Genomic DNA, 72,089 nt, shown 5'->3' on the forward strand with positions numbered 1-72,089 from the left:
TATAGCATAACATCCTTTTATTACACAACAATAGACAAATAAAAACAGTAGTAGTAAAATTAGCACAAATCCTGGAGTAGTCAACAGGTGCAGTGGATAATTACCCGATGTTCCAGAACTGCGATCAAACAGTTCTAAATAGGCATGGGATCAAACTGCAGGGATTCCGGACTTCCCTCAGTGTTGGGTCAGATGGTATAGCAACCGTCTCTCCACTCCACTGTAAACCCGCTGACACCTCCCTGGATGCTATACCATCTGTTGACTACTCCAGGATTTGTGCTAATTTTACTACTACTGTTTTTATTTGTCTATTGTTGTGTAATAAAAGGATGTTATGCTATATACACCTTTTTTCCTCTATATGATCCACTGAGAGGACGAATTTCTATACGTCAGACCCTGAACATCCTTATATGAGCGCTGGTTAAGTGTTACTCTCCATTTTTTTCGTATTTGTGCACTTTTGGGTGAGGGTTTGGAGGAAACCTCACAGGGGTTGAAAACACTTCTAGCAGCTCTTTGCGCACGGGACACTATCACTCCATTTGCTATAGGTGTGAGTAATGGTTGTTACAACACAAGTATTATCCAATGTACATATATTAACAATTACAGAAAATATTTAGTTATTTATATGAGTCCCTTACCCATTGGAGCTTACAATCTGTATTCTATACCACATGTGTGTACACACACACACACACACACACACACACACACACACACACACACACACATACAGTGTATACTAGGGTTCATTTTTGTCGAAAGCCACTATGTTTTTGGATTGTGGAAAGAAACCAGAATACTCAGAGGAAGACGACACAAGCACGAGGAGAATATAGAAACTCCAAACTGTTAGGGCTGTGTTGGGAATCCACATAGGGTGATGTCCAGCCGGAAGACTTGCCCACTCTTCCGAGAGGCCGAGAGAGTCACCTGATTTTCGGGAGCCTCCCAGCCATTCCGGGAGAGTACGCAAGTATGAGATTACTGTAACTGAAATGTCATTTCCTGGGTTGTGAACTCTGTCTATTTGGGATGCTAGTGCACCACCACAGCTTTCCTATGACTATGGGGGTGATTCAGAGATATACCCTCTGACCAATCAGATAGACTGTGTTCAAATTAATACGAGCATAAGAGAACTGAGATTGTCTGTTGGCTCATCACACTTCATCCGGGCAGTAAACAAACATGTAATGTGCAGCTCTCCAGAGTGCGATACCATTAATAACAACATACAGTCTACCATGTACTTACATGAGCATCGCTATGAATATCAATTCCAGTATGAGACTCTATTCTCTTGTGTGTGTTGCCCTTTAAACTTCAAAAGGTTCTAGGTTGTTCTGGGCAAGATTTCAGCCCCCCCCCCCCTTCCCCCTCCCCTAACCCTTATGCGCATGTAGCATTTTTCATATAATTCCATATATCCCCAGGCTGCGTTCTTTGTACCACTTGGTGATGCACATGCTGTCTTGCACTCTGCATAAAACAGACAACATAATATGTGGTACAAAGTCTTGGGAGCACTTGATGAAATCATTTTTCCCCAACAATATTTCTTGTGATGGTAGACACATGAGAATACAACCTGGAATATATATATATGCTAATAGTGTCATCATTTGAACCATTCACAGCTTGTGAAAAGGTACTGCAAGTAATGTGCGTACTTTGAAATGAATAAGCAAGGCTTATCTGTAGGTCTGATTTTGGATATATCACCTTCATACTTTGTCCATTTATCATCTGGCTCATCTTCTGACTGACAGTGCAGGAGAACATTCTAAGTGACAAATACAACAGATACAGTAAGCTTCATTCATTTGATAGAACGCACATTACTTACCTTTACTCAAGGTTTGCATGGTTTAAATTACTACACTATGGGGTCAATCCAATTAACTGGCCCCTGTAACAAACTCTAGCAATAGCATCAGAGCTTGCCCCTCTTGAGGCCCTATCTCGCCCAGGATTTGTGGATTTTTGTATGCAGCTATACGGCTTAGCATAGATAAACTGCCTCAGAACACTATCCATGTGGACATCTATTGGTAATAGTAACCTACGGTGAGCGAAGTGGAGCGGAGCGAGCCACCGTGCACAAATTATGGAGACTGAAGCGAGCCTGCGAGGGTACACGTTTTAATGTTGCAAACAAGTTTAATGTTGCTCTGAAGCAGTGTAAGTATGCTAACCCAGAGGGTCCCATGTTCTGAACTTTAAGCGAAGGTGCAAAATACTCAGCTGACCCATGCAATTAGCGTTGCAGAAATGCACCTATTCAGCCAGCTGCTGGTTTGGGCATCATATCTGCCTTACATAATACAGCACTTAACAGTGAAGGGGACATTTGGAAAGTATTAATGTTCTGCCACATTTGTAGAGTTTAATGTGTTTATTTGGGTCTATAGCAAGGAAGATGGTGCCAGTGATACCATCATTTGGCACCAGCCACCCTTTTACTTGTTAATAAAAAAGTTTTTCAATTTTAATTTCTATGTATGATATTCAATTTCTCTTTTATTGGCAAGACAGTTCATGGCATATGAAAAGCAAGAGGGAGAAACAAACAGAGTGGTATATTGTGCCAAAGCAGAAAAACACATTGCAAGGGCATGACAAGTGGGAACAGCCTGTGCAGCAATATATTCAATGAGGAATATATTTTTCTGTATCATTTTTGTGCTGCTTGTCTTACACTCCCCACTCCCAGAGAGTTGCAGTTAGAGGATGTAGCTCGGTTGTTGTTAACCTTTAATTGATAAAATAATGTTGATGCTACATCATGTCAGCATGACAGACTCAAAGTTGCTAAACAATGGTACAGTGAGTTCTTTTAGTTTTAATGAAATACTATTTAACTTGCAGTTGAAATGTATTTCTTTCTTATATACTGATCTGTCAACACCAGAATTTTTTGGTTATTGTAGGTCTGATTCAGAGATAGATGCAAAGCCATACCTCCCAACTATCCTAATTTTCACAGTACAGTCCCTTTTTTTGGGGATTTTTACTGCTGTCCTACCCGTGAGCGGCAGTGTCCTGCGGTGGGGGGGAAGGGGGGGGGGGGGGGCAGTTGGGATGATTCTGTCACTCAACAGACAAAGGGGGGGGGGTGCAAATCCCCACCCCAAAATTCCCTTCCGCACACTGATAATTACCTGTAACCATCCCTGAACCTATCTGGTAATAAAATTCAGAGAATTAGACACAAATGTTTGCAAACACATTTAGCTGCTGAGCCACTTCACGGCTTCTCTGATACAGCAGTCCTAACCTACATAATAGCAATGCCCACATAGGGCCATGTAATTTGTCACAGTAGGCCTCATGATAAAGGCTATTTCTAAAACATTTCCAGAGAGCTAACTTACCCAGGAGCCACCCCCAGGATCTCCCATTGGCACTACAAGGAACAGCATGCCTTCCAAATGCTGCTCCCATTCAATGCCTCTTGCACACAAGCAGACAAACAATTTGGAAGCTGCTCAATCATACCTGGAGATAATTATATATCAGGTGCTGGAAGGGGGAGTGGTCACAAACAAACAACAGACAAAGAGGGGGGGGGGTGCAAATCCCCACCCCCAAATTCCCTTCCGCACACTGAGAATTACCTGTAACCATCCCTGAACCTATCTGGTAATACAATTCAGAGAATTAGTTACAAATGTTTGCAAACACATGTTTAGCTGCTGGACACTTCACAGCTTCTCTGATACAGCAGTCCTGACCTACATAATAGCAGTGCCCACATAGGGCCATGTAATTTGTCACAGTAGGCCTCATGATAAAGGCTATTACTAAAACACTTCCAGACAGAGAGCTAACTTACCCGGGAGCCATCCCCAGGATCTCCCATTGGCACTACAAGGAACAGCATGCCTTCCAAATGCTGCTCCCATTCAATGCCTCTTGCACACAAGCAGACAAACAATTTGGAAGCTGCTCAATCATACCTGGAGATAATTGTATATCAGGTGCTGGAAGGGGGAGGGGTCACAGACAAACAACAGACAAAGAGGGTGTGTGCAAATCCCCACCCCCAAATTCCTTTCCGCACACTGAGAATTACCTGTAACCATCCCTGAACCTATCTGGTAATATCTGGTAAATGATTCTGTCACTCACTGCTCTCTATTAGAGGATTATCAGTCGTTGTTTTATTTTTCCCTTACATAATAAAATTTTGTATTTCCAAATACAGACCTGTGTCATTTATTTGTGGAAATACCTTATCTCTGAAATATCTCATTTTCTGAGAAGTGTCTCCAGCCCTGTTTCGTGACAAGATCATTAAAATCTGTTAACTGTTGGTTCGTTCCAGTCTTCATATGAGCCGCCAACATCAGCACTTGCCTTCATTAGGATCTACTGTGTCTTCCTGCATACCAAGTACACTTAGTTATGCTGTTAGGTAACCTGAAGGGAGCATGGGATGACTGTGGCCTGCCTGACGGAAGTGTCTAACAAATTCCCAGCAGACATAGCTGCACAAAATTAGGCACAAGGCCTGATCAACCATTATGTTAAACAAGCTTCAGCCTAGGCCATGGGAGTATTGGGCGGTGGGTGGGGGGTGGCAGCTCCCTACAACTTTCTGGTCACAGACATCTTGTAACATCATTGCAATGCTGTCACAACATGCAGACGAGCAGGAATAAGATGGAAGGCTGCACAACTGCAGAGTGGCCTTCATACTTGTTGTAAATTGACTTTAAGAGCTCAATTCACTTTGACAGCGGTGGTGGTGGGATGGCAAGAGTAGTAGGGTGAGATGTTTTGATGTTGGGTGGGGGGGGAACTATGGTTTGTCACTGTGATTTGTCTGACACAAATAATTTGGGATTTGATGTTGGCGCACTACATGTATATTAGCCTAGGAATTCCAGATACTATAATAAGGCCTTTATTAGGACCATAGAGCCTGATGCAGTATTGCTAGCAAACATGTTTGAAAATTATTTGAAACAGAAAATAGCACAGAATAATGGCCCTCATTCCGAGTTGTTCGCTCGCTAGCTGCTTTTAGCAGCATTGCACACGCTAGGCCGCCGCCCTCTGGGAGTGTATCTTAGCTTAGCAGAATAGTGAATGAAAAATTAGCAGAACTACTTCAGAGCTACTCCTAGATTGCGATCAGCTCAGTCCGTTTAGTTCCTGGTTTGACGTCACAAACACGGCCTGCGTTCGGCCAACCACTCCCCCGTTTCTCCAGACACTCTCGCGTTTTTCCCTGACACGCCTGCGTTTTCTAGCACACTCCCGGAAAACGCTCAGTTACCACTCAGAAACTCCCCTTTCCTGTCAATCATTCACCGATCAGCAGTGCGACTGAAAAGTGTCGCTCGAACACCAGCAAATCTACTACGTTTTGTGTTAAATAACTTAGCGCATGCGCCCTGCGTACCATGCGTATGCACAGTTAGCAACAAATCGCAGCATAGCGAAAATCATCAACGAGCGAACCACTCGGAATGACCCCCAATGTTCAAAGACCGCCTGCCGATGCATCCGCATACTAATTACAAATGCATCGGATCTAAGGTTGGCCACCATTTTTTTTATCTGAGAGGCTGCATGTGACGTCACGCAGCCCCCCCTAAAATGGTCCCGGCCCGCCCCAGTTCACCCCACCCCCCCAACGCCACTTCATTGCCCCGAAAATGCCAGCCGCTGTCAATCACATTGCGGCTGCATCTATCCATTGGGGATGCAGCCGCAATGTGTGTCTCCGCGCAGCCGCTGCGCATGTGCAGTTTGCCACCATCGGCAAACTGCGATACGGGACACATTAACGGCCAGGTCTGAATGACCATCTTTATTCGCACCTGCCCTGGAGCATTTGAAAAAAGATCTGCCGCCTAGCAGGCATATATGCACCTGCTCACTAGTATACATATATGTGCAAAGGTCTGCCTAAGTAGATAGGCATATGTTCCTTTTTTTATTATGTGCAGATCCAAATAACATAAGATACCCATTTTCCATTATAGGCCTGATTCAGTGGTGGCCGGAAGAGCAATAGCGGCTTGGGTGTTAGCTGCAGCCATTACTGCAGATTTATGCTAATTCCGCAGCTGATTGGCTCCCTTCTGAGATGCTTACCAACTGCGCTCTCTGTCATCACCGCCAAATGCCATCTGTGTGTCACTCATGCTGCTGCTTTCATGGGAACTATGACGGACTTCGCAGGACCAGACCTGCACTTGAGCAGACCAAAAAATTTTGGAGATTGTCGAGAACGTTGAAGTTCGGAAAATCTGTGAATCCACATAATACACAGTAAACAGTGCAGGGTAAATACTCGCATTTTCTGAAATAAAAAGATAATTTTAAACAAGAGAGATAATGAGATAATGGGGGTCATTCCGAGTTGTTCGCTCGCAAGCTGCTTTTAGCAGCTTTGCACACGCTAAGCCGCCGCCTACTGGGAGTGAACATTCTCCGGAGATAATCGAACACCGGGCACCAGTACATTTAAGGAATTTAAGGATAGGATGCAAGCTATGTTCCGACTATGGGGGTCATTTCGAGTTGTTCGCTCGCAAGCTGCTTTTAACAGCTTTGCACACGCTAAGCCGCCGCCTACTGGGAGTGAATCTTAGCATAGTAAAATTGCGAACGAAAGATTCGCAATATTGCGAAAAGACTTCTCTGTGCAGTTTCTGAGTAGCTCGAGGCTTACTCTGCCAGTGCGATCAGTTCAGTGCTTGTCGTTCCTGGTTTGACGTCACAAACACACCCAGCGTTCGCCCAGACACTCCCCCGTTTCTCCAGCCACTCCCGCGTTTTTCCCAGAAACGGTAGCGTTTTTTCACACACTCCCATAAAACGGCCAGAAACACCCACTTCTTGTCAATCACATTACGATCACCAGAACGAAGAAAAAACCTCGTAATGCCGTGAGTAAAATACCTAACTGCATAGCAAATTTACTTGGCGCAGTCGCACTGCGGACATTGCGCATGCACATTAGCGACTAATCGCTCCATTGCAAGAAAAAAATAACGAGCGAACAACTCGGAATGACCCCCAATGTTTTTAAAATACCTTTGATTACAAAAGGCATACAGAATTGCCTGCACGTTCCCATTAGAATTACAATGAAATGCCCGTGGACTGCCCTATTTCTTAATCTCCCTATTAATTTTGAGGATGGGGTTTGAACATGAATCCTGACAAAGTTCATTATGGTATTTTAGAACATCTAAATTAATGAGATTAATTAATCTCGGTCTTCCATAAAGAACATTATTTAAATGAAATGATGAGGATTGTAATGACATAATTACCGCACGCAGGATTGCAAGATAAAATCAAAGTGATTGTACTAAGCCATGAAACAGTTTTTTTCCCTCTCTCATAATCTTATAAAATTATCTGTGTGCTGATTTCAAAATCTTTTGTCATTTGAAGCTGTATTTCATTCTCACAAACGAATGACAGGATGGAGGATATAATGAAATTCTAGAGAAGCTTGAGGTGCTCCAAATTAAATCAAATTTTATACGGGATGCTTGTGGCATCCCAGTGGTCGAGATGACGGAATCCAAACACCATTCAGGAGACCGGCGCCGAATCACCGACAGCTGACATCCCGAAGTTAAGTATCGGGGTGCCTGTTAGTTTTAGGGCCGGGGGGATGGGTAGGATAGGCACTAGGTGGGGTAACAGTTAGGCATGGGGAGGGGGGATGTTGGGGTTAGCCAATGCTGACAACCCTGGAGAGTTAGGGTTAGGGAAGGTGTGGGGGGAGCATTAGAATACTTACCCCAAGCAATACCAGGATCTGTGGTGCTGGTGCCGACATCCCAACCCGCCGGGATTACATACCGAACGTGTTTTTAAAGTAGAATGTATACAAGGTATGTCATATACTGTACTGTACTGTACCCCTGACTTCAATGGACCATACTGTACTGTAGCCTAAACTCATTGTTTTGCGTCTGTATACACTATATTTATTAATGGATCACTCTACGGGACCTCATTGCCCCTGTGTATTTTAGCTAGGGTATTGAGACGCTTCTTCAGCATTGTCCTGTAGTCTGCAAAACCTATGCCGTCACTCACTCCATGGCTGAGGACTTCCACGGGGCAAGGGATAGATAATGGGCGGCAGCCATTTTGTCAACTTGCTATGCGATCGAGTCCGATGTATTGCATACAGTACCCTCCAACTGTACCTTTTTGGCAGGTACTGTACCTTTTTGTTTATGGTCTGTACCTGCCAAAAAGGGCTTTGTACCGATTTTTTACTCTCCAAATTAACATTGAAAGTATAGGAAAGGGGGCGTATCAACACACCCCTTTTACACGTGACCACGCCTCCTTTCCTAATTTGAACCGATTTTCACGTGTAAAATGTTGAAGGGTATGGTATAGTATCGTATTGTATTGTGCATAGAGTTCGCGTATCCCTATCGCCCCTGTGTATTTTAGCTAGGGTATTTAGACGCTCCTTCAGCTTTGCCCAGTAGCCTGCAAAACCTGTTCCATCACTCGCTTCGTAGCTGAGGGCTTCCACGGGGCATGGGATAACAGGCGGGAGCTATTTTGTCAACTTGCTATGCAATCGAGTCCGGTGTATCGTAATGTGCATAGAGCTCGCCTATCTCTATCGCCCCTGTGTATTTTAGCTAGGGTATTCAAATGCTCCTTCAGCATTGCCCCATAGCCTGCAAAACCTGTTCCATCACTCGCTTCGTAGCCGAGGGCTTCCACGGGGCATGGGATAACAGGCGGGAGCTATTTTGTCAACTTGCTATGCAATCGAGTCCGGTGTATCGTAATGTGCATAGAGCTCGCCTATCTCTATCGCCCCTGTGTATTTTAGCTAGGGTATTCAAATGCTCCTTCAGCATTGCCCCATAGCCTGCAAAACCTGTGCCGTCGCTCGCTCCATAGCTGAGGGCTTCCACGGGGCATGGCATAACAGGCGGGAGCTATTTTGTCAACTTGCTATGCAATCGAGTCCGGTGTATCGTAATGTGCATAGAGCTCACCTATCCCTATTGCCCCAGTGTATTTTATCTAGGGTATTCAGACGCTTCTTCAGCATTGCCCTGTAACTTTCAAAACCTATGCAGTCGCTGGCTCAATAGCTGAGGGCTTCCACGAGGCAAAGGGTCATGGGTGGTAGCCATTTCAATCGAGTCTGGCCTGCTACAGAATTGTATGTGTACCGTACGGTGCATAGAACCTTATCCTTGTAGCCGCTGTGTATTTTATAGTAGATACACTTCTGCAGCTTTGTCCTGCTTTATTCAAAACTTGTGTGCACACTTCTATTGAATGTGAAAGTGTTGTACAGCACAATAGAAACAAAAATAAAAAAATGAATAAAGTGTCAGGAAAAATTTTACATGCATTCGCACTTTGGGAATTGAACTCGGGACTAAACATGGGAAGCAGCACACTTCACCACTCAGACACGTTTCCGAATGACAGATGCATAAGCCCATTGGTTTTTATTATGCCATAATGGCTACGGGATTTGGACGCTAACATATCCCTAACATCAATAGACCACACTGTACCTGTAACACGTTCGTTTGCGTCTGTATACACTACTGGTTTTATTTATTGATTTGTCTGCGGGACTTGGACAACTCACATATTCCTAACGTTAATAGACTATACTGTGGCTTTATCACTTTCGTTTGCATCTATATATACTGTACTACTGTATTTACGTCTGTACACTGTAATATACTGTATGACATACAGTACTGTAGCATATTGTAGCATATTGTAGCTTATTGACGCACCAGTAAAGTACTTCTTACTATGTATTTTGGTATTGTATTTTAATGGAGACCACACGCATGCGCAGTGGTGATTTTAAAAAGTGACATCTGGTGGATGATCGCAGGTATTACACTTAAAGGTAACGCCAAATGCTCTGTGCGCCTCCTACTACTAGACGCGCCTCCTTGCACCCAGGCATGCTGTGTACGCCCGATTACGACTAACTCCTCAGCCAGCCAAGATAACAGAGGCTCCATCTGTATCAGTATTTTGTTTTTTAAATATTTTGTCTGCATATAGGGCGCGAGCCGCATGCATCCGGGGCCACTTTTCCATCTGGCTGTGGCTGTATGCATACTTCCAGTGGTGGCTCCCGAGGTGTGGCTGCAGCACAGTCTAAAATTCAAATAGGGGAACCACAGCAACTGCCACCCCCAAACACTGCGAAACATCACTGGCAGTTGGCGTGGCTCCCTTATTTGAATTGTGAACAGCACTGCTTCCCCACCTCTGCAACTGCCACTAGTTACTACATCATGCTAGTGTGAGAATCTGCCTTTTTATGCTAACTATCTGTGTGACTGCTTGTGGAAGTCTGTCCTGCCCACCGTTCTCACATTTACTGCCCAGCCATCAATGTTATAATGGCTCAATGCTGGTTGCAATTGAGCGCACTGAAACAAACCTTTCACCTCTGTCTGCAGGCTATGAAAAAGCACAAACATCAGGTGACAGTTCCACGACACTTCCATGAAATGGAAGAGTTCCATGCGGTCACTTCACAGTCACCACCCTGAAACACCCATTTATGGATATGCTGGTCCATCAACAAATGGATCAGTCCACACTATCAATCTCCATCTGTGTGCAGACAGAATATGTGTGGATATTCTAATAAGCCTTCTGACCTCTGGAGGTGTCTGGAATTGTGATAATTACATGTGACGCAGAACCAGGCCTTTAGCTTGTTACCCAACCTACTGTAAGATCGTTGTAGGATGAGTACTGCAGTTGCTGTTTGTAATGGTGATTGGATTAAACAGTTATTTACCCTCTAATAAAGCTGCAGTAGAAAGCCTTGATAAGACTCAATAGTAAATGTTGCTTTAAAACTTCATACTACAGCAATCGGCACACACCTTATTGAATTAGTGGTCCTTTTAGACTTTTTGGGCCTAAGTAAAGCTAAAAAGAGCAAGTACCTTTAGGCTTGATTCAGATGTGCACGCAGAGGAGTGATTGTTTGCCATTGTACATGCACCAAAGCTGCACTGCACACGTGTGCAGTGAATGATTAGCAATTGCGGAGGCACTGACAATTTATTCTCAATTTGAGTAACATGTAGTCAGAGTTTGAGGGAGGTAATGGGGGTGGCTGGAGTGCACTGTGAAGGAAATGGCAGCTGCATAGGTGGGGGAGGTTTTCCTTTTACAGAGAGAGTACGATGTGAGAGAGGCGTGTCCAAATCTAAATTGCAGTATAAAAATAAAGCTGTCCAGCAGGGGTGTAACTAGAAATTTGAGGGCCCCATAGCAAAATTTTAAAAGGGTCCCCCCATCTTCTAGATAGACACCCATTAGAAGTCTATATGTTTCATCTGTGCCTAGACCCGTATGATTTTGGAGGAAGCTGTGTTACCTCCTGTAGACTCTGGCAGCTTAGCCAGGTTCATGAGATAGGAAAAATTGGAATTTGTGAGACACACAACTTGGCGCAAGGGGATGCAGCCTAGAGAATCACTGATCAAATTGGATCTCCCCACAATCCAAATGGTATAGAAGCGTTACTGTAAAGGGATAGGATCAGTGTATAACCTTTGGCACTAGGGGGGAAAATAAATATATAAATAAAAAAATAAAAGGGGGGTTCTAGAGGTATGATAGTCTTAGGTATAAATAAATTTCCTAAATGATTCTTAATCATGAAATATGAGCAGGCACATCTGTATTATTCCTCATACCCCCACTCACACTGTTCAGGGGTAAGCAGGGTACATCAGGGTTTCTTTTCTCTGCCTTGATATGTAAAATATTAAGATGATCAAGAAATTGGGTATCGTACCCCAACTTACACGATGCTGGATACACTTTTTGGTCATTCAGTCGTCTCATGTATCAAACAGAAACAAAGATAGAAAGCCAATGTATAGTAGTATTACATCTGACTACTATTCTGTAAAAAAATTATTTGGCTAGTACATTCGTACCCCACTCACACAGAAGCGCGGTAAAACACATATATAAAGGTTTCTTTATAGAGTGATCATGCCAGTAGACAACTATGACAGCCCAATATCCTTGAAAAGCAGTGGCGTACCCCAGACTCGCACAGTCATCAACTGGATAATTCCTATCAAGGTTTCTTTAAGTGGTCATACAATTTGTGTACCCGAACTCACAGGTAAGTTAATAATATGAATCCAATCGCGGTTTCTTTGATGTATTTCCATTCGGCAACCAGTAGCAATCAATACATATACATAGTTACATAGTTAGTGAGGTTGAAAAGAGTATTTTGTGTTAAGCTGTTCATATTATAATGCACTTGCTGAAGTAATGGTTTAGTACCAATTGACAACTATGATTCTTACCACTCCCAGATTAATATCACTATGTTAAATGCTATAACTCTGGATACTTTTTCCAGTTAGAAATTTGTCCAATCGGTTTTTAAATACATTTACAGAGTCTGCCATTATTAACTTCTCTAGTAGGGAGTTCCAAATTTTTATTGCCTTTACCGTGAAGAACCTTTTCCTACGTTGTGTACGGAATTTTCACTCCTCTAGCCTCAGCGAGTGCCCACGTGTCCTATGCAGAGTTCTTTTAATAAATAAATCCCCTGCTAACGCCTTGTAATGACCCTTTACATATTTGAAGATATTAATTATGTCCCCTCTTAGATGCCTCTTTTCTAGTGGATACAGATTTAACCTATTAGGCCTTTCCTTATACTCCAATGTCTCTAACCCTTTCATCAATTTAGTAGCTCGCCTTTGAACTCTTTCTAGTTCCCTGATATCTTTATTAGAATACGGTGCCCAAAATTGAACACAATATTCCAGGTGCGGACGTACCAATGATTTGTACAGTGGTAGGATTACATCCATGTCCCTTGTCTCAATGCCCCATTTTATGCATGCGAGCACTTTACTTGCCTTTTTTGCAGCATTTTTACATTGAGTGCTGTTATTAAGCCTATTATCTATGAGCACCCCAAATCTTTTTCCACCACAGTTACCCCTAAAATTTCCCCTTTTAGAGTTTATGATGCATGTGTGTTATTTGTCCCAAAATGCATAACTTTGCATTTTTCTATATTGAACCTCATTCCCCATTTAGACACCCAGGTTTCAAGTTTAAATAAGTAATTCTGTAGAGACTCCACATCGCTATCTGAATTAATTACCTTACACAGTTTAGTATCATCTGCAAAGATTGACACTGTACTTTCCAAGCCTCTTCCTAGATCATTGATAAATATATTGAACAGTAGCAGGCCAAGTACAAACCCTTGTGGTATTCTACTGACTACTGGTGCCCAGCTGGAGAACATACCGTTGACCACTACTCGTTGTACTCTGTTATCCAGCCAATTACCTATCCATGTACAAATAGTATATCCTAAACCAAGTTCCCTTAATTTGATGATCAGTCACGTGTGAGGCACTGTATCGAAGGCTTTTGCAAAATCTAAATACACCACATCCACTGCTTTTCCCTGGTCAATATTCTCACTCACTTCCTCGTAGAAGCTAATTAAGTTAGTTTGACATGATCTGTCCCTTACAAACCCATGCTGACTTTTGCTAATAATCTTATTAACCTGCAGATAATCCTCTATGCTATCCCTCAAAATACCTTCCAATATTTTTCCCACTATAGAGGTTAAACTAACTGGTCTATAGTTACCCGGATTATTTTTAGTTCCCTTTTTAAATAAAGGCACTACCTCAGCTATGCGCTAATCCTTAGGTATCCTGCCTGATCTAATTGAACTATGGAAAATTAAGTATAGGGGTTTTGCTAGCTGTGACCTAAACTCCATAATAACCCTCAGATGAAAATCATCTGGGACTGGTGATTTATTAATCTTTATTTTGGTTAATCTCTCCAGGACTATTTCTCACTTAAACAAGCATCAAACCAAGAGTCTTTACCTTCAATATCATTATGCACTACTTTCAACGTCTGATCCTCCCTGGTGAATACTGAGGGGGAAAAATTGTTCAGTATTTCTGCTTTTATTTTATCATTGTTTATCAAAACTCCCAATTCATCTTTTAATGGGCCTACATTCTCCTTTTTTAACCTTTTACTGTTTATGTATTTATAAAACTTTTTAGGATTGGTTTTACTCTCTATAGCGATTTTTTTTCGTTTACAGTTTTAGCTGCCCTTATTACTTTTTTGCATTTTTTACTGCATTCCTTATAATACTGGAATGACTCCTCCCCTCCATTAGATTTAAATGTTTTGAAAGCATGCCTCTTTTAGCCATTGCTTCCTTGACCTCCTTATTAAGCCACATTGGTATGTTTTTAGTACTTCGGCTTTACTGCTCATGGGAATGAATTTGTGAATATTGCTATCAAGCAATCCTTTTAAAGCATCCCATATTTCCGTTGTGTCTTTACCGTGAAACATAACTTCCCAGTCAATGTTGTTTAGTGCCCGTCTCAGCATATTGAAGTTAGCTTTTCTAAAGTTAAATGTTTTAATTGTTTCCTTATAGCTATGTTTCTTGAAACATATGAACTCTTGATCTCATGAGATTAACAATCATTTATTAGTTCACAGATAATCCTTTAAATGTCCACAATGTAAAAATCGAACCTCACAAAAAGTGGTCTCAAGGAAGATACAGTCATGGAGCTAAAAAAAACAAAAAAAGTCCAAAACATACAAAATGTAAAATAATTAAAAATGCTTATAAAAAACAATATCCTTGGTAAAAAGTTGATGGCTACTCACACAACAGTCTGTCTGGGGTACGCCACTGCTTTTCAAGGATATTGGGCTGTCATAGTTGTCTACTGGCATGATCACTTGATAAAGAAACCTTTATATATGTATTTCACCACGCTTTTGTGTGAGTGGGGTACGAATGTCCTAGCCAAATAATCATTTTTTACAGAATATTAGTCAGATGTAATACTACTATACATTGGCTTTCTTTCTTTGCTTCTGTTTGATATATGATACGATTGTATGACCGAAAACTGTGTGATTTGGGGTACGATACCCAATTTCTTGATCATCATAATATTTGGCATGTGATATCTATACATTTTCCATATCAAGGCAGAGAAAAGAAACCCTGATGTACACTGCTTACCCCTAAACAGCGTGAATGGGGGTACAGAGAATAATACAGATTTGCCAGCTCAAATTTCATGATCAAAAATCATTTAGGAGAGTTATTTATACCTGAGGTTCATGAGATGACACTAATCACTGCAGAGACCAGGGCTTCCAGCAAAAGTCTCCAGAAAAGGTATCTTATGACTCTATAAGGGCCTTAGCAGGAAAGGAGGAGGCATGAGCGATACTGGCACTGTGTGCACAGCCCGCTGCTGCCCTAACTACCCTCATGATTACATACCAACCCACCATCTGACATTTCCCCTACCCAGTGCTGCCCTTTCTACCCTCATGATTACATACCAACCCACCACCTGACATTGCCCCTACCCTGTGCTGCCCTTTCTACCCTCATGATTACATACCAACCACCACCTGACACCCCCCTGCCCACTGCTGAGCTAGCTACCCTCATGATTACATACCAACCCACCACCTGACACCCCTCTACCCACTGCTGCCCTAAAACCACCTATAATTACATACCACCCCACCCCCTACTAGTACCCACTACTGGCTGGCCATATATACTGTATATGAATTATACATACATATTTGGTTATAACACATTTGTGCATTTCATACACCCCTGTTCAATGAATAATTATTTTTAAAACATACTTGATAAGAAGATACAGTGACAAGTGCACTTAGTATACAGAATAACAGCAAAAACTGTGAAGTTTGTGTTGAAGAATAGGAACATTTTGGGCAACAAATCTAGAAGGCTGGTAATGACCCTGTGGCTCCAGGACAGTTGGTAACTCAGTAACACAAACACACACACACTTTGTAGTTAGCGGCACCACACACACTCTTCTTACTTAGCTGCTATGTGTGTGCTGCAGGCTGGCTCTGGCTGAGAAATTAACCAGCTAGGTTGTGGGTGGCAGGCTGTGGACATCAGGCTTAGCCCCACCCACCTAGCAGAGGTTGAACATCCAAGTCTGAGGGGCCCAGCTCGCCAATCTGATCCTGCATACACCATACACAGGCTGTCACTGTTAATCTAGCTCTGCTGCCTACCATGCTGGTCATCAAAGCCTCCAGGCTCCTCCCAGTGGGAGGAGTCATGGACATCAAAGCAGAGCAGACGCTGGCAGAATTGCGGCAGCTCCTGATCCTCAGCCTATTTTAACTGTTGTAGCACAGTGTGACTGGGTGCAGGGGGAGCGACGGGTCCTTGATGCAGCCAGAGCCCTGTAGCAGCTGCATCCCCTGCACCCACAGTAGTTATGCCACTGTTGTCCGGTATTTGTGGGCTACTGTACATACAAAATCAGCAAGTGTTTACCCTGCATGTAAAAATAATGTACAGTATTTTCACCCCTTGCATTGTTGCAACATGGGGTCTGATTCAGAAATGGCTAAAGTGTGAGCAGCGATGCACAGATATAGTGATGCAGCAGGTATAAGTAGATGCCGTCTACATGTATTTGTGGTCCAGTGCTGCAGCCTTGGATCACTTGCAAGTCCATCAGCTAGCCAGGTGTCCAATGGGGTCACACACGCTGCCCATTGCACATACTACCAAGAGGTCAGGAAATCTCATTTAAAAGATGGAGATCTGGCCTTGGCACTCCCACAAAATGAAGGCTACTTATCTCCCCTTCCCTGAACCAAATGGCCGCAGACTGTCAATCACTTGACATCTGCAGGCCTTCTGCTTCTGATGACGCAGGACCCGTCCTACACATGTGCAAAGTACTGAACATCGGTAATTTAATTTGTGACATGTACAGCAGGAGCAATGGGATCTAAATCCCGCCCATGGTTTGGCCAGGTGCAGAGTTACTTGATCTTTTTTTGCTTTACTCCCACCTCAGAAGCAGGTCCTCTATCTTAGTCAGGAAATAGTACAGTAATACAGCGAAGCGATTACCATCAGATGTCGGGATTGCTTTGCCTGCAGTTTGCACAGGCACACAGATATTGCAGATATGCAGATCTGTTCTAATACCACAGAGCAATCTTTATTCGTTAGTAGATGTTTGGACATAAATAAACTGCAGAGAGAAGAGATTTCATTTTCTACTCACATACCCATCTGTCTCACTTCCAAATTGATTATTTCCTCATGGAATGTAGGTGTATAAATAATGTTCTAAGGAACAAAACTCAAGAAATAAATCATTAAAAGAGAACCTGTCATGAGGTTCTACACTGTTTTTTTTTTTTTTTGCTTATTGCTGAGTTCTTTGTGCACAATATACAGCAAAAACCAAGTATAGGTCCCCTGTGCTACTGCTTCAGGAGAGAGAGCTTAGTGTAGGTCTTTTTGGCAGAAGGGGCCTAATTCATACCTGATCAAAATTTAGCATGGCTACAATCATCCACCCTGACATACGGGGGGGACACCCAGCACAGGGCTAGTCTGCCCCACATGTTTGGCCCTCCCCCCGCTGCATGGGTGCGATAGCATTGCACGGCGGCAATGCTAGCACACCTGGCGAGTAAGTCCCTACCTGCGCAGCATTGCTGCACTGGTAGGCGACTTTTCACCGCGTCCCAGGTCTCAGCAGCTGTATATGACGTCACGCAGCCACAGCGACCCGCCCCCGCATGGTCCAGGCAACGCAGGCATGGCCAGACCGCGCCCCCAGAATGGCGGCCGAACATATACCAGGGGCCACTATGATAGGCAATAACAAAGAGGGAGGAGGTGATGGTCCCCTCCCCTCTTCTTACCCCCAGGTCCACCTCTCTGCCTCCTCTCTAAGTTAGTCCTCCTCCTATCATCCCAGGCATGAAAATCAGGAAGGATAAGAGCCCTACTGTCTGCCACTGCCAGCCTGCCCTCATGGTCACCCCCTCTTCCCCCCACAGCTGCTAAGATAAAGTGGACGAATAGGGGAGTAAGGAGCACTACTGTTTTGGCATATTTGAATAAGGGTAACTGGTTTACATTATGCACCACTGTGGCATAATGCGAATAAGGAGCACCACTTTGGCATATGTGAATAAGGGGCACTACTGTGCCCCTTAACATGCATAAGGCATTGCATACTGTAAATAAGGGGCACTGCTGTGTGGTATGCATGAAATGAGTGCACCAAAGTATCACCTAATGTAAATAAGGGGCGTTACTGAGATTTTGCATAATGGTAATAAGGGGTACTACTGTGTGGTATAATATGAATTGTGTGCACCAATGTGTGACATAATGTGAATAAGGGGCATTATTGTGTGGCCAAATGTGAACAAGTGGCACTACTCTATGGTATAACATGAATTGTGTGCACCAATGTGTTGCATAATTTGAATAAGGGGTACTGCTGTGTGGCATAATAGGAATAAGTGGCACTACTGTGTGACATAACATGAATAAGGGGTACTACTGTGTGGCATAATTGGAATAAAGGGTAGCACTGTGTGATGTAATATGAATAAGAGGCATTACTGTGTGGCATAATGTGGATTGTGGACACTACTTTGTGGCATAATGAGAATTCTGTGCACTGTGTGATGTAATATGAGTAAGGGACACTACTGTGTGGCATAATATATATAAGGGCCACTACTGTGTGACATAATGTGAGTTGTGGGTACTCCTGTGGCATAATATGAAAAAGGGACACTACTGTGTGGTGTAATGTGAATAAGGGGCACTGCTGTGCCACATAACATGAATAAGGGATAGTACTGTGTAGCATAATGTGAATAAGGTGCACTACTGTGTGGCATAACATGCATAAGGAGTACTACTGTGTGGCATAATGTGAATAAGGGGCACTACTGTGTGGTATAATATGAATTGTGTGCACCAATATGTGGCATAATGTGAATAAGGGGCACTACTGTGTGGCATAATGTGAATAAAGGGCAGCAATGTGAGATGTAATATGAATAAGAGGCATTACTGTGTGAAGTAACATGAATTGTGGAAACTACTGTGTGGCGTAATGAGAATTGTGTGCACTACTGTGTGGTTTAATATGAATAAGGGTCACTTCTGTGTGGCATAATGTGAGTTGTGGGTACTACTGTGGCACAACATGAATAAGGGACAATACTGTGTGGTGTAATGTGAATAATTGGCATTGCTTTATGGCATAAAGTGAGTTGTGGACACTACGGTTAATTAACTGTATACCGTACATCAGCTTCAATGATGCATCCAAAAATTTTCCCCTCAAAATTCAAATATGCAACTCTCTTTGGTCATCACCCTGCCCCCAAAAATCCTATAGAGAACATTATAATATAAACAGAGGTGTAGCTCGGTGTCATGGTGCCTGGAGCAAGGGAATGTTTTGGCGCCCCCCTGTACTGGATTTGGGGCCTAGCCAACATGTGGTGGCATGTTACCTTTGAAAAGAAACAATATTTAAAAATCTTAAATTGGTGACAGGGCCTGTTCTAGACCTTGTGGAGCTTATGGCGAAACTTTCCGTTGGGTGCCCCCCATAGAAACCTAGAATTTGATGGCAGATAAGAACCACTTGGCCCATCTAGTCTGTCCCTTTTTTTTTTACCATATTTTGCACCTCAAACCTTATTCAATCCTTGTTTCTTTGTATGTCTATCCCATGCATGTTTAGATTGCTGTACTGTCTTAGCCTCTACCACCTCTAATAGGAGGCTATCCCAGTTGTCCACAACCCTTTCTGTGAAGTAACTTTTCCTCAAATTTCCTCTGAACCTACCTCCCTCCAGTTTTATTGCATGTCCTTGTGTTCTAATACTTCTCTTCCTTTGAGGAATGTTTCCCTCCTGGACCTTGTTAAAACCCTTGGCATATATGAAAGTCTCTATTATGCCCCCGCTTCTCTGCTTCAAACTATATAAATTGATATTTTTTAGTCTTTCTGGGTATGTTTTGTGATGTACGCCATGAACCATTTTAGTTGCAATTCTTTGTTCAGTCTCTAATGTAGAGATGTGCGGTGGACAATTTTCGGGTTTTGTGTTTTGGATCTGGATCTCTGCTCGTGTTTTGGATCTGGATTGGTTTTGCCAAAACCACTGTTTCAGGTTTTGATTTTGGTTTTGGATCTGGGTGTTTTTTGAAAAAAACAAACATTGAAATAACTAAAATCACAGAATTTGGGCACAAATTCGATCCTACGGTATTATTAACCTCAAGAACAGACATTTCCACTCATTTCCAGTCTATTCTGAACACCTCACAATATTGTTTGTAGACCAAAAGTTTGCACCGAGGTAGCTGGATGACTAAGCTAAGCACCACAAGAGGGCGGCACAAACACCTGGCCCATCTAGGAGTGGCACTGCAGTGGCAGACAGGATGGCAGTTTTAAAAACTAGGCCCCAAACAGCACATAATGCAAAGAAAAAAAAAAGGTGCAGAATGGAATTGTCCTTGGGCCCTCCCACCCACCCTTATGTTGTATAAACAGGACATGCACACTTTATCAACACAATCATTTCAGCGACAGGGTCTGCCACACAACTGTGGCTGAAATTATTGGTTTGTTTGGGCCCCCACCAAAAGAGAAGCAATTAATCCCCCACCAAAAAAGAAGCAATTAATTTCTCCTTGCACAAACTGGCTCTACAGAGGCAAGATGTCATCCTTATCCTCCGATTCCTCACCCCTTTCAGTGTGTACATCCTCATCCTCACAGAGTATTAATTCGTTCCCACTGGAATCCACCATCACAGGTCCCTGTGTACTTTCTGGAGGCAATTGCTGGTAAAGGTCTTCCTGGAGGAATTATAATGAAGAACATCATCTTCTCCACATTTTGTGGAAGTAACCTCCTACGCCGATCGCTGAAAAGGTTACCGGCTGCACTAAACACTCTTTCGGAGTACACACTGGAGAGGGGGCAAGTTAGGTAAAATAAAGCCAGTTAGTGCAAGGGCCTCCAAATTGCCTCTTTTTCCTGCTAGTATACATACAGACTGCCTGACATGCCTACTTGGATGCTGTCACCGATATAATCCTCCAATATTCTTTCAATGGTGACAGCATCATATGCAGTGACAGTAGATATGTCAGTAGTTGTTGGCAGATCCTTCAGTCCGGACCAGATGTCAATACTTGCTCCTGACTGCTTTGCATCACCACCAGTTGGGGGGCTAGAAAATTTTATCCTTTTCCTCGCAGCCCCAGTTGTGGGAGCTGTTGGCAGGTCACATTCCGCTTGCGTTGACAATTTTCTCACCAGCAGCTCTTTGAACCTCTGCAGACTTGTGTCTGTAGGAAATGAGAGTTACAACGTAGGATTTAAACCTAGGATCGAGCATGGTGGCCAAAATGTAGTGCTCTGATTTCAACAGATTGACCACCCTTGAATTCTGGCAAAGCTAATAAAGGGCCCCATCCACAAGTCCTACATACTTTGTGGAATCGCTCCGTATTAGCTCCTCCTTCAATTTCTCCAGCTGCTTCTGCAAAATCCTGATGAGGGGAATGATCTGACTCAAGGTGGCAGTGTCTGAACTGACTTCATGTGTGGCAAGTTCGAAGAGTTGGAGAACCTTGCACAACACGGAAATCATTCTCCACTGTGCTTGAGTCAGTTGCATTCCCCCTCCTTTTCCTATATCATAGTGGATGTATATGCTTGAATGGCCTTTTGCTGCGCCTCCATCTTCTGAAGCATATAGTGTTGAATTCCACTTCGTTACCACCTCTTGCTTCAGATGATGGCAGGGCAAGTTTAGGAGTGTTTGCTGGTGCTCCATTCTTTGACACGCAGTGGCTGAATGTCAAAAGTGACCACAATTTTTCGGGCCACCGACAGCATCTCCTGCACGCCCCTGTCATTTTTACAAAAATTCTGCACCTCCAAATGAATTGTATGTGCAAAACGGGTGTGGTATTGCACAGCATACCAATGCCGGGATCCCGGCAGCATACCGGTGCCGGGATCCAAGCGGTGGGCGAGTGCAACAAGCCCCTTGCCGGCTCACTGCGCTCGCCACGCTGCGCTCGCCACGGGTTCTATTCCCACTCTCTGGGTGTCGTGGACACCCTTGAGTGAAAATAGTCCCTGTTGGTCAGCATACCAACCATCGGGATAGTGAGGGGGCAGGATGTTGGTGGAGGTCATGTGACCGTCAGTCTCCCGACCGCCGTACACCTGAATACCACCATGCAAAAGATGGGATGTGCTGGAATTTGCCCAGATGTAATGCACGCAGAATATTGGTGGCATTGTCAGATATCACAAATCCCCAGTAGAGTCTAAGTGGGATTAGCCATTGTGTGATGATGTCCCTCAGTTTCCGTAAGAGGTTGTCAGCAGTGTGCCTCTTACGGAAACTGCTGATACAAAGCGTAGCCTGCCTAGGAACGATTTGGCGTTTGTGAGATGCTGCTACAGGTGCCGCTGTGGTTATTGCTGTGGGAGACAATACATCTACCCAGTGGGCTGTCACAGTCATGTACTCCTTAGTTTGCCCTGCTCCACTTGTACACATATCCGTGGTTAAGTGGACAGTGGGTATAATCACATTTTTCAGGACACTGAGAACACTTTTCTTAATGTCCTTGTACAGTCCAGGAATCATTTGTCTAGTGAAGTGGAATCTAGACAGGATTTGGTACCAGGAACACAGTATGTCCATCAACTGTCTAAATCCCACTGCGCTAATGGCAGAAACCGGACGCACATCTAACACCAGCATAGTTGTTATGGCCTCAGTTATCCGCTTTCAACAGGATGACTGCTGTCATATTTCATCTTCCTCGCAAAGGACTGTTACACAGTCAATTGTTTAGATGAAGTAGTACAAGTGGCCTTCTGACTTCCTCTGGGATGACAATCGACTCCCAGCAGCAACAACACCAGCGGCAGCAGGAGTAGGAATACCACTCAAGGATCCACTGGAGGAATCCCGGTTTGGAGAAGAGTCGTCAGTCATGCCAGTGACATGGCCTGCGGGACTACTTACATTCCTGACTGAGGAGGAAACTGACGTTGAGGAAGTTGATGGTGAGGCTTGCAGAAGCTTGGGTACAACAGGAAGAAGGGATTTAGGTGTCAGTGGACTGCTTACGCTCTTTCCAAAAGTTTCTCAACTTCTGATGAATGCGCTGCAGGTGACGTATAAGGAAAGATGTTCCTAGGTGGTTAACGGCCTTACCCCTACTTTTTATGGATTGACTAAGGCAACTAAGGCTTGATACCTGTTGTCCAGATTTGTGGAGAAATAATTCCACACCGAAGAGGTGGCTTTTTTGGTATTTTGCCCAGGCATGAAAATGGGCGTTATCATCCCATGGACTACAACTGTCTCCACTGGTGCCTTATTCAAATAAACCATATCATCATCAGAATCCTCATCGTCAACTTCCTCCTCTGCGCCAGCTACACCAATATCTGCCTCATCCTGGTGTGCTTCTACAGTGATAGCCTCAATCTCAATCTCAATATCAGCAACTGGACTGGCGGTGCTCCTCCCAGCACTTTCAGGGGGCGTGCAAATGGTGGTAGGAGCCTCCTCTTTCCATACAGTCTTGGGAAAGTCAGGTCTAGACATCGCAACCACTGACACACTTGGACTCTCCTTGGGGATTTGTGATATCTCTGAAATCACAGTTGTTTTTTCCTCTACATTAACAAGCTTAATTTTTTTTTTGAAAGGGAGGAGGGCTTCCATCCTCATGAGAAGCTGAACTACCAGTCATGAACATAGGCCCAGGCCTTAGCCTTTCCTTACCGTGTCGTGAATGGCATATTGCCAATTTTACGTTTCTCATCAGATAATTCCTTTTTTTCTGATTATTAATTTTTGGTTCTTGGATTTTACATGCCCTCTATGACATTGGGCATCGGTCTTAGCAGACGACGTTGATGGAATTGCATCATCAATGTCATGACTGGTGGCAGCAGCAGCTTCAGCACTAGTACTAGGAACTAAAAGTGATTCCTGATCTTCCACTATTTTTTCCTCCTTTTTGTTCTCCATTCCACAGGACAGCACCTCTTTATTATTACAGCACACAAAACAGTGCCCTTTATTGTCACAGCACCCCTGTATTTTTACAGCATACATGACCAGTGTACTTTTATTTTAACAGCAGCTCCCCTGTATTATTACAGCATGCAGGACCAGTGTACTTTTATATTAACAGCAGCACCTCTCTATTTTTACAGCATATAGGACCAATGTACTTTTATTTTAACAGTAGCACCCCTGTATTTTTACAGCACACAGGACCAGTGCACTTTTATTTTAAAAGCAGCACCCCTGTATTTGTACAGCATACAGGACCAGTGTACTTTTATTTAACAACAGCAGCCCTGTATTTTTACTGCATACTAGACAGGGCCAGTGTACTTTTATTTTAACAGCAGTATCCCTGTATTTTTACAGCATACAGGACCAGTGAACTTTTATTTTAACAACAGCACCACTGTATTTTTACAGCATACAAGAAAGGGCCAGTGTATTTTTATTTTAACAGCAGCACCCCTGTATTTTTACAGCATACAGGATCAGTGTACTTTTATTTTAACAACACTACCCCTGTATTTTTACAGCATACAAGAGGGGCCAGTGTACTTTTATTTTAACAGCAGCACCCCTGTATTTTTACAGTATACAAGACAGGGCCAGTGTACTTTTGTTTTAACAGCAGTATCCCTGTATTTTTACAGCATACAGGACCAGTGAACTTTTATTTTAACAGCAGCACCACTGTATTTTTACAGCATACAGGATCAGTGTACTTTTATTTTAACAGCAGCACCCCATCATATTTACAGCGTAGAGGACCAGTGTACTTTTATTTTACCAGCAGCACCACTGTATTTTCACTGCATACAGGAGGATAGTGCACCTGCTCCCTGTACAACACAGTGACAGCCAGGACAGCAAGACACATGTACAGCTGCAGCACCCCTAACAGCACATGAAACACCAGTGACAGCCATGACAGCACAGGGATACCACAGTGATAAAGCTAGATATTTATCGTATATAAAACCCTTTATGAGGTCTAAGAACACTGTACGCTATTTACGTATGAAGTACCGTAAGGGTACGCTCGCTGCGTAACAATCGCTTAGCCGTAGTCGAGACGCTCAAGCGTCACGTTCGCTCACGGCCAAGAGATCACAGGCAGGCACGCTATTGGCTGCTGACTAACGTAATGGTTCACTATAGCGTAACGGACGCTGTATCGGGAGCGGGCTGCTCGAGCGATACAGACGCTCACGAGAATACGCTGTTGGTATCGGGCACACTTATAGGTGAGCGACTACCGTAATGCTACGCTATCAGCGTAGCGGACGCTCGAGACCACGAGGAGATCACGAGCGGCGCTGACGCTCACAATGTTAAACCTTTATATCTAAACCATAAACAATGAAATATGCTGTAAAACCTTAGTGTAGAGATAGGGTGTAGATGCAACCTAGTGTAACCTTATTAACTTAAAAGCTGTTTGAGCGTCACCGACGCTCTGAGAATACTAGACACTATAAGAAATACACAGATACCTGGGCTTAGGGTCCAACGCCTAATATGTATATATTTTGAATGATATACTTTGCAAAAGAATTAATACAAATACAAATCATACACTACAATATAACATAGACTACCTAACCAGATAACTACACAGGAAATATAATACAATTACTATTTAAGGGAAAATAAGAGAAAAAGAGGAGGAGAGAGAGAGAGAGAGAGAAATTGGCCCACAATAACAAGAAGATCAATATAGTTGCGGAGAAACACTTACGCACAAGGGGAAACGATCGCATGCGCCTCGATATCCAGCTCCCGATTATCAGCAATGAGAACCGTTGAAGAGAGTGAACTGGATATGGTCGGCCTGCCTATTTATGCCCCACACACAATGCAATTCGATGGTCCCTACAATCTCATTGTTCATTGGACACAGGAATTCGGCTTCGCATTATAACAAAAGGTCATAGGTTGATTCATACAGGTGGGCTGTGACTGCTTCCAACTGTTCAGGTGGGTGGGACACTGAGTTTCCCGCCGCATGACTAAATAAGAACAAATAATAGTAAATGGACATAAACTTCTTATGTCCATAACTATTCGCACGAGCGATTAATCCGCTCCAAACCAACACCGGAATATTGCTATTTAAATACTCTTCTGATGGGTACCAAACACCACTGTATGACCCCTGTTAGACCCTTCGTACAATACAAAGAGGGATCTCTCTGTTCAGGAACATGCTATGTTAACTAAACTTTCAGAATCTATCAAAGGGACCATGATCTACAAAATACATTATATAGTGAAAATATGTAACGATTGAGTCGCACGCTACGATCACATAAACTGTACCGTAAATACGCATACCGTGCGCCTGCGGGTGCCCGCGACTGTGAGTATGCGCACGTACGGGAGAGCGCACGCATGCGCAGCACGGACCTGTGTGAGGTGCAAATATGGTAGTGTGCATAGAGATATTTTTCTGACTTTGACAGTCCACCCTTTGGCAGTCAATAATAACTGCCACCTTCTAAAACATTTCAAAAGAGAAAAATATATGTCAGGGGTTAATACATTTACATGGTTGGGTAGGGGAGGAGAGGAGAAGGTAGGAAAAGGGTATGACCTAGTGAGATAGCAGAAGCATGTGTGTATGAATCCGTGCTTGGGGGTCATGTATCATCGTGCCGTACGTGTTTTAAATCAAGCTTTGAGGTATTGCGAAGTATACATTTGAATTCCTTCTTATCCCGTGGTACGGGTCTGTGGATGGGCTGTCAAACTTTACCGAGCTCTTTCGGCTTTGGTTGTAACAAAATGGGGGAGCACATTTTAGTTGATGATACATGAATGGGGGAGATATGTGATTGCTGATATCTGTGCCTGTATTCCCTATCGACTATGTGTGTCATTACCTGAGGGTTGTAGAAATGAAGAAAAGACATAATTACGGTAAATGCGGTGGTATTCTATGTCAGGTAAATGTACATTCGTCGATTGAGGTCTTGTTTGGTGTCTGTTGAATGCAGTCTTCTTTGTGCTTTTGCCCATAAGGTGCGAGCAAAAGCTGTCAATGTCCATAGATTTACAAAAGTGTTGGGCTAGCGTAATTTTAAAATTTCTAGGGAAACTGGGGATCCATGGCATAGTTCATCAAAAATCTGTGTATCAGGTTGTCAAAACTTCTTCTTTAATCCCTCTGTTGTCTGTATATCGGCTCATCAAATTCCTCGTCCAAGTGGGTCTTTTTACCTTGGAGGAAACGGAAAAACAGGTGAAAGAAACGGACCGTAGAAATCGCATAGAGATGAGCGCCTGAAATTTTTCGGGTTTTGTGTTTTGGTTTTGGGTTCGGTTCCGCGGCCGTGTTTTGGGTTCGAACGCGTTTTGGCAAAACCTCACCAAATTTTTTTTGTCGGATTCGGGTGTGTTTTGGATTCGGGTGTTTTTTTCAAAAAACACTAAAAAACAGCTTAAATCATAGAATTTGGGGGTCATTTTGATCCCAAAGTATTATTAACCTCAAAAACCATAATTTACACTCATTTTCAGTCTATTCTGAATACCTCACACCTCACAATATTATTTTTAGTCCTAAAATTTGCACCGAGGTCGCTGTGTGAGTAAGATAAGCGACCCTAGTGGCCGACACAAACACCGGGCCCATCTAGGAGTGGCACTGCAGTGTCACGCAGGATGTCCCTTCCAAAAAACCCTCCCCAAACAGCACATGACGCAAAGAAAAAAAGAGGCGCAATGAGGTAGCTGTGTGAGTAAGATTAGCGACCCTAGTGGCCGACACAAACACCGGGCCCATCTAGGAGTGGCACTGCAGTGTCACGCAGGATGGCCCTTCCAAAAAACCCTCCCCAAACAGCACATGACGCAAAGAAAAAAAGAGGCGCAATGAGGTAGCTGTGTGAGTAAGATTAGCGACCCTAGTGGCCGACACAAACACCGGGCCCATCTAGGAGTGGCACTGCAGTGTCACGCAGGATGTCCCTTCCAAAAAACCCTCCCCAAACAGCACATGACGCAAAGAAAAAAAGAGGCGCAATGAGGTAGCTGTGTGAGTAAGATTAGCGACCCTAGTGGCCGACACAAACACCGGGCCCATCTAGGAGTGGCACTGCAGTGTCACGCAGGATGTCCCTTCCAAAAAACCCTCCCCAAACAGCACATGACGCAAAGAAAAAAAGAGGCGCAATGAGGTAGCTGACTGTGTGAGTAAGATTAGCGACCCTAGTGGCCGACACAAACACCGGGCCCATCTAGGAGTGGCACTGCAGTGTCACGCAGGATGTCCCTTCCAAAAAACCCTCCCCAATCAGCACATGATGCAAAGAAAAAGAAAAGAAAAAAGAGGTGCAAGATGGAATTGTCCTTGGGCCCTCCCACCCACCCTTATGTTGTATAAACAAAACAGGACATGCACACTTTAACCAACCCATCATTTCAGTGACAGGGTCTGCCACACGACTGTGACTGATATGACGGGTTGGTTTGGACCCCCCCCAAAAAAGAAGCAATTAATCTCTCCTTGCACAAACTGGCTCTACAGAGGCAAGATGTCCACCTCATCTTCACCCTCCGATATATCACCGTGTACATCCCCCTCCTCACAGATTATCAATTCGTCCCCACTGGAATCCACCATCTCAGCTCCCTGTGTACTTTGTGGAGGCAATTGCTGCTGGTCAATGTCTCCGCGGAGGAATTGATTATAATTCATTTTAATGAACATCATCTTCTCCACATTTTCTGGATGTAACCTCGTACGCCGATTGCTGACAAGGTGAGCGGCGGCACTAAACACTCTTTCGGAGTACACACTTGTGGGAGGGCAACTTAGGTAGAATAAAGCCAGTTTGTGCAAGGGCCTCCAAATTGCCTCTTTTTCCTGCCAGTATAAGTACGGACTGTGTGACGTGCCTACTTGGATGCGGTCACTCATATAATCCTCCACCATTCTATCAATGTTGAGAGAATCATATGCAGTGACAGTAGACGACATGTCCGTAATCGTTGTCAGGTCCTTCAGTCCGGACCAGATGTCAGCATCAGCAGTCGCTCCAGACTGCCCTGCATCACCGCCAGCGGGTGGGCTCGGAATTCTGAGCCTTTTCCTCGCACCCCCAGTTGCGGGAGAATGTGAAGGAGGAGATGTTGACAGGTCGCGTTCCGCTTGACTTGACAATTTTGTCACCAGCAGGTCTTTCAACCCCAGCAGACTTGTGTCTGCCGGAAAGAGAGATCCAAGGTAGGCTTTAAATCTAGGATCGAGCACGGTGGCCAAAATGTAGTGCTCTGATTTCAACAGATTCACCACCCGTGAATCCTTGTTAAGCGAATTAAGGGCTGCATCCACAAGTCCCACATGCCTAGCGGAATCGCTCCCTTTTAGCTCCTTCTTCAATGCCTCCAGCTTCTTCTGCAAAAGCCTGATGAGGGGAATGACCTGACTCAGGCTGGCAGTGTCTGAACTGACTTCACGTGTGGCAAGTTCAAAGGGCATCAGAACCTTGCACAACGTTGAAATCATTCTCCACTGCACTTGAGACAGGTGCATTCCACCTCCTATATCGTGCTCAATTGTATAGGCTTGAATGGCCTTTTGCTGCTCCTCCAACCTCTGAAGCATATAGAGGGTTGAATTCCACCTCGTTACCACTTCTTGCTTCAGATGATGGCAGGGCAGGTTCAGTAGTTTTTGGTGGTGCTCCAGTCTTCTGTACGTGGTGCCTGTACGCCGAAAGTGTCCCGCAATTCTTCTGGCCACCGACAGCATCTCTTGCACGCCCCTGTCGTTTTTTAAAAAATTCTGCACCACCAAATTCAAGGTATGTGCAAAACATGGGACGTGCTGGAATTTGCCCATATTTAATGCACACACAATATTGCTGGCGTTGTCCGATGCCACAAATCCACAGGAGAGTCCAATTGGGGTAAGCCATTCCGCGATGATCTTCCTCAGTTGCCGTAAGAGGTTTTCAGCTGTGTGCGTATTCTGGAAAGCGGTGATACAAAGCGTAGCCTGCCTAGGAAAGAGTTGGCGTTTGCGAGATGCTGCTACTGGTGCCGCCGCTGCTGTTCTTGCGGCGGGAGTCCATACATCTACCCAGTGGGCTGTCACAGTCATATAGTCCTGACCCTGCCCTGCTCCACTTGTCCACATGTCCGTGGTTAAGTGGACATTGGGTACAACTGCATTTTTTAGGACACTGGTGAGTCTTTTTCTGACGTCCGTGTACATTCTCGGTATCGCCTGCCTAGAGAAGTGGAACCTAGATGGTATTTGGTAACGGGGGCACACTGCCTCAATAAATTGTCTAGTTCCCAGTGAACTAACGGCGGATACCGGACGCACGTCTAACACCAACATAGTTGTCAAGGCCTCAGTTATCCGCTTTGCAGTAGGATGACTGCTGTGATATTTCATCTTCCTCGCAAAGGACTGTTAAACAGTCAATTGCTTACTGGAAGTAGTACAAGTGGGCTTACGACTTCCCCTCTGGGATGACCATCGACTCCCAGCGGCAACAACAGCAGCGCCAGCAGCAGTAGGCGTTACACGCAAGGATGCATCGGAGGAATCCCAGGCAGGAGAGGACTCGTCAGAATTGCCAGTGACATGGCCTGCAGGACTATTGGCATTCCTGGGGAAGGAGGAAATTGACACTGAGGGAGTTGGTGGGGTGGTTTGCGTGAGCTTGGTTACAAGAGGAAGGGATTTACTGGTCAGTGGACTGCTTCCGCTGTCACCCAAAGTTTTTGAACTTGTCACTGACTTATTATGAATGCGCTGCAGGTGACGTATAAGGGAGGATGTTCCGAGGTGGTTAACGTCCTTACCCCTACTTATTACAGCTTGACAAAGGGAACACACGGCTTGACACCTGTTGTCCGCATTTCTGGTGAAATACCTCCACACCGAAGAGCTGATTTTTTTGGTATTTTCACCTGGCATGTCAACGGCCATATTCCTCCCACGGACAACAGGTGTCTCCCCGGGTGCCTGACTTAAACAAACCACCTCACCATCAGAATCCTCCTGGTCAATTTCCTCCCCAGCGCCAGCAACACCCATATCCTCCTCATCCTGGTGTACTTCAACACTGACATCTTCAATCTGACTATCAGGAACTGGACTGCGGGTGCTCCTTCCAGCACTTGCAGGGGGCGTGCAAATGGTGGAAGGCGCATGCTCTTCACGTCCAGTGTTGGGAAGGTCAGGCATCGCAACCGACACAATTGGACTCTCCTTGTGGATTTGGGATTTCGAAGAATGCACAGTTCTTTGCTGTGCTGCTTTTGCCAGCTTGAGTCTTTTCATTTTTCTAGCGAGAGGCTGAGTGCTTCCATCCTCATGTGAAGCTGAACCACTAGCCATGAACATAGGCCAGGGCCTCAGCCGTTCCTTGCCACTCCGTGTGGTAAATGGCATATTGGCAAGTTTACGCTTCTCCTCCGACAATTTTATTTTAGGTTTTGGAGTCCTTTTTTTTCTGATATTTGGTGTTTTGGATTTGACATGCTCTGTACTATGACATTGGGCATCGGCCTTGGCAGACGACGTTGCTGGCATTTCATCGTCTCGGCCATGACTAGTGGCAGCAGCTTCAGCACGAGGTGGAAGTGGATCTTGATCTTTCCCTAATTTTGGAACCTCAACATTTTTGTTCTCCATATTTTAATAGGCACAACTAAAAGGCACCTCAGGTAAACAATGGAGATGGATACTAGTATACAATTATGGACTGCCTGCCGACTGCAGACACAGAGGTAGCCACAGCCGTGAACTACCGTACTGTACTGTGTCTGCAGCTAATATAGACTGGTTGATAAAGAGAAGATGTCTATGTAACTATGTATGTATAAAGAAGACTGAAAAAAATCCACGGTTAGGTGGTATACAATTATGGACGGACTGCCTGCCGAGTGCAGACACAGAGGTAGCCACAGCCGTGAACTACCGTACTGTACTGTGTCTGCAGCTAATATAGACTGGTTGATAAAGAGAAGATGTCTATGTAACTATGTATGTATAAAGAAGACTGAAAAAAATCCACGGTTAGGTGGTATACAATTATGGACGGACTGCCTGCCGAGTGCAGACACAGAGGTAGCCACAGCCGTGAACTACCGTACTGTACTGTGTCTGCAGCTAATATAGACTGGTTGATAAAGAGAAGATGTCTATGTAACTATGTATGTATAAAGAAGAATGAAAAAAAACCACGGTTAGGTGGTATACAATTATGGACGGACTGCCTGCCGAGTGCAGACACAGAGGTAGCCACAGCCGTGAACTACCGTACTGTACTGTGTCTGCAGCTAATATAGACTGGTTGATAAAGAGAAGATGTCTATGTAACTATGTATGTATAAAGAAGAATGAAAAAAATCCACGGTTAGGTGGTATTACAATTATGGACGGACTGCCTGCCGAGTGCAGAGACACAGAGGTAGCCACAGCCGTGAACTACCGTACTGTGTCTGCTGCGACTGGATGATAAATGATATAAAAAATATATATATATCACTACTGCAGCCGGACAGGTATATATTATATATTATATAATGACGGACCTGCTGGACACTGTCTGTCAGCAGAATGAGTTTTATTTTTATAGAATAAAAAAAAAAAAAACACACAAGTGAAGTCACACGACGAGTGTTTAACTTTTTCAGGCAATCACAATATAAGTATACTACTAACTATACTGGTGGTCAGTGTGGTCAGGTCACTGGTCAGTCACACTGGCAGTGGCACTCCTGCAGCAAAAGTGTGCACTGTTTAATTTTAATATAATATGTACTCCTGGCTCCTGCTATAACCTATAACTGGCACTGCAGTAGTGCTCCCCAGTCTCCCCCACAATTATAAGCTGTGTGAGCTGAGCAGTCAGACAGATATATAATATATATAGATGATGCAGCACACTGGCCTGAGCCTGAGCAGTGCACACAGATATGGTATGTGACTGACTGAGTCACTGTGTGTATCGCTTTTTTCAGGCAGAGAACGGATATATTAAATAAACTGCACTGTGTGTCTGGTGGTCACTCACTATATAATATATTATGTACTCCTGGCTCCTGCTATAACCTATAACTGGCACTGCAGTAGTGCTCCCCAGTCTCCCCCACAATTATAAGCTGTGTGAGCTGAGCAGTCAGACAGATATATATAATATTATATATAGATAATAGATGATGCAGCACACTGGCCTGAGCCTGAGCAGTGCACACAGATATGGTATGTGACTGACTGAGTCACTGTGTGTATCGCTTTTTTCAGGCAGAGAACGGATATATTAAATAAACTGCACTGTGTGTCTGGTGGTCACTCACTATATAATATATTATGTACTCCTGGCTCCTGCTATAACCTATAACTGGCACTGCAGTAGTGCTCCCCAGTCTCCCCCACAATTATAAGCTGTGTGAGCTGAGCAGTCAGACAGATATATATAATATTATATATAGATAATAGATGATGCAGCACACTGGCCTGAGCCTGAGCAGTGCACACAGATATGGTATGTGACTGAGTCACTGTGTGCTGTGTATCGCTTTTTTCAGGCAGAGAACGGATTATAAAGTAAACTGCACTGTCCTCACTAGTAAACTCTCTCCACTCAGTCTCTACACTTCTACAGTAACAGTACTCCTCCTAGTCAGCTCCAGTAAATCTCTCTCAGTCTCTTATAATCTAAATGGAGAGGACACCAGCCACGTCCTCTCCCTATCAATCTCAATGCACGTGTGAAAATGGCGGCGACGCGCGGCTCCTTATATAGAATCCGAGTCTCGCGATAGAATCCGAGCCTCGCGAGAATCCGACAGCGTCATGATGACGTTCGGGCGCGCTCGGGTTAACCGAGCAAGGCGGGAAGATCCGAGTCGCTCGGACCCGTGAAAAAAAACATGAAGTTCTGGCGGGTTCGGATTCAGAGAAACCGAACCCGCTCATCTCTAATTTTCATCACATTATTGTTTCTACATTTGGGTCATAAATCAAGTCCATTGGAATTACAGTTTCCTCACTCCTTAAACTCATTACCCTAGTACGACGATTGCACCTCATTAAAGCCTGACCGCATTTAAATATCAAACCAATCGTTATGATAACACCTAAGATACATAGGAGAAACTTCCCAACATCCATTATGACTCCTTGAGCCCAGTCTCCTAAACCAGAGAACCAATTTCGCGGGTTCAACCATGACACCCAACCAGTCAGCTCATTACCTACAGCAGCAAGAGTGAGATTGTGTCTCCTGCGAAATTCCCACTTCAGTTGGAGAATATCGTCCATCTTTTGGTCTATGACCTCGACCGGGTCCTCGGTGCTATTCGTAATATATGTGCAACATTTCACGCCGTATTGTGTTGCCAGTGTGACACAATATCCGCCTGTCACTGCTGTGAGGTAATTAAGAACCATTCTATGCTGTACCAGTTCTGTTTTATAAGCTTGAAGTTCCCTTCCAGTATACCTAAACGTGTCATCATACATTTCAGTGATATTATCTAACAAATTGGCGAGCACAGATATGTATTTATAATTCAACACTCCTCTAGTGGTGCGAGTGATGTCTAACGCGATTAGAAACTGAATCCCGGTGGATTCATGGATCATGTCAGAGGCTGGATGCTCTGTTCTTTCTATCAGGTGCCGTTTAACTACGTGCTCGTAATGGGTGTGAGTATAAGGAGTTTGGGCAACACAGTGTATGTCTTTCATTTTGTCATGTGATACAGTCATTACTTCAGGCAGTACTTTTCCAATATAACACAATCCTTCAGAGTTTGGGGCAAGCCACTTATACGCCTTTCTCCCGCATATGAAATATGCATCATCGGGGAGAACATATGGGACGGAGTAGGACATAACCATATTACACACCTTCCATGTGAAATCTCCTAACCCTAATTCTTCCATCTGCTTAGTACACGTATCAGGTTGTACGATATGTGCACAGTATCCTGGTGATACCTCTCCAACTCTCGTAATCCTATTTCCTAAGGTATACCTATACCGGAAAGATTTTCCTCTACTGGCTATGTGGCGTATAAGCTCTGTATCTGTAGGCATTCTATCTGCTCTATGCGAAAAGGTCATGGTTTGATTACTCCATGACACTTCCCAATTTCCCGGCTTTCGGGGATTGGAGATGTTAAAACATAATAGGGACCTATCCACATGGTATTGGTGGAGCTTCAAACTAGGAGGGCTGGAGATATTAAACCTCCTGTCCACCGGTCTCCCACCACTTAACTCAAGTACCTCCCCTAACGTTAAAGGAAATGGTACTAGCCCTGATTTGCTATGACCTTGAGGTACTTGAGAGCATACCCAACAATCTGTTTTATTTAACACACTACCCACTAAGGAGTGATAGTCACTCAATGGATGCCGGTCCATATGGATATTAAAACTGGATTGGCATTTCTTTATGCACTCATCCTCAATGACATTGTTACAGAGCCGACAGATACAGTTTTCTTCAGCTAACAATCCTTCACAATTCCTTCTATGGTCAATGCTATCGGATCGTTTTCTGATACTCGCCTTTGCTTGTTGATTATGTTGTTCTTGGAAAACTACGCCTCCATCTCTGTCATCAGAACCCATTCCAGAACCTCTCTCGACCTCCATGGTACTCTCGCCGGAACAGACTGCTCTGGTCAACATCATGGTCAACAGGAAAATCCGGATCACAGTCTCTTGGGGCAAGTCCATCTTGTAGGAGGAAACGGAGAAGAATGAGAAGGGGGAAAAAATAATTTGAAGGAGAGGGGATGGGAAGTTGGAGAAAAACAATAAAAGGGAACAGGGGATCGACAACTGCTTTTGGTCTTGTGATTTTCAATGCTCAGGTGCCGCCTTAATCCTCCTGGAACAGACACTCCAGTGATACAACCTCTACCGTCTGTTCCTTATCACGGGACCTCTCTGGATCAGCAACCTTTTTACAGTGGGACGAATGAACCCAAGTCTCTCTCTCAGCAACCTTCAATGCTGTAGTGCTAGTCAATAAGACCTGGTATGGTCCTTCCCATCTGTCAATAAGGCAACCTGAGCGTAGAAAATTCCGTATCATTACATAATCCCCAGGTTCAATGTCATGACAATTACTATCTGGTAAATCAGGAATCACTAACTTCAGATTATCATTTTGATTCCTCAACTGTTTACTCATGTTAATCAAGTATTTTACAGTCACTTCATTGTTACACTTCAAATCATCCTGAGGGTTAATCATAACATGCGGTTGTCGACCAAACAAGATCTCAAAGGGAGACAGATTAAGAGGGGACCTGGGAGTGGTTCTGATGCTGTACAGTACAATGGGTAAAGCTTCTGGCCATGTCAATCCTGTCTCTGCCATCACTTTACTCAGTTTATTTTTAATAGTGCTGTTCACTCTTTCCACTTTCGCACTCGCCTGTGGACGGTATGGAGTGTGCAGCTTGCTATCAATTCCCATCAATTTACACATTCCTTGAAAGACATCACCTGTAAAATGGGTACCCCTATCACTTTCGATAATTCTAGGGATACCATATCTACATACAAATTCCTGCACAATTTTCTTAGCAGTAAACATAGCGGTATTTGTGGCCGCCGGAAATGCTTCGACCCAATTTGAAAAAACATCTATACAAACAAGTACATATTTCAAATTTCGACAAGGGGGTAATTGAATAAAGTCAATCTGTATTACCTGGAAAGGGCCGCCGGCAGGTGGGATATGAGATGGTTCTGTAGGTATTGCCTTTCCGATGTTCTTTCTCAGACAGGTAAGGCATGACATTGCCCTTTTACTCGCATGAGAAGAAAATCCTGGGGCACACCAATATGCTCTTACCAACTTGCACATCCCTTCCTTGCCCAGATGAGTCAGCCCGTGAGCTGCCTCAGCTAAGCATGGAAGGTATGCTTTGGGGGCCACTGGTTTACCGTGTCCATCCGTCCAGAGTCCTGAGGACTCCTGACCATATCCCTTTGCCTTCCAGACTGCCTTTTCCTGTGTGGAACACAAATTTTGCATCTCACACAACTTCTGTGTGTTGATGGTATTAAATACCATCAGTTGTGTGGTGTCTGTCTGTCTGGGGGTAGCAGCTGCTAATTTAGCAGCTTCGTCTGCTCGGCTGTTACCAAGTGATACTGGGTCTTGGCTATATGTGTGTGCTTTACATTTGATAACAGCCACTCTGTCGGGTTCCTGTATCGCTGTTAGAAGCCTTTTTATATGAGCTGCATGCGCTACCGGTGTACCAGCTGCCGTCATGAAATTTCTGAGGCGCCATAGGGCTCCGAAATCATGGACTACCCCAAATGCGTATCTAGAGTCGGTGTAGATATTGGCTGATTTGCCCTTAGCCAATTCACATGCTCTGGTTAGGGCGACCAGTTCAGCAACCTGGGCTGAGTGAGGTGGGCCTAGCGGTTCCGCTTCTATGGTGCCTTGGTCATCTACGACTGCGTATCTAGTACACAAGTCTCCCGAGTCTGACTGTCTATGACAACTACCGTCCGTGTAGAACGTAAGTTCTACATCTTCCAGTGGGTTGTCACTGATGTCAGGCCTTGCGGTAAAATTTTGGGTCAAATATTCCATACAATCATGAGTGTCTTCCTTTGTGTTAAATTCTCCTTCCCCACCACTGTCATCCTCCACCCTTTGTGCCTGTCCAGGCACACCTGGGAGATATGTTGCAGGATTTAATGCACTGCATCTCCTTATGGTGATGTTTACGGGGGCCATTAGTGCCAATTCCCATCTTGTAAACCGCGCTGATGAGACGTGTCTGGTTTGTGCAGAATTTAACAAGGCTGACACTGCATGTGGTGTATGAATTGTGAGGTTGTGACCTAGCACGACGTCTTCGCTTTTCGATACTAGCAATGCTATCGCAGCAACGCTTCGCAAGCATGTGGGGAGGGATCGCGCTACCGTATCTAGCTGAGCGCTGTAATATGCTACCGGCCTGCTGGCATCACCGTGCTTTTGGGTTAGTACGCCTGCCGCGCAACCAGCACTTTCTGTTCCGTATAGTTCAAAGGGTTTCCCATAGTCAGGCATACCTAATGCTGGTGCCTGCGTTAGGCACTGTTTAAGTCTCTCAAATGCTGTCTCAGACTCGTCTGTATGCGAAATCCGATCAGGTTTGTTTGAGGAGACCATCTCCTGCAAGGGTAACGCTAGGATGGAAAACCCTGGGATCCAGTTACGGCAATACCCACACATTCCTAAAAATGTTCTGATCTGTTGCTGGGTTTGTGGCAGAGTCATGTCTCTAATTGCTTGAATTCTATCAGCGGTCAGGTGTCTCAGTCCTTGTGTTAAACAGTGTCCCAAATATTTTACCTTAGTTTGGCATAATTGCAACTTGTCTTTGGAAACCTTGTGTCCTGTATCTGAAAGATGAAACAGGAGCTGTTTCGTATCCTTCAGGGATGCTTCCAATGAATCAGAACACAGTAGTAGATCATCCACGTACTGTATTAATACTGATCCACTCACTGGTTGGAAAGACTGTAAACAATCATGCAAAGCCTGAGAAAATATACTTGGGCTATCTATGAATCCTTGTGGTAATCGAGTCCATGTGTATTGGACTCCTCTGTATGTAAATGCAAACAAATATTGACTGTCAGGGTGCAGAGGTACCGAAAAGAAAGCGGAGCAGAGGTCAATAACAGTGAAAAATTTCGCAGTGGGAGGGATTTGCATTAGGATGACAGCTGGATTTGGCACTACGGGGAACTGACTCTCAACTATTTTGTTAATCCCCCTTAGATCCTGCACTAGCCGGTAACCCCTCCCCCCACTCTTTTTAACAGGGAAGATGGGACTATTGGCAGTGCTGGACGTTCTTACCAGAATGCCCTGTTGTAGCAAGCGCTCTATTACGGGATACACTCCTAACTCCACCTCTGGCTTCAGAGGGTACTGTGGGATTTTTGGAGCTATCCTACCATCTTTTACTTGTACAACTACCGGAGCTACGTTTGCCATTAATCCAGTGTCCTGTCCATCTTTAGTCCAAAGTGACTCTGGTATCTGAGATGTCATTTCTTCTACTTGGGAGGGAGTCCTATTTGTCATAATGGTATGTGACATTAATTTTGACGGGGAGTCTAACATGTCTCGCACTTCCTGAGCGTGATTCTCAGGTATGTCCAAGAATACACCTTCAGGAGTACAATAAATGACGCACCCCATTTTACACAGTAAGTCTCTTCCCAGGAGATTAGTCGGTGCCGATGCAGCCAGCAAAAAGGAATGCTTGGTATGTAAAGGCCCTACTGTAATCTCGGCTGGTTTGCTAACAGGGTAGTGCTGGAATACTCCCGTTACCCCTATGGCTGGAATTGTCTTACCAGTGGTTCTCATGCCCACTGTCGAATTTATCACTGATTTGGCCGCCCCTGTGTCTACAAGAAAGTTTAATGATTTACCAGCTACATTGATTGCAATTTCTGGTTCACTTCCAAGACTTGCAATCAATTTTACTGGCTGCAGATTACAGGTATGGCCACACCCCTATTGGGTATGGTGACCTCCCTGAATCCCGCTGGCAGCAACTACTTGTGATGGAGTTAATTGGGAGCTACCAGAGGCTTGCCAGTCTCTGTTCGGGGGGTATCTTTTTGTTTCCCCTGTATGTGGCTCATAACTCCGTTTCTGCGGACCTTGCTCCCAATGTCGTGTGTCGTGTCGTTGTCTAGGGGGTTGGTATGGGTTTCGTGAATTCTTCATTCTACAATCTCGTGCCATGTGTCCCTGTTTATGACAAGAATAACAAGTAACCACACTTGACTTACCCACAGGGTTTGGTGATATAAACAAAGGCTGCCTTGTGGTCAGGGCCTGTATACTTACTGACATTAATTTATCACCTTGTTGTTCCCTGTGTCTGGTGATGTTCCTATCGTGATCAATAGCAGCCTCTCTCAAAGTAGCCACAGACAGACCTCGCCAACATGGTTGTGTGGTCTGTACCCTAGTCTTCAATGACTCTTTTAAACCATCCATCAGTACCGATACTGCTACTTCTCGATGGTTTATGTTTGTTTTAATGTCCTCTATGCCTGTGTATTTTGCCATTTCTGATAATGCTCTGTGAAAATACTCTGCAGCTGTTTCTGACTCCTTCTGTTTAATGGAGAATATTTTGTTCCATTTAACTACGGCTGGGAAATACTCTTTTAACTGTAAGCTTATTCTTTTTACATTGTCTTTGTTGTACACATCTGTAAGAGGTACATCCTGATCTAATCCACAGTCAGCTAAAAATTGAGCAGCGTCGACATTGGAGGGTAAACATGCTCTCAGCAATATCTGCCAGTCTTTGTTGTTGGGCTCTAACGTGTTACCTAGGTCTCTGATGTATTTTTGGCTGGCAACTAAGTCTTTTCTAGGGTCAGGGAATTCCGACACTATGGTCCTTAATTCCATTCGGGAAAATGGGCTGTACATGGCAATGTTCCTAACAGGAGTGACTCCTGAAGTGTCTGTTTTCCCATTTGGAACTACTATTACCTTAACAGGATTAACTCTAACAACCTCATCCTGTGTAGATTCTACAGGCTGTGGTGAAATAGTTTCAGCATAGTGTATGGTGCCGTACTTACCCGTTGATACGACCTCACCTATCCCTCCGCTAGGGGCTTTCGTTACTAATCTCGGGGGTTGAGCTGTGCCTACAGTGGTCTCTGCTATGGTGGCTGCTAGAGAGAGCGCTGAAATTGTTGCCGATTCGTCCTCTTGATCACACTCCTGAGGAAAGTTCAAAACAGGGTACAACTTGCACGGGTTAATACTTGCATTGGTTAATTGGTTAATATTATCTTTAACATTTACACAGTTGCTAAGTGTTTGTTTGTTACACCTTAATGCGTCATTCTCCGCAACCAATTTTTCTCCCGATATATATGGTGGCGGTGGGGCCGTGGCTATCAGTTTTCTGATCGAGCCAGATACCGCCGCCTGAGCCAATCCTCTCTGTATGTCACCCTCCTGTTGCCACAACTGTAAATAATCATAATGTTTGATTCGTCTCTTGGCTGATTTAATGAGACATATCCTTCTCCTTAAATTCGTTAACACTTCTGTGCTGAAGCTACCTACTCTTGGGAATTTCTCCCCGTCATGTACCGTCATTCTCTCCCATTCATCACATAAAGCTTCTGTGTGACTTCCGTATTTCTCACACATTACGTATCTTGCCGACCCGACTGGTCGGTTCACTGAATCAACCCGAACCGAGCTTGATCGCCCCCTACCTGAACAAGTGGCCCCCATAGTTCGAAGGTGTTGCTTTATTCAACCAACCCTTACGCAAACCAAAATGTTCAAAATAGGCTGACGGTGGCGGTTTACCGAGTACCCCACTCACTCGCCCACGCCGACCAATACGACCTGATCACGCCGATATGGTGCTGGCGTACTCGACCTAGGGCCCCTGCGACCTGAACCTCTATTTACTGGAACCTGTGAGGGTGATCCGAAGAACACTTACTCTTTCCAGTAACTATTGGTTGTTGGATAGTTCCTGAGTGAGCAGCGAACCTCCCTTAAAATAAAAAAATTACACAAATCACGTTAGAATGTACAAATAGCGTTTATTACCTTCGTACACAAATAGTACCGGTCAGGTTTACTAATGCACACAATTACGTGCGGTACAATCGTTCAGCACATAAGCAACTAATCTTATGTACGGAGCGACCAGTGGAATCGAAAATTGCGGCTGCGAATTCCTTCAGCCAGAGCTTGTATGGCCTATATGGGTGTTGCACCAACCCTTTCTTGGTGTTGTGCCTGTGGACTGTATAGCGGACTTCCTTGTCTGCTGTACCTGAACCTGCTGGTCTGCTATGACCTCCTGGTCTGTTACAGTATGACCTCCTGGTCTGCTACACTCTAATGCTCAAATTGTATGTTTTAACCAGGGATGCCTCCCTAGCCACCATGTACGTCACTTACACGCATGTACCTCACGAGAACTCGACTTTTCTTGTGGTTCAACCTCAAAAATTGTAAAAACAAACACTCACTCACCACATATACACTTTTGTTTCTATTTCTATTTCTGCGCAGAAATTTCTCTTTAGACCAGATGTGTTACAAATTAGGTGAAGGATCTATTAATTTAAATTTTGAATGTTAAAATAGATTTGCGCGATTTATCGCCTTGCGTTATTTACCGCGTTGCGCTATTTATCGCGTTGAAAAAAAAAAATTAACACTTGTGATTTGAGTTACGTGGGCGTACCCGTACGCTCCGTTGCGTAATATACGCTGCGTGCGTCGGCCCTTGGATTGCGTACACAAGTCTCAGTCCTTTGTTAGAGACACGTGTACGCAAAGCAAAGATCCACCGTAACACAATTTATACGTTTATCAATGTAGATGATCCTTTATCATCTACCACGCACCACACTGACTTCGCCTTGTCTCTCAGGCACAGCTGTGTGTTTGTCTATACTTTAACTATATTACCTTTACTCTTAAACTATGAAATAGCGGCAAATCTCTCTTAGCACGTTTATCAACTATAAAACTGGCAAACAGGAGAGTGATATACGAAAATACACAAATGAAAAAAAAGAAATGCAGTTATATATGTGTGCGTGCGTGTGTACGCAAGACAGAAAAATAAACAGTTTTAAAAGAGACTAGCGTGTTGTTCTTACCTCCGGTTCCCGGATTCCTTCAGCACCCTTTACTAAGAGAAGCAGACGCTTATCCAAACAGCACTACGAGGAATATGATCTCCCGCCCTTTGCTGCTGGATAATGTCTGCTGAAATTACCTAGTGCAGATATGTGAAGGACGGGCGAGCCGCCAATTGATAAAGCTAGATATTTATCGTATATAAAACCCTTTATGAGGTCTAAGAACACTGTACGCTATTTACGTATTAAGTACCGTAAGGGTACGCTCGCTGCGTAACAATCGCTTAGCCGTAGTCGAGACGCTCAAGCGTCACGTTCGCTCACGGCCAAGAGATCACAGGCAGGCACGCTATTGGCTGCTGACTAAAGTAATGGTTCACTATAGCGTAACGGACGCTGTATCGGGAGCGGGCTGCTCGAGCGATACAGACGCTCACGAGAATACGCTGTTGGTATCGGGCACACTTATAGGTGAGCGACTACCGTAATGCTACGCTATCAGCGTAGCGGACGCTCGAGACCACGAGGAGATCACGAGCGGCGCTGACGCTCACAATGTTAAACCTTTATATCTAAACCATAAACAATGAAATATGCTGTAAAACCTTAGTGTAGAGATAGGGTGTAGATGCAACCTAGTGTAACCTTATTAACTTAAAAGCTGTTTGAGCGTCACCGACGCTCTGAGAATACTAGACACTATAAGAAATACACAGATACCTGGGCTTAGGGTCCAACGCCTAATATGTATATATTTTGAATGATATACTTTGCAAAAGAATTAATACAAATACAAATCATACACTACAATATAACATAGACTACCTAACCAGATAACTACACAGGAAATATAATACAATTACTATTTAAGGGAAAATAAGAGAAAAAGAGGAGGAGAGAGAGAGATAGAGAAATTGGCCCACAATAACAAGAAGATCAATATAGTTGCGGAGAAACACTTACGCACAAGGGGAAACGATCGCATGCGCCTCGATATCCAGCTCCCGATTATCAGCAATGAGAACCGTTGAAGAGAGTGAACTGGATATGGTCGGCCTGCCTATTTATGCCCCACACACAATGCAATTCGATGGTCCCTACAATCTCATTGTTCATTGGACACAGGAATTCGGCTTCGCATTATAACAAAAGGTCATAGGTTGATTCATACAGGTGGGCTGTGACTGCTTCCAACTGTTCAGGTGGGTGGGACACTGAGTTTCCCGCCGCATGACTAAATAAGAACAAATAATAGTAAATGGACATAAACTTCTTATGTCCATAACTATTCGCACGAGCGATTAATCCGCTCCAAACCAACACCGGAATATTGCTATTTAAATACTCTTCCGATGGGTACCAAACACCACTGTATGACCCCTGTTAGACCCTTTGTACAATACAAAGAGGGATCTCTCTTTTCAGGAACATGCTATGTTAACTAAACTTTCAGAATCTATCAAAGGGACCATGATCTACAAAATACATTATATAGTGAAAATATGTAACGATTGAGTCGCACGCTACGATCACATAAACTCTACCGTAAATACGCATACCGTGCGCCTGCGGGTGCCCGCGACTGTGAGTATGCGCACGTACGGGAGAGCGCACGCATGCGCAGCACGGACCTGTGTGAGGTGCAAATATGGTAGTGTGCATAGAGATATTTTTCTGACTTTGACAACAGTGACAGAAACAGCAGCCCTACAGAGCACACACTGACCCCCCTGATGCCACCACCCACAGAGAGACAGAGGTGTCTCCCTCACTCTTCAAGTCCAGAGTGAAAATGGCAGCGAATCGCGGCTGTTTATATGGAATGAAAAACCCACGAGAATCCGACAGCGGGACTACGACATTTTGCCTCGTTCTGGTTTCCGAGTCTGGCGGGAAGTCCCGAGCTAGACTCGGATCCAGGCTCGGAGCGTGAAGTACGGGGAAGTTCGGTTCTCTGAGAACTGACCCCTCATCTCTAATTAATATACTTCTGAAGATATGGCTTACAGAACACAGTATTCTAGATGAGGCCGTACCAATGACCTATACAGTGGCATTATTACATCTTTCTTTCTGCTGCCGATTCCTCTCCCTATGCAACCAAGCATCTGACTTGCCTTCCTCATTGCTTTGTTACATTGCTTACCTGCCTTTAAGTCACCTGAAATATTGACTCCTACAGTAGATCCCTTTCCTCTTCAGTAGTTTCCAGTAGAGATGAGCGGGTTCGGTTCCTCGGAATCCGAACCCGCCCGAACTTCATGTTTTTTTTCACGGGTCCGAGCGACTCGGATCTTCCCGCCTTGCTCGGTTAACCCGAGCGCGCCCGAACGTCATCATGACGCTGTCGAATTCTCGCGAGGCTCGGATTCTATCGCGAGACTCGGATTCTATATAAGGAGCCGCGCGTCGCCGCCATTTTCACTCGTGCATTGAGATTGATAGGGAGAGGACGTGTCTGGCGTCCTCTCCATTAGAATAGAGATAGATTAGATAGAGAGAGAGAGATTGTGCAGAGTCGCAGACAGAGTTAGTTTACCACAGTCAGTGACCAGTGCAGTTGCTAGTTAACTTTTATTTAATATAATATATCCGTTCACTTCTCTCTGCTATATCCGTTCTCTGCCTGAAAAAAAAAACGATACACAGCACAGTCAGTCACACAGTGTGACTCAGTCTGTGTGCACTCAGCTCAGCCCAGTGTGCTGCACAGTCATCAATGTATAAATTAAAAGCTTATAATTAATTGTGGGGGAGACTGGGGAGCACTGCAGGTTGTTAGCAGGAGCCAGGAGTACAATTATATTAATTAACAGTGCACACTTTTGCTGCAGGAGTGGTGACCAGTGCCTGACCACCAGTATAGTATTGTTGTATACTACTAATATCTCTTTAAATATCAACCAGTCTATATTAGCAGCAGACACAGTACAGTGCGGTAGTTCACGGCTGTGGCTACCTCTGTGTCGGCACACGGCAGGCAGTCCGTCCGACCAGAATTGTATTATTTATTATTATATACCTACCACCTAACCGTGGTTTTTTTTTCATTCTTTATACCGTCATAGTGTCATCCTAATTGTTACGAGTATACTACTATCTCTTTATCAACCAGTGTACAGTGCGGTAGTTCACGGCTGTGGCTACCTCTGTGTCGGCACACGGCAGGCAGTCCGTCCGACCAGAATTGTATTATTTATTATTATATACCTACCACCTAACCGTGGTTTTTTTTTCATTCTTTATACCGTCATAGTGTCATCCTAATTGTTACGAGTATACTACTATCTCTTTATCAACCAGTGTACAGTGCGGTAGTTCACGGCTGTGGCTACCTCTGTGTCGGCACACGGCAGGCAGTCCGTCCGACCAGAATTGTATTATTTATTATTATATACCTACCACCTAACCGTGGTTTTTTTTTTCATTCTTTATACCGTCATAGTGTCATCCTAATTGTTACGAGTATACTACTATCTCTTTATCAACCAGTGTACAGTGCGGTAGTTCACGGCTGTGGCTACCTCTGTGTCGGCACACGGCAGGCAGTCCGTCCGACCAGAATTGTATTATTTATTATTATATACCTACCACCTAACCGTGGTTTTTTTTTTCATTCTTTATACCGTCATAGTGTCATCCTAATTGTTACGAGTATACTACTATCTCTTTATCAACCAGTGTACAGTGCGGTAGTTCACGGCTGTGGCTACCTCTGTGTCGGCACACGGCAGGCAGTCCGTCCGACCAGAATTGTATTATTTATTATTATATACCTACCACCTAACCGTGGTTTTTTTTTCATTCTTTATACCGTCATAGTGTCATCCTAATTGTTACGAGTATACTACTATCTCTTTATCAACCAGTGTACAGTGCGGTAGTTCACGGCTGTGGCTACCTCTGTGTCGGCACACGGCAGGCAGTCCGTCCGACCAGAATTGTATTATTTATTATTATATACCTACCACCTAACCGTGGTTTTTTTTTCATTCTTTATACCGTCATAGTGTCATCCTAATTGTTACGAGTATACTACTATCTCTTTATCAACCAGTGTACAGTGCGGTAGTTCACGGCTGTGGCTACCTCTGTGTCGGCACACGGCAGGCAGTCCGTCCGACCAGAATTGTATTATTTATTATTATATACCTACCACCTAACCGTGGTTTTTTTTTCATTCTTTATACCGTCATAGTGTCATCCTAATTGTTACGAGTATACTACTATCTCTTTATCAACCAGTGTACAGTGCGGTAGTTCACGGCTGTGGCTACCTCTGTGTCGGCACACGGCAGGCAGTCCGTCCGACCAGAATTGTATTATTTATTATTATATACCTACCACCTAACCGTGGTTTTTTTTTTCATTCTTTATACCGTCATAGTGTCATCCTAATTGTTACGAGTATACTACTATCTCTTTATCAACCAGTGTACAGTGCGGTAGTTCACGGCTGTGGCTACCTCTGTGTCGGCACACGGCAGGCAGTCCGTCCGACCAGAATTGTATTATTTATTATTATATACCTACCACCTAACCGTGGTTTTTTTTTCATTCTTTATACCGTCATAGTGTCATCCTAATTGTTACGAGTATACTACTATCTCTTTATCAACCAGTGTACAGTGCGGTAGTTCACGGCTGTGGCTACCTCTGTGTCGGCACACGGCAGGCAGTCCGTCCGACCAGAATTGTATTATTTATTATTATATACCTACCACCTAACCGTGGTTTTTTTTTTCATTCTTTATACCGTCATAGTGTCATCCTAATTGTTACGAGTATACTACTATCTCTTTATCAACCAGTGTACAGTGCGGTAGTTCACGGCTGTGGCTACCTCTGTGTCGGCACACGGCAGGCAGTCCGTCCGACCAGAATTGTATTATTTATTATTATATACCTACCACCTAACCGTGGTTTTTTTTTCATTCTTTATACCGTCATAGTGTCATCCTAATTGTTACGAGTATACTACTATCTCTTTATCAACCAGTGTACAGTGCGGTAGTTCACGGCTGTGGCTACCTCTGTGTCGGCAGTCGGCAGGCAGTCCGTCCATCCATAATTGTATTATTATTATAATATATACCACCTAACCGTGGTTTTTTTATACCACCTAACCGTGGCAGTCCGTCCATAATTGTATACTAGTATCCAATCCATCCATCTCCATTGTTTACCTGAGGTGCCTTTTAGTTCTGCCTATAAAATATGGAGAACAAAAAAGTTGAGGTTCCAAAATTAGGGAAAGATCAAGATCCACTTCCACCTCGTGCTGAAGCTGCTGCCACTAGTCATGGCCGAGACGATGAAATGCCAGCAACGTCGTCTGCCAAGGCCGATGCCCAATGTCATAGTACAGAGCATGTCAAATCCAAAACACCAAATATCAGAAAAAAAAGGACTCCAAAACCTAAAATAAAATTGTCGGAGGAGAAGCGTAAACTTGCCAATATGCCATTTACCACACGGAGTGGCAAGGAACGGCTGAGGCCCTGGCCTATGTTCATGGCTAGTGGTTCAGCTTCACATGAGGATGGAAGCACTCAGCCTCTCGCTAGAAAACTGAAAAGACTCAAGCTGGCAAAAGCACCGCAAAGAACTGTGCGTTCTTTGAAATCCCAAATCCACAAGGAGAGTCCAATTGTGTCGTTTGCGATGCCTGACCTTCCCAACACTGGACGTGAAGAGCATGCGCCTTCCACTATTTGCATGCCCCCTGCAAGTGCTGGAAGGAGCACCCGCAGTCCAGTTCCTGATAGTCAGATTGAAGATGTCAGTGTTGAAGTACACCAGGATGAGGAGGATATGGGTGTTGCTGGCGCTGGGGAGGAAATTGACCAGGAGGATTCTGATGGTGAGGTGGTTTGTTTAAGTCAGGCACCCGGGGAGACACCTGTTGTCCGTGGGAGGAATATGGCCGTTGACATGCCAGGTGAAAATACCAAAAAAATCAGCTCTTCGGTGTGGAGGTATTTCACCACAAATGCGGACAACAGGTGTCAAGCCGTGTGTTCCCTTTGTCAAGCTGTAATAAGTAGGGGTAAGGACGTTAACCACCTCGGAACATCCTCCCTTATACGTCACCTGCAGCGCATTCATAATAAGTCAGTGACAAGTTCAAAAACTTTGGGTGACAGCGGAAGCAGTCCACTGACCAGTAAATCCCTTCCTCTTGTAACCAAGCTCACGCAAACCACCCCACCAACTCCCTCAGTGTCAATTTCCTCCTTCCCCAGGAATGCCAATAGTCCTGCAGGCCATGTCACTGGCAAGTCTGACGAGTCCTCTCCTGCCTGGGATTCCTCCGATGCATCCTTGCGTGTAACGCCTACTGCTGCTGGCGCTGCTGTTGTTGCCGCTGGGAGTCGATGGTCATCCCAGAGGGGAAGTCGTAAGCCCACTTGTACTACTTCCAGTAAGCAATTGACTGTTCAACAGTCCTTTGCGAGGAAGATGAAATATCACAGCAGTCATCCTACTGCAAAGCGGATAACTGAGGCCTTGGCATCCTGGGTGGTGAGAAACGTGGTTCCGGTATCCATCATTACTGCAGAGCCAACTAGAGACTTGTTGGAGGTACTGTGTCCCCGGTACCAAATACCATCTAGGTTCCATTTCTCTAGGCAGGCGATACCGAAAATGTACACAGACCTCAGAAAAAGAGTCACCAGTGTCCTAAAAAATGCAGCTGTACCCAATGTCCACTTAACCACGGACATGTGGACAAGTGGAGCAGGGCAGGGTCAGGACTATATGACTGTGACAGCCCACTGGGTAGATGTATGGACTCCCGCCGCAAGAACAGCAGCGGCGGCACCAGTAGCAGCATCTCGCAAACGCCAACTCTTTCCTAGGCAGGCTACGCTTTGTATCACCGCTTTCCTGAATACGCACACAGCTGAAAACCTCTTACGGCAACTGAGGAAGATCATCGCGGAATGGCTTACCCCAATTGGACTCTCCTGTGGATTTGTGGCATCGGACAACGCCAGCAATATTGTGTGTGCATTAAATCTGGGCCAATTCCAGCACGTCCCATGTTTTGCACATACCTTGAATTTGGTGGTGCAGAATTTTTTAAAAAACGACAGGGCCGTGCAAGAGATGCTGTCGGTGGCCAGAAGAATTGCGGGACACTTTCGGCGTACAGGCACCACGTACAGAAAACTGGAGCACCACCAAAAACTACTGAACCTGCCCTGCCATCATCTGAAGCAAGAAGTGGTAACGAGGTGGAATTCAACCCTCTATATGCTTCAGAGGTTGGAGGAGCAGCAAAAGGCCATTCAAGCCTATACAATTGAGCACGATATAGTAGGTGGAATGCACCTGTCTCAAGTGCAGTGGAGAATGATTTCAACGTTGTGCAAGGTTCTGATGCCCTTTGAACTTGCCACACGTGAAGTCAGTTCAGACACTGCCAGCCTGAGTCAGGTCATTCCCCTCATCAGGCTTTTGCAGAAGAAGCTGGAGGCATTGAAGGAGGAGCTAACACGGAGCGATTCCGCTAGGCATGTGGGACTTGTGGATGCAGCCCTTAATTCGCTTAACAAGGATTCACGGGTGGTCAATCTGTAGAAATCAGAGCACTACATTTTGGCCACCGTGCTCGATCCTAGATTTAAAGCCTACCTTGGATCTCTCTTTCCGGCAGACACAGGTCTGCTGGGGTTGAAAGACCTGCTGGTGACAAAATTGTCAAGTCAAGCGGAACGCGACCTGTCAACATCTCCTCCTTCACATTCTCCCGCAACTGGGGGTGCGAGGAAAAGGCTCAGAATTCCGAGCCCACCCGCTGGCGGTGATGCAGGGCAGTCTGGAGCGACTGCTGATGCTGACATCTGGTCCGGACTGAAGGACCTGACAACGATTACGGACATGTCGTCTACTGTCACTGCATATGATTCTCTCAACATTGATAGAATGGTGGAGGATTATATGAGTGACCGCATCCAAGTAGGCACGTCACACAGTCCGTACTTATACTGGCAGGAAAAAGAGGCAATTTGGAGGCCCTTGCACAAACTGGCTTTATTCTACCTAAGTTGCCCTCCCACAAGTGTGTACTCCGAAAGAGTGTTTAGTGCCGCCGCTCACCTTGTCAGCAATCGGCGTACGAGGTTACATCCAGAAAATGTGGAGAAGATGATGTTCATTAAAATGAATTATAATCAATTCCTCCGCGGAGACATTGACCAGCAGCAATTGCCTCCACAAAGTACACAGGGAGCTGAGATGGTGGATTCCAGTGGGGACGAATTGATAATCTGTGAGGAGGGGGATGTACACGGTGATATATCGGAGGGTGAAGATGAGGTGGACATCTTGCCTCTGTAGAGCCAGTTTGTGCAAGGAGAGATTAATTGCTTCTTTTTTGGGGGGGGTCCAAACCAACCCGTCATATCAGTCACAGTCGTGTGGCAGACCCTGTCACTGAAATGATGGGTTGGTTAAAGTGTGCATGTCCTGTTTTGTTTATACAACATAAGGGTGAGTGGGAGGGCCCAAGGATAATTCCATCTTGCACCTCTTTTTTCTTTTCTTTTTCTTTGCATCATGTGCTGATTGGGGTGGGTTTTTTGGAAGGGACACCCTGCGTGACACTGCAGTGCCACTCCTAGATGGGCCCGGTGTTTGTGTCGGCCACTAGGGTCGCTAATCTTACTCACACAGCTACCTCATTGCGCCTCTTTTTTTCTTTGCGTCATGTGCTGTTTGGGGAGGGTTTTTTGGAAGGGACATCCTGCGTGACACTGCAGTGCCACTCCTAGATGTGCCCGGTGTTTGTGTCGGCCACTAGGGTCGCTAATCTTACTCACACAGTCAGCTACCTCATTGCGCCTCTTTTTTTCTTTGCGTCATGTGCTGTTTGGGGAGGGTTTTTTGGAAGGGCCATCCTGCGTGACACTGCAGTGCCACTCCTAGATGGGCCCGGTGTTTGTGTCGGCCACTAGGGTCGCTAATCTTACTCACACAGCTACCTCATTGCGCCTCTTTTTTTCTTTGCGTCATGTGCTGTTTGGGGAGGGTTTTTTGGAAGGGACATCCTGCGTGACACTGCAGTGCCACTCCTAGATGGGCCCGGTGTTTGTGTCGGCCACTAGGGTCGCTTATCTTACTCACACAGCGACCTCGGTGCAAATTTTAGGACTAAAAATAATATTGTGAGGTGTGAGGTATTCAGAATAGACTGAAAATGAGTGTAAATTATGGTTTTTGAGGTTAATAATACTTTGGGATCAAAATGACCCCCAAATTCTATGATTTAAGCTGTTTTTTAGTGTTTTTTGAAAAAAACACCCGAATCCAAAACACACCCGAATCCGACAAAAAAAATTCGGTGAGGTTTTGCCAAAACGCGTTCGAACCCAAAACACGGCCGCGGAACCGAACCCAAAACCAAAACACAAAACCCGAAAAATTTCAGGCGCTCATCTCTAGTTTCCAGTGTAGTGCCATTATTACTATATTTAACCTTTTTATTTTTGAGACCCAAATGCATGTTTAAAATAGGGTTGGTAAATGCCAAAGGCTTGCAACAATTATATAGGGCCATGGCAGTAGGGACAGTGTGATATTTAGCATTCCTGCCTCATAGCACTGATGGTTTGATTCCCACCATGGCCCTAACTATGTGGAGTTTGTATATTCTCATTTTGCTTGCATGGATTTCCTCTGGGTACTTCAGTTTCCTTCCACAATACAAAAATATACTGGTAGGTTAATTGGCTCCCAACAAAAATTAAGCTCCAATGGGGCAGGGACTGATGTGAATGGCAAAATATTATCTGTAAAGCGCTGTGTAATATGTGTGCGCTATATAAATAAGTGGTACTAATAATTTAATAATGGCTTCATTGGGAAGGTGCGTGACCACAGAATAGTTCCAATTCACCTTACAGTGCACAGTAGTGTCTGTTATTCACATTACACCACACAGTAGTACCCCTTATATACATAATGTCACACAGTAGAGCCCCTTATACATGATATGCTACACAGTAGAGTCCCTTATACACATTACCCCATGGTAGAGCTGCTATTGAAGTAGCTGTATTTAACTATTTACAGTACTTGTTTAATTCATATCAATTAAAACAGCTATATATGCCCCAACTGACCTGACCTCACAACCCCCAGATACTCAATGAAAACAAAGCCCCAAATGTGACCCACACCCAGAATCCGGATAACCCCCCAATCTCTGAATGAAAATAATGCCCCAAGACTGCCCGCCCATCTGATAATCTCCCAATGCATCAATGACAATAATGCCACAAATGTGACCACACCACAAACCTGAACCCCCACACAAACTCTCAATTAAAATAATGCACCAAAAATGTGTCTCCCTCCAGTTTGATAATCCCCAATGGCTCAATGAAAATGATACCCTAGGGCTACTATCCCAGACCTGATAATCCCACTATGCTTCAATGAAAATTACAACCCAGAATTGCCTGAGGGGCAGAGAGAGCTGTGTGGCAGCAGCCTGAGGGGCAGAGAGAGCTGTGTGGCAGCAGCCTGAGGGGCAGCGAGAGCTGTGTTGCAGCAGCCTGAGGGGCAGAGAGAGGTGCTGCAGCAACCTGAGGGCAGAGAGAGGTGTTGCAGCAGCCTGAGACACAGAGTGAGGTGCTGCAGCTTCTAATGCAGAAAGAGGTGCTGTAGCAACAGCTGAGTCAGAGTGAGGTGATACAGCATCAATCAGTAGCGGCTCTTGCCATGGGCAAGCAGGCTTTTTGCCCAGGGAGCCGCCGCCACCACCGTGGCAAGAGTTTATACTAATCTACCCTCACTCCCTCCCTTCATCCCTCCCTCCCTCCCTCCCAGTGTCTGTGCAGCGCTGCTATGGGAGAGACGTCATGACGTCTCTCCCATAGAGTGGAGCCGGCGTCTGGAGACAGCAGCAACAGCGGTCCAGAAACAGGAGAGAGGCTGGTATTTTTTTTTTAAGGTTTCAAAGCGGCGCTACTAAAGGGGGCACATACTGGGGCACTATTACAGGGGGCACAGCTACTGGGGGCAGATCTACGGGGGAACATACAGGGGGCACAGCTACAGGGGGCACAGCTACAGGGGGCACAACTACTTGGGGCACAACTACAGGGGGCTACAGGGGGAACAGCTACTGGGGCAAATTAACTGGGGGCACAGCTACTGGGGGCAAATCTACAGGGGGCACAACTACTGGGGGCAAATCTACAGGGGGCACAACTACTGGGGGCATAGCTACTGGGGCAAATCTACAGGGGGGCACAAGTACAGGGGGCACAACTATAGGGGGCACATACTGGGGGCAGTGCTACAGGGTGCAAATCAACTGGGGGCACTACTATAAGGGGCACAGCTACAAGGGGCACAACTACAGGGGAAACTACCAAAGGGGCACTGCTACAGGGGGAACAGCTACTGGGGGGAAATTAACTGGGGGCACAGCTACAGCGGGGCACAAGTACAGGGGGTTAACTGTGGGCACGCCCCTTCCCTATGAAGAAGCCATGTCCCTGTTTTGGGGTGTGCACCAACTGTATTTTATCTGGAAGTGGGGGGGGGGGGGGGGCGGTTGCCACAGGAAACTTTCGTCCTGGGCGCCACAAGGTCTAGAACCGGCCCTGGCATCAATGTAGAGGGAAGTGCTGCATCATCCGTGGCAGAGAGAGTGTTGCTGCAGCAGCCAGGGCAGAAAGAGGTGCTGCAGAGAGAGGTGCTGCAGCAGCAGCTGAGGCAGAGAGAGGAGCTGCAACATCAATGTAGAGAGAAGCAGCAGCAGCTGAGGCAGGGAGAGGAGCTGCAACATCAATGTAGAGAGAAGTGCTATAGCAGTCGAGGGAGAGAGATGTGCTGCAGCTTCCACGAGAGAGGTGCTGCAGCAGAGGGGGCAGAGAGTGGTGCTACAATACAGAAGTAACCCTGCTGCACAGCTATAAGCAGACAGTTAGACATTCAAAGAGGGTGGGCAGAGCTTCGGCATGTGCTGGCTGTCAGTGTCTCCTGCTGTCTGCTCTGGCCTGAACTGTTTCCACTTAAAATCAGGCGTACACCTTCTCTAAGTACCGATGAAAAAAATCCCTCTTTCAAAATCAATGCTGTTTTCCTGCAGACTACTATTAGCAAATAGCAACACCTTCCAGTAATTAACACAAGATAAATAAAACATTCAGAGTCATATAGATACTATAACATTGAAATCTCTTTCTCCAACAGGTACAGGTCATAGGCAGCTGGAAATGTGTAATGTCTGACTCGGTTATTCTTTGTGAACCTTTTTTTATCAAAATTGAGAGATACATAAAACATTTACTGTTTTCAATTGAGAACTACTGTATTGGTAAGCAACTGAATGATCAGATCAGACCGAGACATTCGCCATAGTTGAAAACTGTCCCTGATTTTGAGGGAGAGCCCCAGGATTTATACTTAAAAATAAAAAAATGAATTAGAACAGGCAGCCAACCAGGAGCAGTCTTTTAAACCTCTTACTATTATCAGACAGGCCATTCTTGTAAAAGACAGCTGCGGATTGGCTGTCCATCTGTTAACCAATCAGGCTCCCTGGAATTTAATTTATTGACTAATGATAGTAGAAAATGAAGAAAAAAATGTGTCAAATATAAAGTATACAGTAAAATTGGATTTGCCAATGCATTGCTTGGGCATTTTAGCAAATGGCAGTATAATGATAAGTAATAAACAAAACTAGTTTGTTCTTTGTAAAGAAAAAGAAATGTAAAGACAAAAAACACCAATATACCAGATGAGATGCAAATATATTGCTGCTTATGAATTGGTATATTTTAATAGCAAATGGCACCAACTGAAGTTTTTTTTTTTTAATCAGTTACTGTAATTGTGAAAAATACAGCAGCTGGCTGAGCAAACAATATAATTGCTTAGTTATATGAACATCTACTGTATATGGATAATTACAATTAGAGAGGCAATGGGATTTCAATGTATAGTATTACAGTACTGAATGAAATAAAAATGGTGGCATTAGAAAATATAGGCAGTTTACACAGCAGAAACAACCCTATACAGATCTATTGGACTCCAGTAGTGTGCAGTATTTGCATCACATAGGGCTCACTAAGTAGGATATAAACTAAAATAAACACTTTGAAAAATCTAGCAAAGCTGCTATTTATAAATTGTGCACAAAACAGAAGTCAATATGATGATTAGAACAGTGAAAAGCCAGATAAATAGATATCACAGCTCACAAACACAACCCCAAATACAGTAGTACCTCTCACGAACAATTCCCTCTAGAAAAATCCAAAAAGAATAGGCTCCAGGAGGCTGTAGGCTCTTTTTATGGGGCTCTCGAGTTTTGTTTATGCCTTCTGATTTGCTTCATTTAACTCAATGTGATTGTTCTTGTTCTATAGCCAGTGGCGTAACTACTGCCCCCGCAGTCCTCGCGGTGGCTTGGGGGCGAGGGGCTGCGGGGGCGCCACTGATTACAGCAGACTGACATGCGGACGAGCGCCCGCATGTCAGTCTGCTTTCTCCTTCCCGCCGCCGCTTGTTGGAGGGACACGGACGGCACAGCGTGTGCCTCTCCTGTGTCCCTCCTGCATCATCTCCGGCGGCCGCGGGTCTAATAGGGGGAAGTGCCGTCCGTGAGCCAATTAGAGCTCACGGACGGCACTTCCCCCTATTAGACCCGCGGCCGCCGGAGATGATGCAGCAGGAGGGACACAGGAGAGGCGATCTGTGCCCTCCGTGTCCCTCCAATAAGCGGCGGCGGCGACGGCGGCACTGGGGGGAATATCTGGCACTGGGGGGGGGGGGGGGATGTCTGGCACTGGGGCATATATGGCACTGGGGGGGAGATGTCTGGCACTAGGGGGGATATCTGGCACTGGGGCATATATGGCACTGAGGGGGGGATATCTGGCACAGGGGGGGGGATGTCTGGCACTGGGGGGGATATCTGGCACTGGGGGGGGGATGTCTGGCACTGGGGGGGATATCTGGCACTGGGGGGGGGGGATGTCTGGCACTGGGGCATATATGGCACTGGGGGGAAGATGTCTGGCACTAGGGGGGATATCTGGCACTGGGGCATATATGGCACTGGGGGGGGGATATCTGGCACTGGGGGGGGGGTATCTGGCACTGGGGGGGGGATGTCTGGCACTGGGGGGGATATCTGGCACTGGGGGGGGGGATGTCTGGCACTGGGGCATATATGGCACTGGGGGGGAGATGTCTGGCACTAGGGGGGATATCTGGCACTGGGGCATATATGGCACTGGGGGGGGATATCTGGCACTGGGGGGGGGATGTCTGGCACTGGGGGGGATATCTGGCACTGGGGGGGGGATGTCTGGCACTGGGGCATATATGGCACTGGGGGGGATGTCTGGCACTGGGGCATATATGGCACTGGGGGGGGGATGTCTGGCACTGGGGGGGATATCTGGCACTGGGGGGGGATGTCTGGCACTGGGGCATATATGGCACTGGGGGGGAGATGTCTGGCACTAGGGGGGATATCTGGCACTGGGGCATATATGGCACTGGGGGGGGATATCTGGCACTGGGGGGGGGATGTCTGGCACTGGGGGGGATATCTGGCACTGGGGGGGGGGATGTCTGGCACTGGGGCATATATGGCACTGGGGGGGATGTCTGGCACTGGGGCATATATGGCACTGGGGGGGGATGTCTGGCACTGGGGGGGATATCTGGCACTGGGGGGGGGATGTCTGGCACTGGGGCATATATGGCACTGGGGGGGAGATGTCTGGCACTAGGGGGGATATCTGGCACTGGGGCATATATGGCACTGGGGGGGGATATCTGGCACTGGGGGGGATGTCTGGCACTGGGGGGGATATCTGGCACTGGGGGGGGGATGTCTGGCACTGGGGCATATATGGCACTGGGGGGGGATGTCTGGCACTGGGGCATATATGGCACTGGGGGGGGATGTCTGGCACTGGGGGGGATATCTGGCACTGGGGGGGGGATGTCTGGCACTGGGGCATATATGGCACTGGGGGGGGATGTCTGGCACTGGGGGGGATATCTGGCACTGGGGGAATATCTGGCACTGGGGGCATATGTGGCACTGGGGGGGAATATATGGCACTGGCGGCATATCTGGCACGGGGGGAATATCTGGCACTGGGGGCATATGTGGCACTGGGGGGGAATATCTGGCACTGGGGGCATATGTGGCACTGGGGGGGGGGGTATATGTGTACCTGGCACATGGGGGGGGCTATATTTGGCACCGGGGGCATGTGAGTACCTGGCACCGTGGGGGAATATCTGGCACTGGGGTCATATGTGGCACTGGGAGCACAGCCCTAGCAACAAGGACTACCTCCTAGCAACGAGCATGACACCCAGTGCATGAAACACCTGACAACGAGCATGACACCCAGTGCATGAAACACCTGGCAACGAGCATGACACCCAGTGCATGAAACCCCTGACAACGAGAAGGTAATTGAAAAGTAATTAGAAGCCTTACTGTAGGACTTAATGTGTAATGGGCATTACGGTGTGTGGCATAATGTATCACGGACATTGCGGTGTGTGTCATAATGTGTCACAGGCATTACGGTGTATGGTATACTATATCGCGGGCATTGTGATATGTGGTATAATGTCTCAGGGTCATTGCAGTGTGTGGCATAATGTATCACGGACATTGCGGTGTGTGTCATAATGTGTCAGGCATTACGGTGTGTGGTATACTATATCACGGGCATTGTGGTATGTGGTATAATGTCTCAGGGTCATTGCAGTGTGGCATAATACATAACGGGCATTGCGGTGTGTGGCATAGGGTATAACGGGCAGGGCATTGCGGTATGTGTCACAGGCATTACGGTGTATGGTATACTATATCACGGGCATTGTGGTATAATGTCTCAAGGTCATTGCGGTGTGTGTCATAATGTGTCACAGGCATTGTATGTGCTATAATGTATCAGGGGCATTGCAGTGTGTAGCATAATGTATAACGGGCATTGCGATTCCTGTCATAATGTGTCGGGGGCATTACGGTGTGTGGCATAATGTGTCACAGGCATTACGGTGTGTGGCATAATGTGTCACAGGCATTACGGTGTGTGGCATAATGTGTCGGGGGCATTATGGTGTGTGGCATAATGTGTCATGTGCATTATTGTGTGTGGAATAATGTCTAAGGGCCATTGCAGTATGTGGCATAATGTATACTGGGCATTACTATAAGGAGGAAAAATGACAAATAATGTAAGGGGCATGAATCAGGATTATTATTCTTTCCTGTGGTGGCTAACGTCTGGGCGTGCAGGTTGCAAAACTGGGGTATAAGGTAGTCTTTTCCTGCAATACCACGCCCCTTTATGAGAAACCACGCCCATTCCAACAAAACCACGCCCCTTTTTTTGCAGCGCGCGCCTTCGACGCGCGCATATTTATCCCTTTCTTGCTCCCAATTATGCGGCGGGTGGGGGTAAGGGGGGGGGCGCCAAAGAATTTTTTGGCTTGGGGGAGAAAAATTTCTAGTTACGCCACTGTCTATAGCTGACATAAAGTATTCTGTCAATTATTCTGGATTGGTTGGTAAATATATCTTCAAATCATTGAAATTCATCCAAATTTCACAATTGGACAAATCACTTCACCCATTTGTAGAGCGTCTAGGGCACCCTTAAATCAGGCAAGATGGTGCTAACATTGTCACCTGTATCTGCCAAAAACTGTTTCTCTTTACTTTAGACACAGGAAGTGAGCTCTGTCAGCTTAGGCTGGTTTTCAATAAAGTTAGTTTAAAAAAAAAATCAGTTGCACAGGATGGAACTCCGGAGACAGGGGGAGTCCAGTGGGTTGTGTCTATGGGGGTCATTCAGATCTGATCGCTGGGCTACTAATTTTGCTCTCCTGCATTCAGATAGTCGCCGCCTCCAGGGGGAGTGTAAATTTTCCGTGCAAGTGTGCGATCCTATGTGTACGCTGAGCTGCTAAAATCCACTGTGTGCAGTCTCTGCGCAGTCCAGGACTTACTCCTACAGTGCGATCACATCAGGCTGATCAGGGCCGGATCTGACGTCAGACACCATCCCTGAAAACATTTGGGAACTCCTGCGTTTTTCTGGACACTCCCAATAAGCGGTCAGTTACCACCCACAAATGGCCTCCTCCTGTCAATCACCTTGCAAATGCCCATGCAAACGGATTTTTCGCATCATCCCGTCACTGACCGGCGATGCCCGTTGTTGTTGGCCGACGTGAATGCACATTGCAATGCATATGCATGCGTAGTTAGTACCTAATCGCCCACTGTGTGAAAATGCACAGCGGCGATCAGATCTGAATGACCACTATATCTCCTCCAGTCAACGTATCCAGATGTGATGTTGAGTGATGGAGGAGTTGCGGTTCCATGCCCTTAAAGCACTGTTATTTTGTCACAAATCTATGATGTTTCCTGTTATCTGACCACCAACGGTACAAACGTGTACTTGTGGCATGGTGGCTCACTCTGGTTCTAGCGCCAAAAGTTACTATTCCCAATAGATGAGGACATCAACTGAAGGAGATCTAGATGCGACCTAGTATAGTATCACTCTTGTCTTCCTGTCGGCCTACACCACCAAGGGGGTGAATTTCCGTTCACTCTCCTCAGCTGGTCTATTACAAGTGCACATCATGGTAGCCGCCTCCTGCTTCGCAGCAGTGGTAGGCAAAGCAGGAGTGGCTTTATCTCCACGATAAGTGAAATTTTAGTACTTCTACCCCTTAAGTTACTGTCAACACTAAGTGCTCTGTGAGCCTGTCTTATTCTTACTATTGCTGTGCTAACCAGACTGTCATTGGGCGGGCACACATGGGTACTTCAGAACCTGTACATGCCCCATCGGTAACCAATGGCTAACAACATGCATGTTTGGACAGTTGTACTTGGGAACGCCAGCCAAGACTGTAAGTAGTGGCAAACAGTGTTAAGCTTCATCACACTGCATGTGTCTTACAGGTATTAGCGGGCAGGGGAGAAGGTTGGGTGAGAGTTGGTGCAGAGTGAGTATAAGGTTTATCTTTTTGCAACAGGCTCAGTGGAATAAGCCAGTGAGTGAACCTACTTAAGGATATATATATTTTTGGATCACTACTTAGCTTTATATATATAGACTAGGTGATTCATCGCGCCCTACGGGCGCTCTTCACACCGTCGTTAGGGGCTACGCCCCGTTAACCTCTGCACGCCTTTGAACATACGCAGGGCGGTAGATAACAGAATCAGAAACGCAGGGCAGTATAGAGGGCATACAGAAATGGTGTCCAGTTGAGATAAGATAGAGATGCGTAGGGGGGGAGAAAGGGAATGTGCAGAAACGCTGTGCGATGGGTAAAGGATAGGGAGAGTCAGGGTGGTAGGGAGAGGATAAAGAGAGGCAAGGGGTTAGAGAGAAAATACTGTTGCAAGAGGCTACGACCTGTTATCCCCTGCACGGGCTTCAGCTGTGCTATAATTGTTTTTAGATGGAGTATTACCTGATTTTTTTTTTATGGCAGTGGGTAAATATTGTAAGGGGGCGTAGGCCTTTGTGAGGGCGTGCAGAGTGGCCGCAGGGCACAATGAATAACATAGTGTAGAGTGTAGTATATATTGCTAGTGTCTACATTATGAAGTACCAGATGAGTAACAGCAATGCACTGTAGATAAGATACGAAGGTGCTGTGGCCACAGGTAGCAGAGCCGCTTATACACACAATGGCCACAGGTAGCAGAGCCGCTTATACACTCAATACCCACAGGTAGCAGAACCGCTTATACACACAATACCCACAGGTAGCAGCGCAGCTTATACACACAGCGCCCACAGGTAGCAGCGCAGCTTATACACACAGTGGCCACAGGTATCAGAGCCACGTATCCACACAGTGGCCAGAGGTAGCAGGGCAGCTTATACACACAATACCCAATGGTAGCAGAGCCGCTTATACACACAGCGCCCACAGGTAGCAGAACTGCTTATACACACAATGGCCACAGGTAGCAGAGCCGCTTATACACACAGTGCCCACAGGGGGCAGAGGAGCTTATACACACAGTGCCCACAGATAGCAGAGCCGCTTATACACACAATACCCACAGGTAGCAGAACCGCTTATACACACAATACCAACAGGTAGCAGAACCACTTATACACACAATACCCACAGGGGGCAGAGGCGCTTATAACACAGTGCCCACAGGTAGCAGAGGCGCTTATACACACAATACCCACAGGGGGCAGAGGCGCTTATACACACAGTGCCCACAGGTAGCAGAGGCGCTTATACACACAATACCCACAAGTAGCAGAGCCGCTTATACACACAATGGCCACAGGTAGCAGAGCCGCTTATACACACAATACCCACAGGTAGCAGAGGCGCTTATACACACAGTGGCCACAGGTAGCAGAGCCGCTTATACACACTATGCCCACAGGTAGCAGAGCCGCTTATACACACAATACCCACAGGTAGCAGAACCGCTTATACACACAATACCCACAGGTAGCAGAGCCGCTTATACACACATTACACACAGGTAGCAGAACCGCTTATACACACAATACCCACAGGGGGCAGAGGCGCTTATACACACAGTGCCCACATGTAGCAGAGGGGCTTATACACACAATGGGCACAGGTAGCAGAGCCACATGTACACACATTACCCACAGGTAGCAGAACCACTTATACACACAATACCCACAGGGAGCAGAGACGCTTATACACACAGTGCCCACAGCTAGCAGAGCCGCTTATACACACAATACCCCCAGGTAGCAGAGGCGCTTATACACAGTGCCCACAGGTAGCAGAGGTGCTTATACACACAATGGGCACAGGTAGCAGAGCCACGTGTACACACAATACCCACAGGTAGCAGAGCGGCGTATACACACAATACCCACAGGTAGCAAAGCCGCTTATACACACAGTGCCCACAGGTAGCAGAGCCGCTTATACACACAGTGTGCACAGGTAGCAGCGCCACTTATACACAATGGGCACAGGTAGCAGTGTTGCTTATACACATAATGGCCACAGTATTAGTGTTTCTAATTAATCCAATGTCCATTGGTAGCAACTATACTCACAAAAGTTTGGGGGGTTTGGAAAGGGGGTGGGTTCAGTGAGGTTCCTATCCGTGTAGCTGATCAGCCGGATTCAGGGAATCACTTGTAGTGGCTGTGGATGGTGTCCGAGGTGCTACGTGTGGTGGAGGGGTGGGTGTGGGAGGGGGTCCAGAGTTGTTGTGGGTGGCGGAGGGGTGGGTGCAGGGGCACGGATGGCGTAAAGGGTGCAGAGGTGCTGTGGGTGGGGGAGGGGTAGGTGTAGTGGGGGCGCGGATGGGGAGTGTAGTTGCTGTTGGTGGGGGAGGGGTGGGTGCGGGGGACTGTGGATGAAGGAGGGGGTATGGAGGTGATGTGTGTGTGGGAGGGGCGATGTAGGGGTGTGCGTTTGGAGGTGCAGGGGTGGTGAGCTTAGGTGATGGGTTTCAGAAGTGCTGTGGGTGGGGGAGGTGTGGGATGGAACGGATGGGGGATGTAGATGTTGTGGATGGGGGAGGGGTGGATGCGGGGGAGCTGTGGATGGGGGAGGGAGTCCGGAGCTGGTTCGGGTGGTGGTCCAGAGGTGTTGCGGGTGGGGGAGGGGCAGGTGTGGGAGGTCCACAGATGTGGAGGGTGTCTGTAGATAATGCGGGCGGTAGGTGCTGTGGTTGTGGGAGTGGCGGGGGTGTTGCGGGTGGGGTACGTGATCTGGATGGGGTAGGTGATGTGGACGTGTGGTAGCCAGGGGAGGGGCGGGTGCAGGGATGGCACGGATGGGGGAGGGGGTCCGTGGGTGCTGTGGATGAGTGAGGGGTGGGTGCGGGGTTACGGCGGTTGTGGTGGGCCAGGTGTGCTGCTGCGGTGGTTGGGGGAGGGTGCTGGTGCAGGGATACCGCAGTTGGGGTAGTGCGGTTGGTGCAGCTGCAGTGGGTAGGGGAGGGGCAGGGGAGGGGGTGCGGCGGTGGGGAAGGGGCGGGTGTGAGGATGCTGCGGGTGGGGTGCCAGGGGTGGGGGGGCGTGAGGGTGTGTGGATGGGGTCTGTAGATGCTGCTGGTGGTGGAGGGGCAGGTGCAGGAGGCTGTGGATGAAGGAAGGGGGCCTGGAGGTGCTTTGTGTGGGGAGGGGCGATGTAGGGGGAGGTGGGGTTGCAGAGGGGGAGGTTGGGTGATGGTTTGTAGAAGTGCTGGGGGTGGGGGAGGTGTCTGTAGATGATGGGGGTGGGGGAGGGGCCGGAGGTGCTGTGGGTGGGGGAGTGGTGGCTGTGGGGGTGTGGTGGTGGTCCGGATGTGCCGCGGGCAGGGGAGAGGCGGGTGCGGGGATGGGGCGGATGGGGGAGGGGATCAGAGGACGCTGTGGGTGGGTGAGGGGCTGGTGCGGGGTTAACGCAGTTGGGGAGGGCCGGCTGTGGTGGTGGAGGGGGCTATTTGCGGGGTGGTGCGGTTGGGTGGGAGGTGGGTGTGAGGGTGCCACGGTTGCGGGGGCGGGTGGTGCTGCAGGAAGGGGAGGGGTGGGGGTGCGGGAGCAGGGATCCTGTGCGTAGGGGAGGGGCGGGGTGCCATGGGTGCAGGGTTGGGAGCAGGGGTGATATGGGTGTGGGAGGGGTTGTGGGAGAAGCTGGTGTGGGAGTGCCGTGGGTGGGGGAAGGGGGGCTGCGGGTGGGAGTGTGGTGCCATGGGTGTGGGGACAGGTGCGGGGGGCAGGGACGGGTGCAGTAGTGCTGCGGTTGGGGTGTGGGAAGCGGCTGCGGGGGTTTCCGAGGGTTGGCGCGAGTGGGGGAGGGGGTGCGGGAGCAGGGGTGTTGCGGATGGGGGATGGGCGGGTGCAGGAGGGGCAGATGCGGTGGTGGTGCGGGTGGGGTGGAGGGGTGTAGCGGGGGAGAGGTGGGTATGGGGGTGGAGTGGGGGAGGGGCGGGAGTGGCGCGGGTGGGGGAGGGGGCAGTTTGCCGGGGTGGTGCGGTTGGGGGTGGGTGGGTGGGTGGGTGGGTGTGAGGGTGCTATGGTTGCAGGGGCGGGTGGGTGGTGCTGCAGGTAGGGGAGGGGAGGGGTGGGGGTGCGGGAGCAGGGGTGCTGTGCGTAGTGGAGGGATGGGGCGCCATGGGTGGGGAGTTGGGAGCAGGGATGATGTGGGTTTGGGAGGGTTGGGGGGGCTGTGGGAGAAGCTGGTGTGGGAGTGCCGTGGGTAGGGGAGGGGGTGGGTTCTGGGCGTGGGGGCGTTGTGCCATGGGTGGAGGACAGGTGTGGGGGGGCAGTGGCGGGTGCAGTGGTGGTGCGGATGGGGGGTGGAAGGCGGCTGCGGGGGTTCCGAGGGTTGGGGGTGTGGCGTGGGTGGGGGAGGGGGTGCAGGAGAAGGGGTGTTGCGGATGGGGGAGGGGTGGGTGCAGGAGGGGCAGATGCGGTGGTGGTGCGGGTGGAGTGGAGGATGCAGGGGTGTAGCGGGGGGAGAGGTGGGTATGGTGGTGGAGTGGGGGGGTGCCACGGGTGGGGGAGGGGGCTGTGTACCAGTGTGATGCATTTGGGGGGGTGGTGGGTTTGAGGGTGCCACGGTTGCAGGGGCGGGTGCTACAGGTAGGGGAGGGGTGGGGGTGCGGGAGCAGGGGTGCTGTGCGTAGGAGAGGGGCGGGGGTGCCATCGGTGGGGGGTTGGGAGCAGGGGTGATGTGGGTGTGAGAGGGCTGTGGGAGAAGCTGGTGTGGGAGTGCCGTGGATGGGGGAGGGGGGGTGCTGGAGGGGCAGATGCGGTGGTGGTGCGGGTTGGGTGAAGAGTGCAGCGGGGGGGAGAGGTGGGTATGGGGGAGAGGCAGGGTTGCAGTGGGTGGGGGAGGGGCGGGGGGCGCTGCAGGTGTGGGAGCTACGGGTGGGGGCGTGAGTGCCGCGGGTGGGAGCGGATGTGGGGGATGCGTTGGGTGCCGCAGGGGGGGGCAGCGGGTGTTGGTGCTGTGGGTGGGGGAGGGGGCAGAGTGCCACGGGTGGTGCTGGTGTTGGTGCTGCGAGTGGGGGAGGGGGTGGAGTGCCACGGGTGGTGGGTGAATGTGGTGGGTACCGCGGGTAGGTGGCGCGGGTGTTGGTGCTGCGGGTGGGGGAGAGGGTGGGAGTGCCGCGGGTGGGGGGCAAATGCGGTTGGTTTCCGCGGGTGTTGGTGCTACGGGTGGGGGAGGGGGCGGGAGTTCCGCGGGTGGGTGGCGCGAGTGTTTGTGCTCTGGGTGGGGGAAGGGACGGGAGTGCCGCGGGTGGTGGGTGGATGCGGCGGGTGTTTGTGCTACGGGTGGGGGAGGGGGCGGGAGCAGTGGCGCCACAACGTGGGTGCGGGGGGTGCGGGCCGTACCCGGGTGTTACCCTCTGAGGGGTGACACCAAAGTGCCGGCTCCTGTCACAGTGCAGAAGCCAGCACTGCAGATTCAGCAGTGTCCGGGTGAAGGCCGTATCCCCCGACCCACAATGTGCCGAAAACGGGGGGTCGGGACGCGAAGCCACGCCCCCTTTTCACCCGCGACCGCACCGGGTCTTATAAAAGTAAGTGACGGGTGGATGCCGCGGATGTTGGTGCTGCGGGAGGGGGAGAGGGCGGGAGTGCCGCGGGTGGGGGGCAGATGCGGGTGGTTGCCGCAGGTGGGAGGGGGGGCGAGTGCGGCTGCAAGTGCTCAGCATGTCCCCCTGACTCAGCGGCAGCCGCAGGACTGTGAGGCGGGTAGTGTGAGTTCCGCTCACAGTCAGCGGCTGCGATGTCACCAGGGGCAGGGAGTGTACGGGGAGAAGGGAGACAGGGGACTGGGTGGAGATGGGGAGGGGACTGGGCGGAGAGAGGGAGGGGACTGTTCCTGCCCAGATCTGTGCCTGTGACTCCGCCCAGCGTTACGGCCAGGCACAGAATCACAGAGTTTGGCTAATATATAGGAGATCAGGCCTGGACAACCTGCGGCTCTCCAGATGTTATGAAACTACACATCCCAGCATGCCTTGCCACAGTTTTAGCATTCCCTAATAGCAAAACTGTGGCAACGCATGATGGGACTTGTAGTTTTACAACAGCTGGAGAGCCACAGGTTGGCCAGGCCTGATATAGATTAATACTGCAACCCACTGTGCACTGTATTATATAAGGCTGCTGCAATCTTAAATCAGGACTGCACTGCAAAGTAACAGAGCACAGACACGTTTTGTTTTTGTTTTTTGACAACTGCCTTTATTACATTTATTATTCTAAAATGACATTACCCTTCCACTCTTGCTTTCTGTCCAACCAACCCATCCTAGTCACAAATATGAGATTTTAGCCCCAACACACAGGTCTGAATTTAGTATTTTTCCCCTAGGTCAGGCCTGAACAACCAGTGGTGACCCAGGAATTGTGAAACTACAAGTTTCAGCAACACATTTACCTGCTCTCCCATAATGTCTAGGAAATTCATGATTTTCAGACTCCTGTGAGATTAGACAGCAAGGGGTAAATTTACTAAAGTGCGGGTTTATACAAGTGGAGATGTTACCTATAGCAATCAATCGGTAGCTAATTATCAATTATCTAGCACCTTCTAGAAGATGATAGCTAGAACCTGATCGGTTGATATGGGCAACATCTCCATTTCTATTACCCACACCCCCCCCTTGGTAAACATACCCTCCAGTTAGATTTCACTCACTTCCCCCGTGAGATTGATGACGCAAAATGTGATAAATAGCACAAATCACAGCATTGTGCAACAAAGATGCAATGACCCTTGTACCTCCTGTCTGCTGAAAGCGAAGTGTTCTACAGTACTGTGCAAAATCTATTCTATCAGTTATCCAGGGAGGCTTCATTCCCAATCCGAAACTGGCCACCAAGATCTCTACTGAGCATGTGCAGGGGCCATCTTTACTGTGAAGAGTGGCATGGTGGGAGATGGAAGCATGGTAGCACCTCTTATTGGCCCTCATTCCGAGTTGTTCGCTCGTTCTTTTTCATCGCATCGCAGTGAAAATCCGCTTAGTACGCATGCGCAAAGTTCGCACTGCGACTGCGCCAAGTAACTTTACTATGAAGAAAGTATTTTTACTCACGGCTTTTTCTTCGCTCCGGCGATCGTAATGTGATTGACAGGAAATGGGTGTTACTGGGCGGAAACACGGCGTTTCAGGGGCGTGTGGCTGAAAACGCTACCGTTTCCGGAAAAAACGCAGGAGTGGCCGGGGAAACGGTGGGAGTGCCTGGGCGAACGCTGGGTGTGTTTGTGACGTCAACCAGGAACGACAAGCACTGAACTGATCGCACAGGCAGAGTAAGTCTGGAGCTACTCTGAAACTGCTAAGTAGTTAGTAATCGCAATATTGCGAATACATCGGTCGCAATTTTAAGAAGCTAAGATTCACTCCCAGTAGGCGGCGGCTTAGCGTGTGTAACTCTGCTAAATTCGCCTTGCGACCGATCAACTCGGAATGAGGGCCATTATGTTTAGATTAAGGTTATGCAGTCCAGCCCCTCAAAATATATTCAATATTGCACCCCTCCCACCTGCCCTTGGTTAATTTTCATTAGTATAGGGTCCTTTTATATGCAGACTACATATTGGAATAGCCATTAGTGATGGTAAGTCCTGGATAAATGTATATAATATGTCAGTATTAGGAATGGGTTCAGAGCTTGGGGCTCTCTGGGTTGGTGTGGTTGGGCTGCTTCGGGGGAACCCCTATTGTAACACTTAATATAACATTTTTATTACCTAGAGCCTAGACTGTTTTTCACTAATGTACAGTAACACTTTTTTAACACCCTAATTATTAGTTCTCACCTATCTAACACTTTACTACTGAGCTGCTACTTCTTATTAATGTAACAACTTCTAACACTTGGTTGGGTTGTGCTAACCCAGGGGGTCCCGTACTCTTGACTTGAACTTAGGAATGTTAGGGGCCCACCTGTGAGGTTACCTGGTCATGGTCGCTGGGCACATATTTTAGTCAAAAATTATGCTAAGAACATCAATTTCACTCCAGGTTCAATTGCAGAGTTTATTATAATTGTTCTGATTGGCAGTGCTCTTAGGGGGTAATTCCAAGTTGATCGCAGCAGGATTTTTTTTAGCAGTTGGGGAAAACCATGTGCACTGCAGGGGAGGCAGATATAACATGTGCAGAGAGAGTTAGATTTGGGTGGGGTGTGTTCAATCTGCAATCTAAATTGCAGTGTAAAAATAAAGTAGCCAGTATTTACCCTGCACAGAAACAATATAACCCACCCAAATCTAACTCTCTCTGCACATGTTATATCTGCCTCCCCTGCAGTGCACATGGTTTTGCCCAATTGCTAAAAAAAAACCTGCTGCGATCAACTTGGAATTACCTCCTTAGTGTTTAGTGTACACCTGCATTTTCTCTTTTTTTCTGAGAAATCCAGAGAAAACTGGGGGAAATATACTAAAGTTGACTTTGGACGATTTGCTATTTGTTTTGCGAAAAGATGCAATTTTGCGAATCGTGAATTTACTAAGAATTAATTCACATGGAAGTCACATATTAAATGTGACTTTGCATGCAAATTTGCGACAAATCATCATCAGTACAAACACAACAAAATAACATTGGTATTAGTGGAAAACTCACATTTACTAAGAATTATCTTTGCAATGCACCTCAATGCACTGGGTTGTTGTTTTTTTTAGCATCTTGTCTTGTGAAAAACATTTTTCACTAAGTCCCATGAAAAGCCCCACCAAAATCACAACTCAATGCACCACTACCAAAAAGCAACGTGTGAAAACCATTTTAATTATGGGTAAACCAATCAAAATGCTAATAAATCCCACCAAGCCACCTGGAGCACCCACTTTCTGCTCTCAGCATGGAACAGGCAGGTTTAGGAGTAGCCTGGATTCTGTCAGTAATTTCATGTGCACTGCACCAGCTTACTGAAAGGGCCCAGGACCAAGAAATAGAACAGATGAACCAGCAGGTAGGGGTGCCGCAGAGCCTACATATGATTTAGGTTCTTCTGTGGGTGGTTGAACCTCAATGCTCTCTCTGATGATGAGGTCATGCAGATGTTCCACCACAATCACTCCAACTTAATGTACCTGTATGACCTTGTCAAAACTTAGCTTGAGCCAGACACTGTACTGTCATGAAGCTTGCCAGGCTTACACAAACTGCTGGCTGTTCTGCACTTCTTTGCTACCGGGAATTTTCAGTCAGTGACAGGGAGGGTGGTAAGGATGTCCAAGTCACCTTCTAACACTACCTGAGACAAGTTCTTGATACACTAAAGACCCTCTCCAATACCTATATCTACATCCCTAGCCAGGAGTCACAGTAGCATGATGTCAGGTCAGCTTTTTATAGTAAAGCAGGCATGTCAAATGTCCTTGGTGCTATAGATTGCGCACCCATTGAGCTGAGACCACCTAGGGCAAGAGCACTTGTATTCCTTAATAGCAACCACATCTATTCCACCAATATGCAGGTGTTTTATGATGAAAACCAAAGAATCATGAGCATTATGGCTCATGCGATTTCTTTATCCTCAGTCAGTCATCCCTGTGTGCAAAGTCTGAAGCAGCACTAAAGATGTAAGTGCGCTTTGGTGAATACAGTACACAGTGATGATTATGAGGTGTTTGTTTTCACTCAAAAAACCAAGAGACTGGATTACCATATAACAATTTACTAAAAAAGACACATAAGTTATCACAATTAATAATGGCCCTCATTCCGAGTTGTTCGCTCGCAAGCTGCTTTTAGTAGCTTTGCACACGCTAAGCCGCCGCCTACTGGGAGTGAATCTTAGCTTCTCAAAATTGCGAATGAAAGATTTGCAATATTGCGAAAAGACTTCTCTGTGCAGTTTCTGAGTAGCTCGAGACTTACTCTGCCAGTGCGATCAGTTCAGTGCTTGTCGTTCCTGGTTTGACGTCACAAACACACCCAGCGTTCGCCCAGACACTCCTCCATTTCTCCAGCCATTTCTGCGTTTTTCCCAGAAACGGTAGCGTTTTTTCAAACACTCCCATAAAACAGCCAGTTTCCGCCCAGAAACACCCACTTCCTGTCAATCACATTACGATCACCAGAACGAAGAAAAAACCTCGTAATGCCGTGAGTAAAATACCAAACTTCATAGCAAATTTACTTGGCGCAGTCGCAGTGCGCATGCGCAATAAGCGGAAAGTCGCTGCGATGCGAAGAAAATTACCGAGCGAACAACTCGGAATGACCACCATTGTTACAATTAAAAAATGCAACGTTGCAACTCCAATGTATCACAAAATATCAGTGTACAATATCATGTATAAGACTAAAAACAATCAGATAGATAATCACATAAGCCAAAAAAAGCCTGTTAGTAAATAAGAAAATTAATGTCTCTTAAATCTGCCGTTTATGCCACTCAGTTGTTTTCAGTTGGTATTGTAGAAATATATACTGAATGCTAATGATCTCAGTTAAATGTCTCTAATTAACCCGTCACTGGCGTCTCTAATGCATTTACTGATGGAACACAAAAAATAATCCTGTCTTTTTCTTTAACACTAATAAAGGTAATGTTTTCTTTTCAAAACCAACCAAATCCAAGATAGGCTACAAAACAAAAATGGCTTTGTGGACATATATTTTACAATGTAACTATGTGACATTTCCAGGCCAACACAAAACATAAATTGCTATTAGTAAAGCACTATGCAGAATTTGGGTTAAATACAGATTTTCTCCAAGCCAAATTCGAAAATACACTGAGCTCAGTAAACAAACACGAGAAAGGTTATCATTAGCATATTGGCCCTCATTCCGAGTTGTTCGCTCGCAAGCTGCTTTTAGCAGCATTGCACACGCTAAGCCGCCGCCTACTGGGAGTGAATCTTAGCTTATCAAAATTGCGAACGAAAGATTCGCAATATTGCAAAAAGACTTCTCTGTGCAGTTTTTGAGTAGCTCGAGACTTACTCTTCCAGTGCGATCAGTTCAGTGCTTGTCGTTCCTGGTTTGACGTCACAAACACACCCAGCGTTTGCCCAGACACTCCTCCGTTTCTCCGGCCACTCCCGTGTTTTTCCCAGAAACGGTAGCGTTTTTTTTACACACTCCCATAATACGGCCAGTTTCCGCCCAGAAACACCCACTTCCTGTCAATCACATTACGATCACCAGAACGAAGAAAAAACTTCGTAATGCCGTGAGTAAAATACCTAACTGCATAGAAAATTTACTTGGCGCAGTCGCACTGCGGACATTGCGCATGCGCATTAGCGACTAATCGCTCCGTTGCGAGAAAAAAATAACGAGCGAACAACTCGGAATGACCACCATTACTCACCCTGCACTTCTGAGGGAATTATGGCC

The sequence above is a fragment of the Pseudophryne corroboree genome, chromosome 12 (genome assembly GCF_028390025.1).
Source record: "Pseudophryne corroboree isolate aPseCor3 chromosome 12, aPseCor3.hap2, whole genome shotgun sequence".
Lineage (NCBI taxonomy): Eukaryota > Metazoa > Chordata > Amphibia > Anura > Myobatrachidae > Pseudophryne > Pseudophryne corroboree.